Source organism: Varanus komodoensis, unplaced genomic scaffold, assembly GCF_004798865.1.
Source record: "Varanus komodoensis strain SLA01 unplaced genomic scaffold, ASM479886v1 scaffold5, whole genome shotgun sequence".
Taxonomy (NCBI): domain Eukaryota; kingdom Metazoa; phylum Chordata; class Lepidosauria; order Squamata; family Varanidae; genus Varanus; species Varanus komodoensis.
The window spans coordinates 2,483,605-2,555,693 of record NW_025336087.1 but is presented as its reverse complement, the minus strand read 5'-3'; the positions used below and the strand labels follow the sequence as shown (position 1 = coordinate 2,555,693).

General features: G+C 45.8%; 1 protein-coding gene across 1 annotated transcript; it reads right to left on the bottom strand.

Annotated features, from left to right (window-relative positions):
• Positions 1–21,314: 21,314 nt before the first annotated feature.
• ISL1 (ISL LIM homeobox 1) lies at positions 21,315–45,345 on the bottom strand. Its single transcript, XM_044446613.1, has 6 exons — positions 45,318–45,345; positions 43,942–44,131; positions 39,043–39,302; positions 32,862–33,148; positions 28,832–28,999; positions 21,315–21,431 (listed from the first exon to the last, which is right to left on the bottom strand). The coding sequence occupies exons 1-6, from the start codon at positions 45,343–45,345 to the stop codon at positions 21,315–21,317; spliced, it is 1,050 nt and encodes a 349-aa protein (XP_044302548.1).
• Between the last annotated feature and the right edge of the window lie 26,744 nt (positions 45,346–72,089).

Sequence of the window (72,089 nt, the reverse complement as noted above, 5' to 3'; positions counted from 1 at the left end):
GAGGTAACATTTACCACTACCACCAAAAATCCAAAACAAACCAAAACAAAGAAAGCTTGGGGAAAGCATTGCATTATCATTGTTTCAGACACCCAGAAAAAATAATCATGCAGCTTGCCAGCCTAGGAAGAATACATTCTCTGCCCTCCTGAAAAGATCCAAAATTCTCCCCCTAACCAGAAAAATAGGAAGGGATGTTTCCTCTTTCTTCTCAGTGCTATTGTTACCCAAGTAGTCTTTCAGCTGTTCTTTTCAATGAAGACATCCCAACAAGTTTCCGAAGTACCCAGTTCCCTAGAAGATAGTTTGAGGATGGTTGGCATTTCCTCTGTAGCAGTGTCTTCTAGTTAGATGCATGAGCATTTAGCATTACATAGCAAGTGATTGTTGGAATATAATGGCATTTTTAAAGCTCCCGTGCATTTGACAGATAATGTGCAGTGATAAGCATTTTTGACAGTTGACAGCGCATGTTATTTCATGTTTGAGGTCTGCCAAAATTGAAAACATTAAGTGATGCCAGCAAGTCCAAGTCATCCCAATTTTTGAGATAGGTCTCAGACATTTGAATTGACTTTGACATTTCTTGTTCAAAAGTACAGTGAACTAGAATATGCATCGAATTTCAAATACCTGCAACTATGTGTTTCAGATCAAATTCATGAGGGTGGTCCATTACAAATTCATGAGAGTGGTCCATTACAAATTCATGAGAGTGGTCAGGTGGATGGCCTGTTTCTAACCAGGAGGATCTCATGTTTTTGATGGAGCTGGGAAAACTGCTTGTGCCACTACTTGGATTGCAGGAGCTGCCTGTGTGATCCTGATTCACCAATGGAGGAAAAACCAGTAGCTGATGCCCCAACTCCTTTCCCAACTCAGATGCCTTCCTGACATCATTATTTCATTTTGGCTTGGTTTCAGCTTTGGCTGCCTCATTTGTCCTCATCCTCTGAAGGATGACCTAGGAGTTTGTTAGCAGACACAGTCATTAAAAACAGCTCCGGGATAGTAGAAGAGAAATGGAACCAGGGGTAGAAGTAGATCTTGCTCTCTTTTTCCCCACAAACCCCTCTACATGTGCTTCTCTATCGGCCAACATGCATACCACCCAGTGAGAGAAAATGGTTGTGTGAGGAGTTCCAAAAACCACCAGCTCTAAGTCTAGAAGGACTGACTAGAGTAGTCCAAGACCCAAGAGTGAGCAGAAGATAGATGTGGATCTGGTGGACCTAGTTAGACCTGATAGATCTGGTGGAGCTCTGAGTAATTTGCAATGGGAACATAAGGAAGCACCTCACCCTGAGCCAGACCATTGCTGTTTCTGGTCCAGAATTGTTCACATGGACTGGCAACAGCCTCTCAGCTTTCAAACAGAATTTTTTCCTGCCCTACCTAGACATGCCATGCTCCAGCTTGTGACCTTCTGCATGCAAAGCAGGTGGTCTGCCTGAACTATATCCTTTTTCCTATTACATAAGTAAGGATTTCAGACTCCCAACTGAAAGCTTCAGGTAATCCCACAAGCCTGAAATCTGCCCACCCTTGTCCTCGGCAGGGCAAGTAAGTGTGTGTGTGTGTGTAAAAGACATTCTCATTTTAATCAGGGAGAATGTTTCCTAAGAGGTAACAAAGGCTGCTAAGAAATACCACGATAGCGAAGCATGTTGGAATTAATGCAAAAGAGTAGACTTGCACAGTGCTTCTGGCCTGGTTTGAACCCCAAGAACCAGGGGTATTGCTAAGCACCTAAAAGATCTGGAGTCCAAAAAACGGAGCACAGATTTGCATAAAATCTGCATGTACACATTCAGAAAGAAAGACTAGGGTTTATTTACATTTCACCATAGGCAAAACAAGCCAATTAATGTCTTATCCCAATCATCTGAATTAAATAAGTTCTTCAATTAATTTGCACCCTAATCTAGATCATCCCAAACCAATGAAAAAGGTTTGCCTCTTGGCTTAAATGCTCTCCATTTTGCTAGGCTGGAAGCTGCAGAAGGTGGGAAGGGGAATTTAGCCATTCTTTTAAAAATTTCCCCCATACAGCAATTAAGTGGGGTAGGGCAATCCTTCCATGGGCACCAAATGGTACTTAGAATTCTGTGGAATAGATACTGGGCCCTGAGAAACAGATTCACTGGGGCAGGGTCCCATGGGCCGAGGCTTAGCAATGTCCCTGCCAAGAACTGTTTCACCCCAGGTTATGCCTACATGGTAAGGTTGCTCTCTGTTTTCCACAGGGAGGTCAGCAAATGGCATGGAATTATTGATACAATAACATCAACTCTATGCAAGAACGGGTAGTCCTGTTTGGGCTTCAGTATGAAATCTTTCAAATAAATGTTTGGCCTCCAAATATGAGTTTATTTTTAAAACGTCATCTTAATTATAAACTGTGTCCTATATTTACAGTGTCCTTAACTGATAGGCTGCAGACAAGAGGAGGTGGGGGAAGGACTGCAGAGCTCCATAAACGTTTCAGGTTAATTCCCACCATATCTTAGTTTTTATCAAGCCCGGTGACCCGTCTCACATTATCTGTATGGGCCTGCTAAGTTTAACACTTTTCAAACAACACCTAGTATTTGTGACAAATCAAAATAAACAGCCAGTTTCACCCATGAGAGAAGGAGAAAGTGGGGATGGAGACAACTGTTAGAGAAACTTTCTTGGGGAGGGAGAGAGAGAGAAAGGGGGGATTAATTACCACCCCCTTAAATATTCCCATAACATTAAAGGTGAGAGTAGAAGTGGATTTTACAAGCAACATATTTTACTATGACTACACAGGAAAGCACTGAATTGTAATTTGAGTTGATATAAAGATTTTGCATCTTTACAAAGAAGGAGAACAAGAAGGTTGCATTACAAAACCATTGCCCAAAACCACAAAGGTTTCATCCATTCATATGAGCAAGCATACATGCTTGAAATATTGCTTCAAAACACTTAGCAATAAACCAGGGTAGATGGTTCTAAGGAACAGGTGAAATATTTATTTCTGTTTTGTTTTGATACAGATTTACCAAAGTTTGCAAAGTTTTCCATATTTGTGCCAAAAAGGAACATGACTTTAAAAAAATGAATGTGGCAGAAATCTAAACAGACAGATCCAGCCATCCAGGCCCAGAACTTTGAGCGCTTAGCTTAAATAAATATATTTAACCCTGTTAGTCCTTCATTTGAATTGCAACCTCCATCACAGAATCATTGAATCATAGAACAGTAGAGTTGGGTGGGGGCAGTAGGGCCATTGAGTCCAATCCCATGCTTGATGTAGGACTCCAAGATTAAGCATCCCTGACAGATGACTGCCTAGCTGCCTCGCGAATGCCTCCAGTGTGGGAGAGCCCATGGCTTCCCCAGGTTCCATTTCCATACCACTCTAACAGTTAAGAAATTTTTCCTGAAGCCCCTCTGGAATCTGTCTTCCTTCAGCTTGAACAGGGGATAACTGCTCTGTGCTTAGGAGTAGCTGCACCTACCGAATGTTGCAGTGCAGAATGAAAATGTCATCACAATTTATTTTAACAATGCCAACATTCCAAAAGCTTATATTTGGGAAAGAAGGAAGTTGAAATTTAAGTGAAACTAACAGATTCACTGAAAGACGATGTCCCTGTTGTTTCCAGCATCAATGTGTGCTCCTTTGGACCAGCACAACTCCTGCCCAAGCCCAGCTGAAGCTAAACTCTTGGAGGGCCCAACCTGATGAGGCTGTTTAGACAGCCATGGGACACTTTAGAGTCCTGCCTCTGACCGCAGAGAAGCAGTCTCATATCGGAGCTGGGGCTCTGCATCTTATGAGATCCCACATCCCCTGCCATCACTGTTGGCATGGTTCTCCCTGCACCAGCTGTGGCTCTGAAGTTGCAAGAGCTGCCCCTGGAGGGAGCCCCGGGAGGGGAGGAACAAGGCTCTGCCGAGAGGCAGTGGTCCATTATCCTCACAAGCGGGGGGGCAGACATTGAGATGGCCCAAATCAGCCCTCTCAGTGTTGTTGAGGTTGCGTGGCTGCAACAATCCTTGCACCTGTGTTTCTCCTGCCTTCCACAGGATGCTGGCATCCTCTGAGTTCAGGGGGTTACAGGCAGCCACACTGGATTGGCAGAATTGCATGCATGCTTAAACAGAAAAAAAAAAGATGCCTACAATTCCAACCAGTAATGCAAGGGATGCTGGGAAAAACAGGAACATTGGCAATAGCACCACTTTCATAATCCCTGTCAAAGATAAATTGCATTTTTGGTAGCAAAGATGTAATTAATTTCTTTTCTTAAGTGCTGGAGAAAAGAATGCAGTCCACAATTATGCTTTCTGCAATACTCCTCCAGTTCAATAGAACTTCTATTGAGAACTGCCTGGTGAATTGTGTCCCACAACAGCTTGGATGCCCCAAAATTCTGAAATCCTACTTATTCTAAAAGCCTTTTGTCTGGTCCAAAGGGAGTGAGTACTTGCAATAATAGCATAGTTAGGAAAGGAAAGGGAGTCTGCTCGTGGTGAGAGGCCATGCTTTCTTGTACGGGCTGCATCTTCCAGGAATGAACGTAGGCATTCTATAATGGTTGCTGCAGCAGAGTTCAGGTTTAAACCACAATTGTAGGCACACATGCCTGGAAGAAAGCCTTATTAGTTTCTTCTCAGTAAACATGAATGACTTTTAGTGTCATGCCTCTGATTTTAAAAAGATAGAAAATGTTTCTTGTTCCAAGGTTCCTCTCTCTCTTTCTGTCTCTCTGTGTTTTTTACAGGGATGTTAAGAAGTACATAAATTTCTGAAGGCAAATATATTTGTTCTCTGGCAGACTCCCCTTATTTCACCCTGCTAATGTACTGGCCTTGGTTCCTACTGCAAGAACACAATTATATTCACAGGGATATAACCATTAGATTTAGGCCAAATAATTATCAGGTGCACAAAAATACACCACACAATTCAGAGGCCTGTTTTGGATCTATTGCCAACAAAATAAAATAAGATAAAATTAAGCCAAATAAAATAAAAGGGTTGGGGTGTTTTTAGGATTTAAGAGGTTTTTTGGTTGATGATTGCATCTCAAACAACCAGCTTAGTAATTAACATGGAATGTTACCTCTCAGCCCTCATATTTAAGATGCCTTTGGCATGCATACCTGGTCCACAGGATGATTTCCTTATTAACAATGGTTATTCACAGCAATGGAAAGCCCTTGGCACCTGGCATCCTCTGGTGCTTAAAAAAATGGAACTGCCAGAGCTACCACTGGAGTGGATGCAAAGGCCAAGCAATAGCTGGGATGGCAGTTCCTGTGTTAGTGAGGCTTCCTAGCCACTGCAGCATTTATTCTGAGCATTGTGGCAGCTCTCCATGGTGCTGAGCTGCATTGCCAGAACAGGTTCATTACCATGGAGCACCATGATTAGCCCTCATAAAGCTGAGAATAAACATTGGAATGGAAAAGGAGCTCCACTGCAGCCTCCCATAGGAAGTAGGTCTCTCCATTTGGTGCATAGGAAAATGCACTGGCTTGTAGTCTTGCAAAAAAGGTTTTCCCTACTCCAGGTTGTCTAGTAGTTGAACCAGACACTTGACCAGAACTAGTTGCAGTCCTGATGACTACTTAAGAATCCAGGTGGCCACTTAAGCTTTTCTGAGAAGGAGGCAAAGCATCACCAAAACAGAAGACACACCTTCATCTTAACATCTTATCACCTATTAACTTTAAATACTTTGGTAAGTTACATAATAGTTCTTATTTGTTGTGTAAATGCAGAGGTAAGTATGAGATCTCTTATACTATAAAAAACTACAAGGTACAAGATATATATAAAAATGCCCAGTTTTAATATTCTCCTTTTGATTTTCTATTACAATAACACTCCAAAACCAAAACGGCACCAGATTAAACAAGTTTCCCCTTAATTCTCAGCCCCATCAGTTAAAATTAGTCCCCAGCAATTATTTAAAAATGATTCATCTGTAGATGAAGTCAATTAAAGATTGAAGCCCTGATTTTTATTTCATCAAAATACAGTTGATCTTGAATTAAAATGCCTCCCTTAAATCTGCTTCCTACCTCAATCCAAAGTTGTACCTTCTGTACTTATAGATCATCAGTGTTTTCCTGTGATTGGTAAACATCCTGTACTTGTTTGCTACTGGTGCTTCCACCTGAGAACTGCAGAGCTGATCCAAAGAGCTGCTGTCTGAGAAAACTGCCTCCTGGTCCACTTGGAGAAGTTGACCAGACTTGTGACCGAATCTCAGTTCATTGGCAACCATGGGCGAAGATCACGCCTGCACTAAGGCTGGCTTAGTGGAAAAGGGCAGAGCGTGCAGCACACACCTCTGGGTCCCACAGCATCTCACCTCTACTGCCTGCCTCCCAGAATCTGTCTTTTGATGCAGCCGCATCTCTGAGCCTCATGGAAGGGTCAGAGCCGAGAGCTGAGCCAGTTGTCTCTGGTTCAAAAGCAACAGCAGGAGCAGCATGGATGGCACGACCCATGTGGTGTAAGCTCAGTAAAAGTAAAGTGAGCATGCACACTGCAGCAGTTGATGCCTTGTGGTCTACCCCCATTTCTTGCTTTTTCATCCTGTTTGAGAGGCAGCTGATGTATGAGCCCACATCTCAAATACTTCCGGCCTGGAAGCATGGCATCACTGGTTCATTGTACTCGTTTCAGGAGCCACTGTGTACAACATTCCGCACTGTGGTTGATCTCTCCTCCTTCCTGCACATGCTACTGTGCTTCTTCCTACAAGAGATGCTTATCTGCTTACTTCAGTGGAGCAAAATCACCCAGAGGAACCATGCACTGCTCAGCTCCCTCCGGTGAAATGAAGCTCCTCTATCATTCCCTTGCTCTCCTGTGCATTTTGCAGATGATGCTGAAGTTGCTGACAATGTTTGAGGTATTTTAAGGTCCCTTCGAAGGGAGACGTACAGACCACAAACTGTAGGCTACTGGGCTTCTAGATGTGACCTTTATTATGCCATCTTCCTACTTCATTTCCCGAATTTTACAAAGTGTCCAGGCAACGCATCTTCCACTTAAAGCCCATTTGTGTTTCACCACTCTGTCTTCCATCTTTTTTCTAACCACAGAGAAGTCATCGAAGATTAAAAATAACACGATGTGATGCCCGTGTGATGCCTGCTTCCACTCCAGGGGTGCAGAACCTGAAGCTCTGTGATCTATTCTGGCCTCTGGAGGTCTGCAGACTGTTACCCCTTCTGTACCTCTTACCTTTCCTGCAAGATCCAATTCCTATTTTCATTGTTTATTTTATCCATGTCTTATCATTGTACCCCACCTTTACTCCAGTGATCCCAATGTGGGCCACACAATCCTGCACCTCTCCTTACCTAACAACAGCCCATAGTGTGTGTTAAGCCGATGGTTAGTGAATGGCTCGGAGTCTTCCAGCAACTTCACAGCTGAGTGGGAATAGATCTCTTGAGTCCCACTCCAACACCCCAACTTCTACACCACACCAGCTCTTTGAGTGGTTTCCCAAGCCATATTGCAGATCTCTCCACCCTATCCTAAAAGGTTGGAATGGGTCTCCTAATGCTTAAGCCATAATGCGTTGGTGTTTTTGGCTTATTAACCTTGCCACATTTGCCTTCAGCTGCAGTTACCACTGGATTGCCGCCCCGGAGTGTTTCTCCAAAATGGAATTCGGTCCTTGGGTTCCAAGAGCTTCTGCACCTCAATTCTAAGTGGTACTGCCAGCAGCCCTCCCTCTGAAAGAACCCATCCCTTCAAGAAGGATAGTGACTGGGATTAAACTCAGAGGATTAAACCAGGCAAAATGCCCTAGTTGTAAGAAGCTGACCATTTTAGAAAACACAGTCAATTTTCTACTATGGATTGGCAGACAAACTGAAAATTTCCATGACAGAACCACCACCAATAAATAAATAAATAAATGTATATTTAAACTTTTGAGCATTTGCCACCTTTCAGTAACACCGGCCTTGTCAAGTCACACCCAAACATGGGCCTACATGCTCAGGATTGGAGATGATCAGTGCAGCCTGAAATGCTATTCACTTTACAAGACATTCAGATGAGGAAAATATCCTTGTTTTTGTTGTTTGCCCTAAGGCTGTACTGCTACTGGAGAAAGAGAGGGAAAGAAAGAGGTGGTTGTTGTTGTTGATCTCATCTCCATCCAATCCACTCAGCAGCCTGCTGTATCCTCAACCTCTGGAAAAAGACGTTCCAGAAACGTCATTTCCAGTTACCAAAGAGCACTTGCCCAACCTGACTTCGTTTTTTCCCCTCTCTCTTTCTCTTAATTGAATTGTTTCGACCGCCATTTAAACGATGCAAAACGGGGGTTTATCTCCCTCCGTAAAACTTGAAGAAAACAAGCCAAGTCAAAGACTTTCGCTCCTGTATTGGAAGGGGAGGAAGCTCGGTGGCCAGCCCTCGTTCCCCCCAGATTTTTTATTAAGGGGGCAGCGGGAGTTGCAAAGGGACCAGAAACCTTTGCCGGCTTCCTTGTCCTTAAACCAGCGCTGTGTCCCTGCAAGGGCTCGATCTCCTGGTCCGACCCATTCCGCGCGGGGACCATTCTGACAAGCTGCCGATGCGCCGCGCCGCGACCTCCTGCGTAGGAAGTCCCATTGCTTTCGATGAGGCTGATTTCCAGGTTCAGCGCCTAGAGGGTGGTAGCCTCTTTAGATCGCTCCACTCTACCAACTTCCCTTTAAAGGGTGGTTAAAGACCTCAGGGTGGAAAGGGCCCTTGCCTAAGCCCTCTTTAGACTGTATCGGGGAACAGACTTCCCCTCGCCTCCTCCGCCTGTTACCCCCGCGTCCTCTTTGGCCGTGCGCTTGCTCTTAATGATCTCTCATTCGGGTCTCCCCAGGCTTCTCCCGTCTGATTCTGCCCCGAACTCCTCTGAATTCGCCCGAAGTCAGACATTCCCTCTGATTTTCCTCCTTTTGTCAGTGAGCAGCAGCAGCAGCCGCAGGAGGAGGAGGAGGCGGCCAATAAAAGGGCAAGGAAAGAAAAGCAGGCGGCAGGCGCGGGCGGGGGCGAATGTTTGGGAACATTTCCCCCTCCGAACAATAAAGCAGGGCCCTAAAGCCTCCAGGTGCTGCGTTTGTTGTCCTGCCCGTGAGGCGTGGCGGCTCCGGGGCTGGCAGCAGATCCGAGAGCGGCTGCGGGAGGAGGCTGGGCTGGGCTGGGGGTGGGCGCGGAGGCTCTCGGAGAGCCGATCCCGAAAAGAGATAAGGAGCCGCCGCGTCCCTGGGTCTGTCTAGACTCCGGACCTCACGCAAGTCAAACCGGAGCTGTTTGGATTAGCCTCGAGAAGGGACAACCTGGGCAAGCGCCTCGTCCTGAAGGCCCGCCGGGTTTGGGAGCCTTGGGGGGAGACGGGGAGGACCGCACAGCGTCTCGGAGACCCGAGCGCGCCCCCGCCCGCCTCCTCCCCAGCACCTTCTCCGCCCCTGGTTTCCTTCCTGCCTCCTCCTCGCCAAAGACGTGAAATTGACCAGCTTGGCTGGGCGAAACCTCTAAGGCGCGGAAGGGGGCATTGACAAGCGCGATGCAGGCTTCCGCCAAGCCCTGACACTTGGTGCCTGATGCGCGAGGTATGGGAAGTTGGCATCTGACCGGGAAAAGGACTTAGGTGGGGGAAACGTTGCCAGGAAATAGGGGGAAATCTGCCCATTCGGAGAGAAAAAGTGCATCCGAGATGATGAAAATAATGATCTAAATATTCCTGTAGCCAGAGGTACAAAACATTATCCTAAGAGTAACTTCCTCCGTTCTATAACAGCAATGAGGCTACTAAGAAATATTTTAAAAATGTATGCCAATATCGCTGCATACAGGGGAAGGTGCTAAAAATTATTACCACGACAATAAAAGTTCGCCTTCGCACCACTCCCAGTGCAACATGTTAACTACCTGAACTGCACAGGATTCTTTCAGAGGCGTTTAGTAGGAGGCGATTGGGAGGCTTCAAATTCAGTCGCGATCTCGGAAACGGGCTGCGAGTTGCAGGCCTTCTTTTCCTGTCTAAACATGCATAGGATCGCGTCCTTAGTTTAAAAGCCTACACCCACTTACCTGGCCACGGGATGGAGAGGCTGCGATCCTATCCTTACCTGGGAGTAAGTGTCATTGAGCTCAGCCGCGTATACTGCTGAGTAGACAAGCAGAAGTTTTCAGTTGGATTCCATCCTCACTGGTATCCGAAAACCTAAACCCAGATTTGCAAGGCAAATTCCATCGGCTTCTTTGCATCCCGGGTGGGATCTGGCCGCTACTTCGAAAGAGCCCTGGGGAAAATGACATGCGCAGGAGATATCATGGTTTTAACTCACCATTTACGTGAAAGCGAAATCCCCCTGGTAGAGCAAGCTAGGTCGGTTTTATTTATTATATTTATATCCCGCTTTATTTCCTCTTGGAAAAAACACAAGGCGGCTTATATATCCTTTTTCTCTGCATTTGAGCCTCACAATAACTCGGTGAGGCAGGCTAGACAAGCCCTGTGACTGGTTCAGAGCCTCCCAGTGAGTGTTGAGGTCGAGGAGGGGAAGAGAACGCGGCTCGCCCCAGCCCCAGCCCGGCCCCCGACCACTACGCCTCCCTGGCTAAGCGTGCGTGGGTGCCTCGCCACGCTTAGCGCCACTTGCAGCGCTCATTACGCATCAGCCCAGAGCAAAGCGGGCGGGTGCTCGAGGGACCCGCCTCTTTCTCTCGGAAAAGCCGCTTTGGAGACGGAGCGGTCCTTGCGCCAACGCAACGGGCAGATCCGGGCGGCGCTTGGTCCCGACAAGTCCCGAGGCCCAGGCCCTGAGGACAGACAAAGCGCGGGCGCATTTGCCTATGGCAGTTTACGTATGCTCAGAATCTGTGGGCATTTACCAGCCTGCTCCCCCAAGGGCACCCCCATTTCTGGAGAGGGATGTGCGCACGCTTGATTTCAGGCGCAAGCCTCGAGGCCGACTCAGCAGGCGGTGCAGCACGTGCGGGGGAGAAGCCAGCGAGTCCGGGGGGAAGGGGGACCCCGCCCCGGCGGTCATCCAGGGCCTCTGGCCCTGCATCCCATCAGCCTGGTGTGCTCTGGCCTTCCTGGGCTGCCCCTGGACGCCGTCTCTGGCTCGGGCGCAGCTCGGCGCGGCTGCGGCATCGACCAAGCACCTGGCCGAAGGGCGCGTGAGAGGCCCCGGGGGGAGAAGGCGCCAACTGAGGGGCTCCCCGAGGGAGCCTTTCCCCGTCTTTTCCCGCTTGCTCTCCTCTACGCCACTTTATCCTCCCCCCCGCCCCACACACACACCCAAACCCAGAGCCCCGGGAGGTGAAGAAAGATCCCCCTCCATCAGCGACTGGGACATTGTTCTGGGTTGGGGTGATGTTTGTGGCGCCTGAGCTCGACAAATACCCATTGAGTGGCGTGCTTTGTTATCAAGAAAACAACCAGAAAGAAAACACAGAGCACTAAACCGGATCTCCCCCCAGCACCCCTCATTCATTCTTCGGAGCTCAGCTTAAGAGCGACCTCCCCCACGGCCCATTCCGCCCCGCCGCCGCCCAACCGACTGTGTCCTAGAAGGGACGTTCGAGAAAGCTTAGGTTTCCGCAACGGGGTTTATTTTTAGCTTTTCGGTTCGATCGGCAACGCAGATTTACCAGAAGTGAATCCCATGGCATCCGTGGGAAATTCTTGCGAGTGGACACATGTAGGATATGGCTAGAGGACCGTCTCCCACCTCCCACCAAGACTTTGCTGCACTGGGACAGCCTAGTTGGTCTTAAAGTCTGCGATTATTTGCAGTTTCTTGGTTCCTTTTAGTTTTACATTGCTTTTTATCTTCCTTTATCCCCAACAAAAATTCAATCCCCCCTCTTCCAAACTAAGCCTCATGGCGATCATTCTTTTGAACTGGCCTTGGAGTTGTAACCAGCATCTCCAAATACAACTGGGTGTCTTGCTAAACGTGCTTTTGTTGAATTGTTCTTGTGGTTTTGGAAGGCGAAGGAGCCTGCAAGCAGAGGATGTCTTTGGACGAGGTCATCATACTGCAAGGCAGAACACTGATCTGGTTCAAATCAGGTCTTACCAATACCAGTGGGGTGGTAGACTGCTGAACGTGTGCTTATAAACCCCATACTTAAAAAGGGGGGTTTCTCTTCGACTGCACTGTTCCCTAAGCAACTGCTCACAATTACCAGGAGAAGGAAAAGAAGAGAATCACCAGTAGCAGCATGTCTTATTGTTTGAAGAGGAAAACATGAACCAAGCAAGGAAGAGTTTGTCAGTGAAATCCAAAGACCTGCTTCCTGCAGAGAACTTTGGACTAGTATTGAGCTCTGAAACACCCTTGCCATCATAGGAATTCACAGAGTGGGATAGGCCAACTGAAGTCCAACAGGAGCTAAATGAGATCCATCTAAACCCTTATGGGTTTAAACTCCAGGTTTAAAAGGATGACAGATCCTTTCAAAGTTGTGCTTCTTACCATGAAGCTATAAGCATTGCAAGCTGACCGCCACTAGCAGTTTCTCTTCTAAACCTCCTAGAAAGAATGGTTCTTTCCCAGCTCTGCAACCAGCAGCCTTTAACTGGCGATACCAGCTATCGCTTTGCTCTGGATTTCAGACAGAACCACTGTGGTCCAACACCATGCCAGAGTCCCAACTGATAATAGTGCTGCCTTACCTCAAGGGCCGGAGGGGGATATTCTCAGGAATTCATGTCAACTCTTGTATGGTTGAGAATTAGCTCATTAGAGATAATATTAATTTTGTGGTTTTGCCAGATATTAGCAATTCTACCATAATCTAATGCTGGTCACTACTTTGCAGATGTTTGACCCTGGTCTTGAGTATACTTAACTTGGGAGTCCTTCTTGATTTCAACTGGACTTATTTCCAAGTCAGGCTGCAGTCCTAGGAACACTTGCTTAGAAGTAAATACCTTTGAACACAGTAGAATTTATTCCCCCCAAGTAAAGTAATAAGGGTGGGAATCGTAGCTACCATACAGGTTTCAGTAGTATTAGTCAATTGAACCAGTATAGCCACATGTTGAGGATTAAGCCCAACTGAAAACAGTAGGACTGACTGCAGAGCAGACATCTATGGGAGGGCACAGTAAATCAATCTACAAGCCATGCTTTTCCTTGACCTTGAATAAAGCAGTTTATGGCTTAAATAAAAAATGGTCCAGTGCATATGTTGTGGGGGGGATATTTTACCTCTCTTTAAAGGTAAAAATTTCCACTTCTGAAAAGTGGAAGAACAGTGCCCAGTACTTACAAACTAGCCCAATTTATTTCAGACTAGCTGATATGAAGTAATTACAATTACCCAAGACCCAAATTCTAGAGGGAGGGACTTTCTGGTGGTAGCGTCGGATTTGCAATGTTCTTCCCGGATAAGCAGGCCTGGCCCCCAGTCTGAAATCTTTCCCAGCACCAGAGGAAAGTTTCTCATGCCCCAGGCTTTTTCACTTTTATTGTTCGGTTTTACCTGGAGTATTTCCCCCTGGTATTGGGGTAACAGCTTCGGTTCTGCCATTGCATTGTTATTATAGACACTTTAATCCTGAAATAAATGATAAAGGTATCTGTCCACAGCAGGGAACTTTTTGACACTTTCCAATTACTGTGATTCTATGTACAAAGAACTTTTCCACATTAACGGTACTGACCTATGCATGAGTCCTGAGAGGTTAGGATGCAATTTTATCCACACTTCTGGAGTGAACTTACTCAGAGTAGAAATGCCTAGGATTGCTCTGAAACTCTGACTGCATTCCATTTGTCTCACTCCCAAATAAGTGTGTTTGCATCCTCACACCACAATGCTAGCATGTTACTCAGAAGTGAGAACCCTTGAGTGCTGTGGAGGCTTATTCTGTTGCAATTTAGGATAGGCTGGGGTTCCAGGCACACTTCGTTGTGACTAAGTCCTGACAGAACTCAGGAGAACCTACTTCGGAGCAAGCTCTAAGCAACCATGTAACTCGTGCCCAGATAAGATCAGGCTTTCTCAAAACTCAGCTATTTAGCCTGATGCAGAAACAGGAGCTGCAAAAAATAATTTTAAAAGGATGAAGCGAAATAGGAAGAATGACAGGAGAAAGAGAAGTTCCTGTCCCACCCTTAACTTCTGGCTCCGAGTCCTAAACTAAATTGCCGCCCAGTCTGTGCCTTTGAGCTCCCGAGCGTTGCCAGAGTCTTAATTTCAGACCAAGCAGCATACCCTTACGGTATTTGTTTATTTATTTTAAGCAGTATGAGAGATTCTTGCCTAAACCGTAGCATGCACGAGCAACCACCTAAGCAGAAGCGGAAATGGAAGGACCCTGCGCAGGAGCTCAGCGGAGGGTTTGCTGACAGCACAGGCAATGCGGCGGATTTCGCGGGGCGCCACGCTTCCTTCGCCCCTGCCAGCCACCCCAGAGAGCGATGCCACGAGCTGCACTCCAGTGATGCCACCGAGCGAGATGAGGACGGACTGTTCCAGCCCCCCGCACAAAAGACCCTCGCAAAGGCAAGCCTTGGCTTGCACGCTCACAGATCCATCGATATAGTTACCAGTATTGATATACTATTGCACTGAAGGCCGGAGGGAGGGGGAATCTCCTTCAGATGATCTTAAAGCAGTATTGGGCTAGGCGACAAGCGGACACTCAAGCAGCAAACTAGTTTGAAAACAGTTTCAAACCGGAGTAGCAAACTAGTCTGGGGCTTGTTCGCGGGAACAGGGAGCTGAGCGGTCCTTCTAAGGAGCCTCCGCTCCCGCGCACACGTATCAGTGAAGGGCTAAGCACACGTCCGTTCCTCACGTGAGAATTCGCTATAGGCACTTCAACCTATAGTTAGTCCTAATGAACACAGCGGAGCAGACCTGCGTTAGATGCACTGGAGGGAAGTTTCGTGATTCCAGCCTTACAGCCCGATCCGAGGCAGGAGCCGGGGGCGGAGGTGGGGGTTCACCGGAAGCCCCACTGCGCTCGATGGGACGGTGCCTCGGGCAGAAGCGCCTTCCCGTGAGAAAGGCCAGGAGAGTCCCACGAAGAAGAGTAGTGGGGAGCGTAAGGGGGGGGGGCGGTTAGGAGGTCGCTGGAGCTGGAAGGCTTAACTCCGGCTGAGCGGGTCAGGGTCGTGCAGGGTGCCATCCCGAGCAACGGGAATACTGCGGACCTCCGGACAAAATGCTGGCAGCGGAGAGAACTGCGCCGAACGATGCCCCTGAGGAATCAGTCGAAGAGGTGAAACGAAACCAGAGGAGAATATACAAGCCAGGAGCTCATCCTTCTACAGACCGGCTACCCAGAAACAAGTCTAATTGAGTTCAGTGGGATTTAGTCTCCATTTTTGCCGGTGTAGTTGCGCCTCGAAAGCGCCACCACCAGCAACAAAAAGTTGGGGGAAAGTTTCGTTTCAATCATCCAAGGAGTAGTCTAGACCGTCTTTTGGTGATGATCAAAAGCGCACGTACAGGCGGCTTTGCAGCCACGCAACAACGGTTCGCCCCGAGCCCACGTGGAGCCCATCTGATCCGCTTATAAGGGGAGGGGGCAATCTAGGCGCACAGGCCTGGGGGCAAGCCCCACTGAATTCAGTGGGACTCACTTCTGGGTAGGCAGGTACCGGATTGCACTGCAGTTGGTCTGCCCAGGAACTACCGCCTACTTAGGTAGTAAACACAAATGGATAGAAATTGCTTGGCATGATCGTGAACTACAACTGGGCACGATTCTGTCAGATGAAAATATTTGGAAGCCGCGATCCTATGCATACCCCTCCTAAAAGCGCCTGATCTTGTTTGTTTTATCTGCAGGCAAGTCTTCTCCGACTTACGGCAAGCCTATGAAGCCCCTAAAATGCCCTCTCCATGACACCGCTGGCCATACTTCAGAGTAAACATACATAGGCTCAGGATCTTACGGCAGACGTTTCAGCCTCTGTTTAGCGCGGGGTGGGGGTGGGCGTGGAATCCTATACAAGTTTAAACCAAAAAAAACCCTGCAAGGTTTCAAAATCAAAAAAGTCTCAGGAAGGTTTTCTATCTAAATTTGCATGGGATCGCAGTCCCGCTCTCTCACCCAAGCCAGACACCCAGACATGTCTACTCGGAAGTAAGTCTGCTTTCAAGCAAGCGACCGGTGATTTGCAACCTGGAGGGTGTTGATTGCTCTTGGCGCTCCTGGGAGCGACACTGCGGAGGACTTTTGCAGGCAACACAAACAACCCAGAAGAAGCCAATGACACGACCAATCTGTTATCTGCCATGGAAGTATTTATACAGATATTTGAAAGGCTTAATCCCGGTAACAGGCAGCCCCTCTGTGCGCCGCTGTCCCTGTCAGAGCAGATAGCAGCCTTAGGATGCGGCGTCAATATAAGACGATAACAGTTGAAGCTTGTCCCGACACTTTTAAATCTAAAAATTAATATTTACACAACCAGGTATAGTGATGCTTAAAATAAACCTGTGCATATGCAATAAATACGAGGGTAGAAAAGACGCTAAGAAGGCTTCAGGCCTCTGGAAGCATAGCTGGAAGTCGAGTGGATTCCCTGGGGCTTACTTCCGAGTAGACATATGGTCACCTAGATTTTTGGTTTCCAGGAGAACGCCGCGCACAGTCAATTGGAGATTAGTCCCGCTTTTCCCGCGGGGCGGCCGAGGCGTTTATATTTGCAGCATGTTTCTTCGACTGCCATTGCGCTGCACGCTCGTGCAGGATTGAGCTCATTGAGTTCAGTGTGTGTTTGGGGGCGGAGGGAGTTGGTTACTTTCGCTTTTGAGGTGGCGTGCCCAGGAATTACAATTGTCTACTCAGAAGCAAGCCGAGGCTATCCCGTAAAAGCTCACATCGACTTTTCTTCTACCGAAGACTGAGAAATGTTATTTTAAAACCACACTTTCTCTTTCCTCCCCGTTTTGACGCGATCCGTGCAGCACTTTGGCCGGGCCGGGCCGGGCCGGCCAAAGGCTCTGCACTTAGGCGGGTGAAAACTTTGTCGGGAAACATCTGGGATTTGTAGCAGGGCCCACCCTGTCTGGCAGGCAACGGGCGAGTAGCACGCATTGGGTCGGAAACATTTATTTGGGAAGCGGCACAAACAACACCTAGGAAATCTGAGAAAACGGGGAAGTCCATCTTCGCTTTAACAACAGACCACCAGCAAGACGACTCTCTCCACCCCTTGCTCAAATGTAAAATAAAAGTAAGGACTCGGCCCCAATCCTGATCTTACTCTGTTCGTGGGAGAGTTAAGCCCTACTTCGAGTAACTCTTCACTTCAGTGGCTCTTACCACCTCATGTGTAAGAGGGTTTTTTCTTTCTTTCTTTAAATGAAAATGTTTTAAATGCCATGAATGGAGACTTTCTCTGCAGGCTCCTCCACGCTTGCACTCTTCTCTACTTTAACTTTCACTCCATGGTCCTCTTATATATACTTGTCGCTGGAAACAAGCTCCGTTGAGCTCAATGGGTCTTGCTATTGAGGACTACCGTGCAAAGCTACACCTTCGGGACCAGCTCACAGGTCCTACCTCGATCAAACTATTCGGTCTTCCTACATACTCCTAAATATGCCTGCTCATAAGTAAGCCCCACCGAGTTACTCTTCCCTAAGTGGGCATAGTATTGCAACTATTTTTATGTATTAGGAAGCATGTGCTGAGGTCGCTTTAGTAATTACCATGATGATCAACAATAAATAAATCAGTGACTATTTTAATACACTAGTTTACACGGTCTTTCCAAGACCCCAAAGAGCTACCTCAGATCCGAATTTGCGCCGTTTGGTTTTGTTAACTAGGTCGGGAGGAGGGCCAAAGGGTGTCATCCTAGCATGGCATCTCAACCAGCTTTTCCCACGCATCCTACAGGATGAAGTGGCGAGCAACGGCTTAATCGCCTTATCCTCCCTGCTCCTGGACAGGCCATATTTATCTGGAAGAAAGGCCTGTGGTTAGACGAGAAGTTGTTTTCAAATAAATCTGGCAAAGATCGCTGTTCCTTAAATTGGGGAGGGACCGGGATTATTTTAAGTACTTCTCCTTAACTGAGTCTTGGATCGGGGGTCAAGTGTTTCGGTTTAACTAGGTGTGAATCGCCTCCCATGTAGGGCGCTGAAGCAAGATTCCCACACCCCAGAGCTATCGTGTCTACTCAGGACTCCATGAATTTTTCCACGAGATGTGCTCCTAGGGACAATGCATAAAGGCGGAAGTCACCGATTCTCCTTGCACGGGGATTACTGGAAAGCAAGTTCCGTTTCGACCGGGACTTAACCAGAAAAGCACTCTGGCCCCGCTTGGGTCCAAAACGCACAAGACTTTACATCCGTCTCCTCCATATTTGTATTTTCCTTTTTCCTCTAGCTCGGCTGCCAGGGGAGCGTCCGGGGACTTTATACCCCCTAGGGCCTCGATCCGTATCGAGGTTCCTGCCCTACTCCAGACTAAACAATGAGAACACAAAGCGGCGTCGCTTTCAGACGCGAACTTAAAGTCGTCCTCTTAAAAGGTAGGTGGGTCGCACCTTTGTTCCCACGACAGGGCTGCTTATTCCCCCCCCCCCCGCCTTTCTCTCCCCATCCAGCTTTCACCACCGCTTGCCATCCCTCCCTCCCTCCCTCTCCAAATCCTGAAGGAAAACGGAAGTCGAAAGAAAAACAACAAACACCGCTGGCCGAGTCCCCTCAAGCCAGAATCTGCCCTGCAGCGTTTCCCAGCGCTCCTGACAACAGACACTGACGAATAACAGTCATCCTTCACTTGCGAAGCGAAATGCAGCCCTCCCACCCCCTCCCCGCCCCTTATCTTCGTCTTTTCCTCTCCCAAATAAAAACAGATCAGGTAAGAAACAACCCGAACCGTGCGACTTTGGTATACAGCATCCAAAGAAAGAGACAGACATATACCTCTTTACGTGCTAGACAGTCTGGTGAGAGTCCCACATCCTGAGCGTGCCTTTCTTTCTTTTTTTTTCTTTTTCTTTTTTTTTTTTTTTTTTTGGTGGAAAGGGCTTTTCCACAAATTACCTAAGAACAAACCCACGTTTGATGGGTGGTGGTGAAAAATACACAAACGGGTGTTTGTCATGTTGGCAGTTAAATCTTTTTTAGATGCACAGTTTTGAAGCCCTGCAGACTGAAATAGTGCAAATGTCATTGCCAAACAGTCCTGACTTTTAAGTTGGGGTCAGTCTGGGACCGGCCAAGTTTTACAACACTGACTCAGAAGTAAGAACAAAAGTAACTTTCTAGAAAACTAAGGACATGCTGCTTCTTGGATGGGTGGGTGAGTGTGTTGGGTGGTAGAGACTGTGGAAAGAAATGTACTGGATTATTATCACTGACATGTTCAGATATGGAAATTTATAAGCTGGTTGTTAATATGTGTAATAAAATATCACACAGCCCTTATTCCAAGTTGCATCAGCTTGTCACATAGCCATTTATTTCAGGCATTCAGCAGCTAACTTGTAAATACGTCTGGTATATTTATATATATATGTGTGTGTGTATATATCTATATATATAATATTTCTCTGCATCATATTATATATATAAAAGAGGGCATTTGGGTCATTCTTCTCAATTATTTTATTGTTCCTCTATACCAAACGTTTATTTAGTGAAATAGTCCTGAAGATATAATCATTCTACATACAGCGCTTTTATTTCACATAATACTTAAGGAGAGAAAAATAAAAGGACCAACAAAAATAAAAAAATAATAAAATAAAAGCCCCACATAGAATTTGACATAAACTTTCAAAGACCATGGTAAAACCTTCCCCAACCTTCATTCTTTCTTTAGGTTTAATCCTCTGAGACATTCTCCTGCACAAGAACTAAAGCTTCTCTCCCTCTTTTTCTATTTTTGTTCTTGTTTTACAATAGGGGCTTGTATAGGAGAACTGTTCAGTATGGATCATGCCCTTTATTTAAAAAAAATAGCAAAAGAAAAACAAAACACACACACGCACACACACACACATAACCAAACAATAGCAACAACACAAAACCAGGACATGAAAAAGTGGCAAGTCTTCGGATAATAAATAATAAATTACTTTATAATTTTTGCAATGTGAGAGCAAAACAAACAAACAAACAAAAAAGGATCTCCCCCTTATTTCCAGCGAAGGAGAAAGAGAGAGGAAAATAATGCAGTTCATAAAGAAACAAAAAGAGAAAAGAAAAAGAAAAGCCAGCCCTCCCACAATTTTAAAAACCAAGAACTATACACATCTTTGGGGGGAAGGAATAAGAGGGTTATTGAACGGACGCCAGTCAAAGACACAGTCCCAAAAGACATTATATGTTTGTGGCCAAAGAGAGGTATACCTTGTTGCGATTGAAGGTTTAAATTGGGATTAAAAAAATAATAACCAACCACTCCCTCCCTTAAAAAAATAATAGGTCATTGGAGATTTCAGGAGAGGAGGAGGATTTCAACAAAAAACAGCCCCTCCCACCCCCACAATTTTTTTAAAAAAACAACAACAGGAGAGGGCAAGAAAAAGCTACAGTACATGCTATCGGGGACCCAGGCGTCCAAACAACCCTCTTGATAAAAGAGAAGAGAGAGAGAAAGAGAAAGAGAGAGGGAGAGAAATTCCAAACCGCTCGCATCTCCACACCTTCGTAATGGCTCATTCTGTCGTGAAGGGGGGTAGAAGTAGAGATTGTCCTTTCTTGATCTTGGAAAATGCAACCTAACAGAGCTCCTTCTTAATTATATATATATATATATATATATATTTATATATATTTAATTTTTATTTTATTGATTTCTTTTTGGCAAGGGAAAGGCCGGTATAGAAAGAGCACCATTCGCTTTAGGATGCATATTAGGGTTTCTTCTTCCTTCTCTGGAGGATGTGCAGTCACTGAAATACGCCATTTGGAAAAAGGTCGGAGATCCCAGGGTCTAAATCCTCTGCGTTTCACAAACGTCTTTTTCTCCCCTTGATCCTCATATGCTCCTTTTGGGAGGGTGTATTATTATTATTATTATTATTATTATTAAAAAGCATTTTCATTCGCTCTTTATGAGTATTATTCTAGTAAGATCCCATGATTGTCTTCACAGTGTTGCTACCTTATCATTGCAAAACAAACCAAAAAACGAACAAGATGCCCCAGACAGTTCATGGAGTTTTCTTTGCTTTAGGTTCATGACCACAGTCGTGTTAAATACTTTTCCTTCTGTCCTGTTTCGTTTCTCTTCGGGTACCCCAATGTGATAGTGTTCCAACTCTCTCCAGGAGGGGGCGAACAGATTCAAGGACCATCATAGCACAACAAATGTCCCTCATGCCTCGATAGGACTGGCTACCATGCTGTTTGGTGTATCCGGGAGCTGAGAAGACATGGACGCTACCTCACTTCCGGTGGAATTGGAACCTGGGCCTCCTTCTGAAAAATTAACCTGCCAAATATTGAGAAACAGAGAAAGAGAGAGAGAGAGAGAGAGAGAGATTTACAAGAAAGGAAAGGGAATGGGTTGGATCCAGACTTAAAACAGTTTCAAGTAAACCCACTGAAATCAGTGTGATTTAAGTTAGTCAAGACCAACAAAAGTCCATTAATTTCAATAGGTCTACTCTAAACATGCCTAAGTCTGGATTCAACTGAAGAGCTTTATTCTTTGACTTTCAAAAAATGATTGCGTTCACTCTAGGTTCTTCAGGTCAGAAACCTGTCCTATGCAAACATCTGTATCCATGGGCATCATCATCACTGAACCATCACTCCTATAACAGGCTAACCTCCATTACTTTATGGTCTTCCTGTCTTGCAGCCACAGCTCTTTGGCAATAGGAAAATAAAACAGTATGAGAATAGGAAAATAAAACATATCTGTAGAAATTAATGTACATCTTCTCATTTAAAATATTTGGGTGCATGCTTTGCTAGCCTTCCACAGCAATCCTGATGATTCACTATCCCCTCAAGGTAGACTTGTGAACTTTCCAAATGCAATATTAAACATTTGGGAAATGATAAATAGCCAATCAATTTTGAAATGAAAAGGGATGGAAACACGGAGTTGGATAAAACCCAGAGTGTGAAATACAAGGAATGCTGAACTGAAACATTTGAATACCTTGGACAATGTGAAAAGTTGGGCTGCCAGAAGTATTAATCCTATAGATAATTATATGAAAGGTTTAGTGTTCAGTGTATTTCACATTTATTGTGCTGATCTTCACAACAATCCTTTAAGGGGAGCTCAGTATTTTTTGTCCATCATTAAAAACACAAGCCTGGAGAACTCTAGCAGGAGTAAGGACTGTACTGTGCAATCATATGGAAACAGGTTTGGAGACATTGAAATAAACTGAAGAATTTGGTTTTCTTCAAGCCTATCCCTCTGCAGTGTTTCCATTTGCAGCTTAAATTATTTCCCGATCCTTGCTTCAGATTAGAGAAATAAAGAAGCTACTCATTTGAGAGCAATTCTTTCAAGGAATTATGCCTGATCGACATGAGTGTGAGGTTTCTCCATGAAGATACATTCTATTCAGGCCCTGATCCTTTCGTACACTTCTTTGGGAGGAAGCCTTCTTAACTGGGTGGAACTTATTTCTGAGTCAATGTCCCCAGCATGCAGTGATAGCTGCATGAGGAAGATTCACATGACATTGCAATCACTGGGTTCAGAGCCCACACTGAATGGTTGAATGTGGATTGTCATGTGACCATGTTTTGTTGTTGAAACATGCGTTATGTTGTCTCAACCCAACCAAGATAACAAACCATGGCAAACATCCCACAGTTCACAACTCAACAACAAACCATAGGTTCTCTTTATAGGTTTTCATGGTTAACAAGCCATGGCTTGTTATTACAGCTGGGTTCACACAACATGATAACCTGCTTTTTAGCAGTCACTCAAGATTCAATAACAGGCTACACTCAGTCTTTGTCTATGGGTCCTGCTGTTGTCCAAACCCAGTCAATCAACCAGAGGAAGGAAAGATTTCTCAGAAGTTTCCACATTAGGTCAGTGTAATATATGATTGCATAATGTCCTGAGTTTATGCACTTGATCCCTTTCCAACTTAGCTGTGGGCCAGATTGGAAGGCCCTGAAGGCTGCATTTCAGCCCACAGACCAGAGATTCCCATACCCAGCCTTAAAGGATCATAAACAGCAGGTCTCACAAGGAGTTTTGAAGTTTGGAGAGGCACTGCCAGTTCCAGGACACAATGTGAGACCACACTGGTTCACCATAAGGCGTTGCATATTCACAAGCTCGATGCTGCCAAAAAATTCTGCATGACAGCACTGGGGATGCTTTTTCGTGCTACCTGACAGACGATCACTATTGTGATGGGTTTCCAGATAAAGGGTAAAACCTAACCCTTGACCTGAAGCTCTAGCTACAGACTGAAAGTTTTTTTTTCCTTTCTAGTTCTAACTGGGGACACACAGGTTTTTTAAAAACCATTCCATCTGTGTCTTGTAGATTTTTAGGCATCTTATCTTCCACCATCTGCACATAGAAGGAATTGGATTTATTGTATGGGGGCAGGATGTACAAAAATCATTTTCATATGTGCAAAGGTACATTAGCACAAATTAGTGTAAATGTGAATTTGCACAAATCCCTTCAGGAAGTTAAAAAGTCGACAGAATCCCCACAACTTGGGAAAAACTGATCCTCTGCAAAATCCACAGGTAAAATTCACAGAAATTCAAACTTGCTTGAACCTGTGGCATGCTAGCTTTGATAATTCATTGGAGCTTTAAACTGGTGATGTTCTAAGCTCACAATTTGCTACATTGGGGCCAGATAAGATTATTTGAAAGCCTATATAAACACACTAGGTAGTAAGCCCAACTGAACTCAGTGTGACTTACATCTGAGTAAACATAAATAGGACAGGGTTGCATGAGCGCTGTCTCAAGAACACTCATTAACCTAGAATAAGCCATTTAGAGTTATTGCTAATATAGCAAAGACTTTGGAAGAATTCAGCTTTTAAATCATTCTAGCTAAGTTGTGTCTTTTCTAAACAAACTTTCCTTGGACCCCCTCAAGAAAGAACAATGCATCAATAGGATGATGACATAGAGAAAGCAATGGAAGGCCGCGTCATCTGTTGCCATTTTGCCATGCAGAATGTGCTTTTGTGCACAAGAAATATATGAATCCCATATGTTGACCTGCAGGAATGACAGCCCCAGACATGTGTATTTTGCTGAGAATATCCAGCGCACAACAGCTGGGATGCAAAGCTGCAGCCACTCCTCTCTTTTCAGTATCTGGCAAATGGCAGGCCTGTAGGACTGTTAAATAGGAGCTGTTACACAAAGAAGAGCTACTGTGATGTATAAGGCTGTGATCCTAACTAAAAGTAAGCATTAGGAGCCTCAGTAGAAATTACTTCTGAGTAAATATGCAATAAGCAAGGTGTCGTGTGGCCTCTACCGCCAATTCATTCAGCTGCCCTAGAAAGTAGCCATTCTTTCTTGACCAGAGCTCTCTTGGCCTTGCCTGTCCTGGAAACAAGTTTCCGGTTGTGCCACTGCTGAGTCCCAGTAAATGGACAGTGTTGGATACTGGGCATGGTATCTGGGAAATGGACAAATGGCAAGCATCGCTTCTAGAGCAGTGGTTAGTAGGAGCTTGTAGAGTTAGGTTCCACTATGAGGAAGGGAAGGGGAGAACGGCTGCCCTGTAAGGAGTGGGGGAGGACCAGAAGAGGGAGTCCCCCCTCCAACCCCCTCAGCCATCAACAGTCCACCTGATGCTAAGCAATGCCTCAGATAGAATTTAATGGAGTGATGAAGCAGGAGCTTCTTTAGATGGTGGTATATATTGCTTCAGAATGGGGTGAGACATCCCTGTTGCCCTAATTTGGAAAATCTCCAGTTTATCCAGTTGATGGGGCCCTTGGACTTCAAGCCTGAAATCATTCCCTGGCAGCACCACTTCTGCTAAGTGTAGAGTGGCAGTGTGGTGTAGTGGTTAGCATGTTGGGCTGGGACCAGAGATATCCAGGTAAGAGTTTCCAATCAGCCATGAAACTCATTGGGTACTGTTGGGCCAGTCATTGACCCTCAATAAAACCACCTTCACAAGGTTATTTTGAGGATAAAATGGAGAGAAGGAGGGTCATGTATCTCACCTGGGCTCCTTGGGGGAAAGGTGGGCTAGAACAAATAAAATAATAAATCAGTGCCCATGGAGTACTTACATGTATCAAAAATGTGATGGGATTACAACTTCAGTTGGCCTTCTAGTGTCTTAAAGAGGCCTTGCTGGTCATTCTGCAAGCAACAGAATTTTGCCACATGATATCTCATAAGTGGCCTTCTCCGTGCTGTTACCCACCTCCTGGGAAACCCTCCCACATGCAGTTTGGGAGGAGGCAGAAGGCCTGGCTTATTTCAGAAGCCCCCTGTAAATACCACCTTACTGTCCTTTGTCTTTTTTGAATGGTAATTGTGGTTGGACTCATTTTTAACAAATACTTTAAATATAATTGGTGGTGTTCTTGCATCTTGCAATATTTGAAATTGTGCATAGAAATGTGATAGTTAACATTTATACATGAACTGCTTAGATACATATTTTATTTTCCCTTTTATTTAGAGAGATGTACGAACAGCTAATAGATTAAAATAGATCAAAAAGTATGCAAACAAGTTCATGCTTGTTTAATGCTCCCCTCCAAGTTCTGTGGGCCAACATCCCTATGGGAATTAAGAATAATTCATGTGTCTAGGACAGGTGGATCAGGGCCATTCTCCGCTGTCTGAGACATGGATTCCATGATCACTTGCAACAATGTAGCTTTTAACATTCTGAGTAATATCCATAATAGAGTAGTTCCATCAAAATGAACGAGATGTAAATTAATCGTGAATAACTTAAGTCCTTTTCATTTTAGGCCCCTTCCTGAGACTAGTGTTGGATACTACCCTCTGTGAAAGGTGGCCCAAAATCTGCTGCTGTTGCAAAGGACACAGATCATTTGGCAAGGGATTAAGGGTCACTTTTGCTGGGTTGGCCGCCCCAATAACCTAGTTGCTCCAAGCAACTTTCTGTGGTCCAGTGAGGCACGCATCTTGATAAGTTCAATATTAATAACACGGGGATTTACAAAATGCCTACTGACTTTGCTTTAACTCCTTTAACAGATGTCCATTACACATAAATCATTCCATATGTAATTTTCTTCCCACCCTAGGCCAGGCCTTTACCCATCTTTGTCATGCTGATGTAATTTTTTCACACTGTATCATTGTCCTACAATCTTCCCCTGTATCTCCCTGGACTTATTTCCTCCCACAAAGTCTATCCATCTCCTATATCATTAAAAGCTGCATGGGAAGGCCTGCGGCATGGCAATTCTGTACAAGACAACCAAATAATATCGGGAAACAAGGTGAGTCACTCTATTCCATTTGGCCAGCAAATGACAAATTGGCCATTTTTACATTTATTATATTTTACTACCAAGAAGAATGTCATTTATATTTTTTTTTCTTTAAGCACAGAAATACCGTGTGGTAATTCTAAATAGATTTACTCAGAAGTAAGCTTCTCTAAATTCAGTTTCACTTAGTAAGAATGTTGGGGTCCCAAGGAAAAACTTCAGAGTGGAATCCTATAAATATTTGGGCAGGGGGAAAAATCCACAAGTTCCAGCAATTCCACAGACCACATATCTGGGGCATGCCGGGAAGTACAGGACTTCTTTCTGTCTAACATGCATAGGATTTCACCTTAAACCAGGACTTAAATTGTGACATAAGCATTCTGAACGGCATATCCTTGCAGCATTAAAGCTGCCATTTTTAAAGGCACCTGCAATACATATCTGTATATATTTCCAAAGCAAAAGGTTATCTTGTTATATTTTTGGGAAACACGTTTCTACCCAATGGTCTATCATTGCTACTATGAATTTTAATCACCAAAAAACCATTCATAACATACCTTATTATTTTTAAGATCTGGTTTTAACACACTTAGGCCAGGAAATTGAGTTAAGGTTGAACTTCTGTCCTTAAATCACCTGGTTGGGCCTAAGTATTGCAGATGATATGGTCCCATATGAGCTGCCAAATGATGTAGGCATAAGGAAGTGAGTTAAGAACAGAATTGACTGGTAAACTTCTGTTGGCTTTTTGGTGAAAGCCAGATGATTAACACTATGCAGCTGTTGCATGTAACTACATATGCATATAATCACAATTTTAAAGAGAAAGAAAAGCATCTATTGATCAATGGATGTTCAGAAATATATGCGTAAAGGTACATAAAAATAAAGAGGAATACAACTGGAATAAATTATACATTTGAACAAACTGCTAAAGACTGACATTACAATATATAAAAATAATCCATCTAAATATATGTGCATAGAGGATAAAAACAGCTGATAATCTTTGAAATGTTTTATAGAAGTCAACATCTTTAGGGATGTAGGCTTTATTGGCTGATTGGGTTGCTTTTAACTCCTTGAGAGATTTATTAAAATCTCATCAATTGAAGAGTTTTTATACAGTCCAAGTCCACAGTCAGTGAAAGCTGTATTCTCAAGATTAACACCCCATTTCATAAGTGTGCTCCCCTTCTTGGGTTCAAAAATAATTTGGTGACAATTCAGAAATGTTGATTTAAATTTTAAAGATCCCACTCATAACTTTAGACCATGGTTGAATTTGGTTATGGGAAGCCTAGCTTCAAACCTCTTCTTTATCATACTGCTTGCAGGGGTGAAGGGTGCCTTTGTGCCACTGTTGGATTTAACCTGAGTTACCGAAAGCTCATTTCTATAAAGGTGGAAATTAGATCAGTGCAAGAAAACTCTATGTACACTGTAAGAAGAAAAAAAGGTTGCTATCCAGTACACAGTCAGGTTGCTATTAGTGGAATATAACCATTCTAATTGTGTATAGAATTGCAGGTAAGGTGTAAAAAGCAGCTTTATTTCTTGGGAAAAAAAACTTGCAAAAATTATTCAGGATAATTGGGGCTATTACCCAATTCATTTTACTCAAGTAATCCTACAGGTTTTAATTAAATACATTAAGTCTCACATTCTTACAGACTCTCTGTAAGATGCCTAGATAATCTATGGATTTAGAGGCAATAGAGAAGCATGGTAAAAGTAAAGAGATACTAATTTTAGAGGAGGGCAGCATACTTCATCTGCCACAGCATCAGGACCTTCTTATGAAAATTATTCCATCCTCTGGGGGGGGGGGGCAGAGACAGCAATCACTTCTATGTCTGCTTGCCATCTATAGTTTTTATTCCTAAATTGATCATGATGATTACCACTGCTGTTATTTTGAGAGGAACATCTTTCTCCTTATTAATTGGGGTTGCCTTTTAGATTCAAAATGTTGGCTGGCTGGCTGGCTTTTAACCAGTTGATTAACCAAGTCATCAACTCCAGCAGGACCAGTAACAACACGTCCCTAAGCTCCCCGTGCTCCCCAGGGTTCCCCACCTGTGTCCCGGAATTACGGAGGGACTGGCATCCAGAGAAGCGGCTGAAACAAGCCCGTTTGCCTGTGCGTGGCCTTCCTTCGCGCGCACAGGCGCGGCGCCACTCGCATTGCTCTCGGCTCTCCACGGAGGACCATCTCCGTGCCAGCATCCCTACGTGCATCCGGACACAGAAGCGTAGGAGCAGGGCTTCCAGGAGGCCAAGCTCGGGCTGGGCTGGGCTGGGCTGGGCAGGCGAGCAGGTGGGGGGGGGCGCCTACGCAGGGCCGCCCAGCTCTTAAAGGCAGAGTCAGAGGAGAGGCTACGCACGCCTTCGCGGGCACCATGCGCTGCGGCCGGGAGCTGGCACTTACGAGTTGCTGAAAAGCCGGTTGATCTATGTCGCTCTGCAAGGCGAAGTCGCTCAGGACTTTCCAGGGCGGCTGGTAACTCTGCACCTCCACCGGGTTCGCCTGCAAGCCCCCGTCGTGTCTCTCCGGACTAGCCGCCACCATGGGAGTGCCCGTCATGCCTTGGATGTTCTGTAAACAAGGCGCACAGGCGGTGAATGGCCGCGCCGCTGCAACCGCGCTTGGCTCGCAGCGCCGCAGAGTCAATAAACTCCTTCTGGGCTTATCAAGCTCTCGACTTTATTGACTTTGTTAATCTGCCTTTCGCGGAATTTTCTGTGTTATTTTAGAGAGCGAGCGAGGCGGGGAGAGGAGGATCTCTTTTTCTGACGCAGCCGTGGATGTGGAAGTGGATCTAAAGACCCCCCCCCCCCCCGCAATCTCCGTTTTCTAAGATCCGCTTCCAGCCCGGGTCAAGCAGCCCTCGCCATCATCCCGGGCAGGTATTTTCGAAAGCGATAGCTCCGCAGAACTTATTCCCAGAAAGGACTGTAGCCTTAAAGGCCGATCCCTGGTTGCGTTTAAGCAGGCCGTATGTCCCCGGGAGCGTAGTGGCGCTTACTTGGGAGTAAACGTGCTTAAGATCGCGTCCTACTTATCGAGCTTAGGGTGTCCTGTAAAGACGTTTCCGCGGGACCCCAGGCTTCGAGTAGGGCGGGCACGGTGGTCTCTCCTCCAAAGGGTTCCCCCTCGCACGCACGGGCGGATTTCTCCCCTCCGGCTGCCAGAAGGCCCTTTCTAGGCGCCCTCCAGCATAAATTCCCCAGCGGCACTCCAGCTTGGGACGAAGGCGCAGAGCCTCTTGGCAATTTCTGGGGATTGTCTTGGCCACGCAGAGCTTGAGACCGCCGGGCGGCAGAGCGGACTGAAGCAAACCCAGCACGAAGGGGAGGGTTCCATCGACTCTCAGCCACTGGAAACGGAGGCTGCGATCCCGGCACGCCTGCGTGGAATCCGTGGGCCCAAGCGCGCTTACGCAGCAGCAAGCCAGCAGCGCTTTGACTCGGGGTGCAGCCCTTAAAACAACGTAGTCAGGGAGTGGGGTGTTAATCTGGCGCCCCCAGCTGTGTTGGACTATAAGGCCAAGCATCCCAAGCAAGCACGAAGATGAAGGCCGCTGCTTTCTAACAGAGACGGATGGTGGGGAGATGATAAACCTGCCCCACTTGGGATCAGGACGACGCTCTCCTTGCTCCCCAGAATTCGTCTTCAAGACAATCGGAAAGCTGTCGAGAGGACACGGCTCTGTACCCGGGGTACACGTGGTCCATGCTGCCAGACGTCACTGTCAGTGGCCCTGCCTAGACCCTGCCGCTTAACTGCCTTCTGGCAGACACGGCCGTTCTAAGCATGGCTACTGTGAAGAAGCCACAGGGACTTATCGCCAAGGAAGTTTGCACCAGATGGCAGCTGCTCAAGCTGAAAACCTTAGCGAGGAAGTGCGTGCTGGAAGGTTAACTTTCAAGTTAACCTGCTTAGGACTACAAAGACAATTTCTCTTTGCCCTGTCCAACCAAGCTGGGCCGAACGAGGCAGAAGCAGGAACAATCGTGAAATGCAGGGGTGCTGTCCAAGGAGGACTTTGGGGCAGAGACCCAGAGCCCAGCTTAGCAGACCCCCCCCCCCTCCAAGGCAGCAGGTCTGTCTCACCACATTTTTGAGTGAAATAAAACACCTTCCCTTCTAGAGGGGAGGGAGGGGTTGCTAAGCCCATTGAGCCCCCGTCTAAGACGAGGTGGCGTCCTTGCACAGATCGATCTTACCCGGGGGCTGCCTGCTACATCCAGGCCTGGGCCACCCAGGCCACCGCTGGGCGACTAGAGGCCAAGGAAGAAGCTGAAGGGCCTGGCCCGAGACGGACGGGGCTGCGAGGCTGGCTTCAGCAGGACGCCCCCGGGTTCCAGCTTTGGGTGGCCGCGGAGAGAGAGGCTGCAAGCCTCGGCGGAATGCCGCTTCGCTGGCGTCACCGGGACCTTGAACCGGAAGCGGGAGACGCTCCGGTGTCGCTGGAAGTCGCTTCCGAGGAAACGAATTTGGGGGCGAATGTCGGCCAGTGGAACGGAGCCCCGTGTCCCTTTTCGACTGGACCCCTCTCCCTGTTCCACAGCCAGCAACAGAAGGCGTCGGAGAGTGACTCCCTGCAGCTATTTCCATAATTTCCTAATTTTGAGCAACTTGGAAGTCCTTTAAATTGGGGGTTATCACGTTCCACCGCAGCAAAACACAACTCTTTAAATTCCATTTAACCAGGTCGGCAGCTTTTATAAATAAATACATAAATAAATAAATGCCATTCTTTCCCCGTTCTCTTCTTCCCCGACTTTAGTTTCGAAACAGTAGAAACAAGGTTCTAAAAGAGATGGCCCGGGCTGGAGGAATTAATGTGGGTAACTTTGTCCGGTTCCGGGTCATTTGTACGTCCTAGGTGTGAAATTTCTTTTCCCGCATTCATTGCAAAGACTGAAACTAGTCTCCTCTCCTTGCATTGCACGCCCCGATCCGAAGCCTGCTTACTTTCAAGTAAGACACGCGACACACACGCGCTCCCCAAGCATTCATTTGAATGGGCCTGAACCGAATATTCGATTGAAGCCAAGTCCAGGTGCCCAAAACTGCACTAGGGAAGAACTACTCAGGCGTTCCATTGAATTCAGTGGAACTTAACTCCAGGTAAGCATGCATAGGTGGATATACCTTATTCCCATGAAATGCAATCCTTCCGGACTTCGATATGACTAATTTAATTTTTTTTTACTTTGAACATTTACTGAGCAATGATTAAACCTAGGGAATTCACTTCTGAGTCCATACATACAGGATCCTATTATACTTTCAGCAAATCTTTATCCTAGCTCAGTTCTGCTTTGGGTATTTAGAATCTAATCAAGCTAATGTTGATCCATGAACTTGATTTCAACATCCTTCTTAGAACTATCATCCATGCTCATAATGTTAACTCAAATGTGAATTCATTTATTTAAAATATTCTACCCATCCTATACGAAAATTGTCCCAGGACAGCTTACAATAACTTACTATAAATGGGGGGGGGGCTTTAAAAAGGGCACCCCAATCCCATAATTACACTTCTCAAAGATCAAGGGAAGGGAAGATCAATTTGCCCATAAATTGGGCAAAACATGCCTTAGGAATTTCTTTAGTGGAACCACTCTGGAATAGAGTAGTATGCGGACAGTAGACTTACTGTGCAAGCCTGTACATGCTTAGTCAGAAGTAAATCCCATTGAATTTGAGAATGAGTGAGGAAAAAAACTTTCCCGAATCAGATGCCCTCTAGCTGCTTTGTACTACAGCTCCCACTTTCCCCAGCTGGTATGACTGGGGATGTAATTCAACATGTGTGGAGGGCAATGAGTTGTTAAAAGTTCTGCTAAAAACAAACAGCCTTTTAATTTAGGGTTAGTATAAAATGTTCTGCTTTGGCGGGCTTCCTTTTATTCTACCAAAAATAGGTAGGTATAGGTATCCAAAACTTACAGGATTGCCCACTAACCCTGCAAACTCTATTACTCACCCCCAAACCACAAAAACAGCTTTCACTGATAGAATTAGCCACCCCACCCCGTCTGGAATGTAGAGTTTCAAAGGCCAAAATTCAACAGGTGAAGCTTTCAATTGTAGTTCTTTCTTGGCTCTCCCAGCTGGTTAAGGCACACAAGTGAAAGGAAATTCAAAGGGAGGAAGTGGCAATTCCTTTCTCTCTTCCCCACCTACTTCCCACACCTTCGACTGAATTAAGAACTATATTACCGGAAACCTGCCATGCTCTGGCATCTCTGGTTTGTTCGGTAGGGAACCACGGCAGCCATCTGCAAAGTGCGCATGCAATCCACCCCAAACGTCAAGAGGCATTCAAGCGGGATAACCCAAAGAGCGCCCTCAGTCAGGGCTGCTCCGCCAAAGGGAAGCAGCGCTTCTCCAGCAACGAGCGCCCCCTGGCGGCCTGGCGGCAGAGGCCTCTGTGGGCACTTACAGCCTTGTCGTTGGGCTGCTGTTGCTGCAGCTGCTTCATCATGATGCTCCTCTTTTTGTCCTTGCAGCGCTTGTTCTGGAACCAGACCCGAATGACCCTGGGGCTGAGGCCCGTCATTTCCACCAGTTGCTCCTTCATGAGGGCGTCGGGCCTGGGGTTGGCGGCATAGCAAGTCCTCAAGGTGTGCAGCTGCTTCTCGTTGAGGACAGTCCGGACGCGGGTGGTCTTCTCGGGCTGTTTATGGACGTGCGGCCTGAGAGCCGGCTGCCTGGCAGAGATAGGTTCTGCTGTAAGGGAGGGAGGGAGGGAGGGAGGGAGGGAGAGGGGAAGGAACAGGAGCCCTGTAAGTGGCGGGGAAGGACCAGCAGACCCGCTCTCCCCCTCCTTCTTCTTGGGCCAACCCCGCAGCCATCAAACATCCACCTGATGCTATGCAGTGGTGCTGGGAGAGTCTGGATGTGTGAGTTTTATGGGTGGGCCAGGGGTTCTTTAGCAGCACTGTGCACTGCTTTAAAAAGTGGTGAGACAGACCTGCTACTTGGATTTGGGGGCCTGTGGAGGGTAACTCCGAACTCTGTCCCTAACCTTATTTCCTGGCTTCAGGTAACAGAATTGCTGTTGTGAAAGAAAATGAAGTTGAGGATCGGGTAAGCCACCTGAGTTTCTTGCAGGAGAAAAGGTGGAATATAGATATAATAAGTGAATGAAATAAGCACATTTCTTCTTGAATAAAAGCTATTGAAATGAATGGGGTGCCATTTCCCTTTAAAAACTCTTTTCAACCCACCTTTCCCAAAGAGCCTCCCTGCCTGTCTGCCTTTCATACCTCCTTATTCCCCATTCCCTTCTGTAACCAGAGTACTGATTTACTTTGCTTAGGGTTTCCCCCATTGTCTATTTCACATTGTAAGCTCCTTGGTAGCAGGGACCTGGCCACTTTCTTCCTGCAATGCTCTGCTGGTTTACACAGGGAAAACAGTATGCTGGAAACAGTTTTCACAGAAAAAAGTCCTAGAATTTCCAGCATGTTTTTCCTCCCATCTAAACATTCATAACATTAAATCCTTATTTATTCAATGTTATGTAAAACACCATGCACGCTGATGTCACCCCAGTGATAGAAAGCAAGTACATCCAAGATTAGTCACCAAATGGAGGGGAATAGCTTGTCTAGTCCCATCATCCCCGTGTGCATTTCAGCCATGAACTCAGCAGGAGATGGAATCCCTGCACAGCCCAAATCCTGTGAAATTGTCCCCTGCTCCACACTGCATCCAGAGGAATTTATGAAGTGCACACACTCAGGATCTGGGAAAGCCTAAACGTGCCAGCTTGGGAGGTAATTTGCCTGAAAAACAGGCACCTGGGACATTGATAGATAAAGGATTTCGGGAACTGGGTAGCTCACAGTCCAGTGAGGCAGGACATGGGGCCCATTTCATATTTTTCAGGGAACAATTCCAAGTGCATTTGAGGAAACATGAGAATGGAGAAACTGCCGCGCCAACCAGAATCTCAGAGATCAAAAGGCCCTCCAGGACTAGGATTGAGCAGAAGGTTGGTCTCCAGATGTTTTGAACTTGGGTCCCAGAAGCCCCTGCCATCATGGCCAGTGGTCAGAAATGCTGGGAGTTAGTCCAAAACATCTGGAGATGTTCTTTTAATACAGCCCCAGTCCAGATTACTGTATAAAATGTGTGTGTTACTAGGAATAATGCAACTGCCTCAGTATCAAACCTCTTCCTCCACACACCTAGTCCTGCTGAGCTGTACCTGAAGACTCCCTTCTGGTTCTCCTGACTCCCCTTTCACCAGTACACCAGCTACCTCACCTACATTTCCCCATTATCATAACACCCAGTTTGGCTGTGTGAAATCCTGTTTACATTGTGAGACAGAGAGATTTTAAATCCACTTTTTTCCCCACTAGAAATAGACAGAGATGTAAGAAGCGTTGGAAAAATGGATCCGTTTAATGGCTATTCACTGAACAAGGTGGCTAAAGTCAAAAGCAAATATAATAAAAACTAAATCAAGATGTAACTTGGTTTCTATGTCTTGCCTTCTTTAAAAATGTAACCTATGCACATTTCCGAAGGCTTCAGTGCTAAGCATACTTACTATGCAGCAGCAGGACATACCTCTGAGCAAGTGTAAAGAGGATTGTTATGCAAACTGGAATCTTTGGAGGGAAGGTTGTAATTTAGGGCAGCAGAATCCTGTGCTTGCTTACTCAGAAATAAGTCCTGCTATTGAGCAATGGAACTTACTTCAGGTAAGTTCAGGAACAATGGATTGCAGCTAGAGCTACTTTTAAAACAATGCCTTACGCCTTACCCAGGAGCAAGTCTCACTGAATTCAATGGGATTTACTGCCAGGGGGAAGTGCCTGGGATTGCAGTGTTACTTGGAAAAAAAATCAGTTTAAAGCTTGGGATGAATTTCCAAGTAAATCTGTTGAGAAAGTGCATTCCAACATGACTATCCAACAGACTTGACTATGCTTACATGGAAGAAAGTGCCACTGAAAATAGTGAATTTATCAAATCTTTTTCTCAACATGATGCACTTCAGCTGGTTGAGAAGGGATGTAAAAACAGTTTCCCAAACAAATGGAATATTAAACAGAATTTTTCAGAATACTGAATTGTCTTTGGGGTTTTGTTTGCTTGTGGGGAGGGCATGAGTGAGTTTGTATATGTAAATATTAACTCAGGAAGGATGGGGCAACATAAGCAATTGCCCCCTGTGCCACCAATTTTATCTTTCTTTTCTTCCCAGTCTCCTACCCCCCTCCCCCAAATCTCAAATTAGTCAATCTGGCACAAAAAGGAATTAAAATCCAAAATACTGGAAGGACAGATTTTGGAAAGCCAAGGAAACTAAGCCACTAAATGTCCCATACCTTACACCTGTGTGGGACATTTGGAAGGAAACCCCACTGAAATCAAGGACTTCCTCCCCAGTAATTGTGTAGTTGTCTGGTGCAAACACGGCTTCAATTTTAGTATTTTGGATTGTCTTGCATTTCTTGTAGTCCTTGTTCTTGCATTTTGTGGGAGGTGTTCCCATGCAACAAGCATTGCAACCCAAGCTGCAGGTGTCCTTATTCTAACTACTGAACACACGGATGAACAGGCAGGCAGAGGGGGAACAGAATGATCGAAAAGTTGCAGACCTCTCTCTCCTCATCAGTCCTGCTTTGTTTACTCTGATGGGGATGAGAAAATAAGTACTTCACTCCCACCCCGCAAAGCTGCGAAGGGCACCATGAAAAGAGGGGCTAAAATGCTCTAGGAAAAAAGTAGAAGAAAAAGTGGGAAATGTGAGGTCCTCGTCTTGGATGGACTTGAACATTTTCTGCTGAAATTCTCACCCAAACCATCAGAGAAGGCAGAATTCCTTTGAATGCCAATTACTGAAGATTAGCCTGTTGACAGTTTTAAATTACAACTTGAACTAGTTGCCTATAGTCCTCTCTCCGATTCCCCCTTTGGAAAGCTACGCCCACCCTTTGCCCCTCAATCTCACATGCAAAAACAGACCAAGTCTGGAAGAGCGTGGCTTGAAAAGATGGCACTCAGGCGTGGCTGCTCGGGAGAGAGGAGAAGGGCTTCGCTCTCTGCTCAGCTCTTCCTCCAATTTTTGTTTTTCATACCTGACTTTTCCCTATGCTCATCCCCCCTGCATATATACCTACCCACCTCTTCACAAGAATTTAGAAACTGTTACTGAGAAAATGACAACAGGGACAGTCGAGCCCTTGGCATGGTTACTCGCGCTCTTAGCGTACTTAGGGTCTGGGACCTAACCTTAGGCTACAATCTCACTTCCACTCATCTGGGAATAAGCCACACTGAGCTCAATAGATCTCGTCCTCGAAGAGAGAGATTAAGGGTCTCATCATCATTGCTGACCTAGCTGGCATAGGACTGCAGGCTGAAAACAATCCTGCCCTGTGATGTACAGTAATTCTTGTAGTGCAAGTTGCAGTCTGCACAGCTGGATCCAGATGTAGACACGTTTAGAGTTCACCCACTGAAATCAAGGGGACAAATTTCATAGGTCTATACTAACTATGGCCAAGTTTGGATCCAGGTCTGTGCCTCTCTCTCCCTCCCGCCCCCGCCCCCCTCCCTTTTACGTGCAATGCCAGATATAAATACCACATGATTATCCGGACCATATACCTGACAGTACAAGATACATAGCTCTATATAAACAGGCACACTGGCATTCAAAATTGGTGCATATGTGCTCTTTCTGTTTATATTAAGCCATCAGGTATATTTAAAAAATATTACTACTCTGGTGGTTCAACTCAGTAGATAATGTCCTATTTACCGCTAGATGCCCTTTGGACTCCAGTAGACTTCAGATCCATTTCAATCAATCAACATTTTCCATTGACTTTAACAAGAAGAGGATTTGGACTCCAAGTGATCCATGACATTTCTGCTATATCTTCCCGGAAGCCAGGGCCACTGGTGGTTAATGTGAGAGTAAAGGCACTCTTTAGTCACCAGATCCTAAGTACACTGGGAGCAGGATGGAATCCTAAACAGGTTAACTTATAAGTCCCATTGTGTTCAGTAGGACTAGAGATGCATATGCAGACCACAATTGCCTAAAGAGAAAATCCCCTGGAATTAATTTTTAAGTAGACACACATAGGATTACACAATTAATTTCAAGGAAGGGGATAAACCCTGAGTTGATCCATGCATCAGCTTCAGCTTATGTGTCTTGGATAACTTACTATCTGTATCTATCCCCTTGGACCTAAACTGATGAATTCCTCTGATTTTCATAGAACCAACTGCAATTCTCCAGCTATTTACATGGAAGTAGATTCTGTTAAAATCAGTATGCTATTAGCTATGCAGAAAGATTAGGGTGTAGGTTTCAGCAATGGATATTTGCAAAAAAAAAAATTAGTAATAATAATAAAAGCTTCTCTCAGAGTGTGATTGTTATACATGGGGGGGGGGTCTACAACTCCAGGACTTTCCCAGCCAGCAGGGAATCCTGGGAGTTATAGGACCTTTTCCTGTCTAAAGTATGCATACAATTGTATTTATGGAGCATTTTTGTTTGTTTGGCAGAGTTCCTAAGAACAAGGAGATATTATGTAGGACCACAATCCCACGCACACTTATCTGGAAGTATGACCCACTGAACGTAACAGAACTTACTTCTGTGTAAACATGCATGGGGTCCTTCTATTAGCTCAGTCCAATGTCTTTGCAGGTTAAAGGCTACAATCTGGAAAACTCCCCTTTTGATTCTGGGAGACTCCTCTCCAAGTGAACTGCCTTAGGACTGTGTTGTAAGATTCCCACATATTTGGGCAGAACCTGTGTGGCACAATGTGGGAATTACTTGCAAGCAAACATGCCAAAGATCTGGCTGTGCATCCCACTGGTTTCAAAGAAAGGGTGTGCACCTACTTACTTTCTTTCTCAATTCCAGCTACCTGTCAAGGGCATGATCCTGCCAATGGCAAGCAAATACCCACCACCTGGATTTCAACGGAAGTGTTTCACTCTACCACTATCATGCACTGTGCTCACTTAATAGGTATAGACAGAATAAGTGCAGAGGCACATTCTCTCCCACACACACACACACACACTGTGCGTGCATATGTGCTCAAGGTAACCGGCCTTATCCTGTGTACTTATCCATAAATACTCTGGGTTCCCTGTAGCTGCCACACCAGTAAGTCTTTACAGCTCTACAGCTTTATGAGAAGAGTTCTCTTGCTTCTATACGTGCATCCCCTTGCAAGAGGCATGCGCTTCATGCATCCCGCTCCCAGCCACTGGTTCCCAATCTCTGTGTGTGTGTGTGTTCCTGAGCCTCGGAAACCCAGGCCTGCGATGCTCCGAGTTCCCCTAAGCCCCACTGAGCTCAGGGCGACTGTGTTCTCCCTCAAGGTGTGCAGGGCTTTTCCCTGCAAAGAGCGAACACGGCAAGAAAGGGAAGGCAGCAGGGCCACTAAGGAGACGTTCTGCCTAGACGCGGCCGACGCCGGGAAGGAGCCGCGGTCCAGGAGGCAGGAGTGGGGCAGGAGGAGAGGGAAGAGGAACGCAACCCAGGCCCGGAGCATCCTCCCTCCGTCCCTCCCGGGCCTCCCCCGCCCGCGCCCCAGAGTCTCTGCCTGCGGGCCGGGAAGTACCTGCCATCTGCAGCGGCCTGGCGGGATGCAGCGGGCTGAGAGGGTCCCCAGGGCCGAGGCTGGCTCGTTCCACCACGTCGTGGTCCGCCCGGCAAAAGAGGCCGTCCTCCCGCAGCGCGAACTCGTCCCCGGGGATGAGCTGGCGGCTGCAGGCCACGCAGCGAAAGCACTCGATGTGGTACACTTTGGAGCGGGCCCGCATCACGAAGTCGTTCTTGCTGAAGCCGATGTTGCACTTGGCGCACTTGATGCCGTATAACCTGAGCCCGGGTCCCGCCGGCAAGGGGGCACAAGCAGAGAAGAGGGGGCAGAAGAGAGGAGGGGGAGGGGGATGAGAGAGAGAGAGAGAGAGAGAGAGAGAGAGAGAGGGAGAGAGAGAGAGAGAGAGAGAGAGAGAGAGATTTCACTCCGGCCGCCCCTTCGAACTGAGCCTTTCCTGCCTTGGCTCAGCCGGCTCAGCTTTCAGGCCGCTTGGCCGGTGCTCGGTTAATCGCCCCTCTGGCGAACCAGAAGCTCGAAACGGGGAGGAACCGGAGGGGGGTCGGTGGCACCAGCCCTCCCCCCTGCGCGCAGGCCCCGTACAACACCGCAGGAAGGACAAAATGAAAAGAACAGAAACGTTGTCGTGCGGGGGGGGGGGGTTGTCGCTGTCTTGGACCCGGGGAGGGGGGGGGGGGGGGGGGGCAGATCTAACCCCGCGGCTCCGATAAGTGATAGTGGAGCTTTTTCTGCTCTGGCCCTGGCGCAGCACTGCAGTCCATCGCAGATAATTTAAGGCTGCCTAAATCCTTAGTAGGGAGAAAGGAAGAGGGTGGGGGAGCCATTGAGTGCGACTAACTTGAACAAAAGCTGCACACATAAGGCTTTCTTTAATAATGACGATTTTTAAAACCCGATGACCAACCAAAAAACACCTCCCTTCCACACACATCCCGATCTTAGCTACCGTGACTTGAAAGTAATCCTTATTGAGTTCAGTAGGACTCCTTTCCTAGTAAGGAGGATTTCAAGGATTGCAAACTTGAATAAGCTATTCTCTCTGCGTCCTGCTCAGCGATACTGAAGATCTAGAAAGCTGGAACACCCAGGTGAAGCGGATAGACTCTCTCTTTATAATACAGTAAATCTGGGGAATTTAGGGAGACGTCCTCGGCAACCTGGAGAATTTATTCTTGGAGTGTCCAGTTTTCTTGGGAGATTATTGCTGGCTAAAAGCCCCAAAAAATCAAAGCTCTGTGCCTTTAAAGACAGAATAATAAAATAAGGCCGTAGTAGTAGTAATAATAGGAGTGTATTATTCAAGGTTCGCTTGGTTTTTTAACTCATGAGTAAAACTCATTTGCATGGATTTTCGGAGCTGAAGTAGTGCTCTCGTGGATCGTGGCCAGATCCCTCCGGCCTTGCATCATCCAAGGCGAACCTTGGCCGTGCCTCCGAGTGCGCACCTTTCCGCCCAGCCTCCAGGCCTCCTTACTCGCGTGCAGATCAAGTTCCCGAAGGCAGCACTCCCAGATCGGTAAGCTTGGCTTCCGTCTGGGGAAAACAGAGGGCGTCCGCGGAGAACACCGCCCTCCAGACGTCTGATTTGTACCGCTTCGGGATTTCTCTTCCCCTCCCCCTCCGCAATTTCCCGATAAATTATTCCATCAAATAATTTTAGCTGCAGCCGAACCTCCTCTCCAACACGGGCTCTCAAGTAGTCCTGCTGAAATAAAAGGGAATTGCTCCAGAATCCACTGAATAGTTCAGCTAAGGTTTCCTTGGGGGGGGGGGGGGGAAATGGTGGGGGGTTTTTTTTTTTTTTTTTTTTTTTTTTTTTTTTAAGAAGCTGAATTTTAGGTGCACGTTTATTTGCAGAGCCGCCAGTCCTGGCCATGGGGAATTTCAAACAAATGCGGGACGGCCCTTGCGCTCCAGGAGACGCATTCCCGGGGCTCATCAACAGAGCAGGTTCAGAAGCACCGAAAAGCGCACGGAGACCCAGAACCGGGCGCTCGAGCGACCTCGCCTGAACTGTAGGATGTAGCCCAACATAGATGCGTCGGCCCTTTCGGTGTGAAGCTCGGCCTCGTGGCTTCTTGCGGGATCTGTCCCACATTTCTGCGCACATGGCAAGCTAAAGAGTCCCACTGCTGATGTGCAATGCTTTCCCCGCTCAAAAGTGAACCCGGGCCCGGCTTAATTAAGGCTACAGCCTGATCCCCCTTGAGCTGAGACCAAACTCCACTGACCTGGCTAGGGCTTCCTTCTGAGCAAGCTCGCAGAGGATCGCGGCGTGGCAAGTCGAAACGTGCCGGCTTTCCTATTCGCATTTCAGGCAAAGCCATCGCCAAACAGACGCACAGCATTGGCTTCTAACCTCAGACAGATCCGTGTAGTTCCGGGTAAACACACCAACCCGAACAACCAGCCAGTTCCATTCAGTCCCCAGCCCAGCGGCTCTCACCCAGCGCTGCAATCCAGAGCACGCTCTGATTTACGTGGGAGTAAGCTCAGCTGCACACCCGCTCACTTTCAGGCAAATACATAGGGAGACGGGGTCGGGGAGAGTTATATCTCAGGCTGGAATCCAAAGCAAACGTTCTAGGAAACCAATGCCCAAGCCTGGGAGTTTACTTTTAAGTAAACCTGACTAGAATCGGGCTGCAAACACGTCTGGAAACAGGGCATAAACAGATCGGCTCCTGCAAAGACACACGTCGATATTTTAAAATGAATGCGAGAATCTGATCTCACCCAGCCTAGAAAAGGGCTAGTTCACAGTCTTTTCTTTTGACCAAGCTAGCTCTTGATTCTGAGGAGGAGAAGGAAAAAGAGAGAGACTTGGCCAAAAGATCCGGCGCCTGAACAGAGCCAGCAGAAATGCTAGGAACAGCCAGGTCCCTCGGAAACAAAAGACAAGAAATGAGTCAAGAGAACCTGGATTTCCACCCGATTGTCGGACTTTCCGAGGGAGCAGGGATTCCTTACTCATTCGGAGCGATTACCACTTGGGACGTCCACATGCAAGCCCGATTGATTTCGTAGGTAGTAAACTATACTTTGGGAGTCGTGGAGTGATTCAGAAGAAACCTAAGGATCCTCATTACTTGAGAAGTCCCTACCAACGCAAGAAAACACAACCGGGCAGAAGACTGGGCACAATCTAGTGGGAAAGATCTCTCACCATTTGCTGCTAAGGGATCTAAGGAGAGAAAAATTTCTGCCGGATCGGGCCCTCCGGTGCCTGCGCTCTTAGGGTGGCCAAACCTTTGCCCCCTCTGCAGAGATCACATCCAGCAGGGTCACAGTAGCCTAGACTAACCTAAATCATCCCTCTTCCCCCTCTCCCGTTTCTGAAACAGCGAGAAGAAAACCAAGAGCCCCTTCAGTTCCCTCCTCCTTTTTTCGGTTTCAAAGTTGAGCGTGTGGATGTGTTTTTAAAGGTTTTTCGCTACGAGTCAGCAATGGCCAACTTAAAAAAAAAAATCAGCTCCCACTTTTTCATGCCAAGGAAGGAAGCTGTTCCATTATCTAAATGTACGATTGTTCACCAACAGATGAGGGCAATTTGATCTCCTCTGTCCAATTCATCAAGGCAGATAAGATAAGAAAGGAGAGGCAGTCCGAGAGCGCCCAAAGGGTTAATATTTAAAAAGATTAAATGTCATGTTATTTGTGTGTGCGTGTGTCCCACAGCCCTTTTATGGACAACCCTCCTTTATTAGGATAACAGAACATGGGTTATCATTATTATGTTATTATTGCTACTAATAATTAGTTTCACATCCCTTCTGCAGTGAGCTCAGGGAAAGTACACAAAGGGGGAGCCCAGGATCTTCACTCAGGATCTTTTATTTATTTTGCAAGATATGGAAGAGCCTCTTTTAATCTGGTCAATTCTGTATTTTGTGTGGTTATATGGTAACTTTATATACAAAATATAAAAAACCAGACACAACAGCCAGGCTGCAGGCCCCAAAGGCAATTAATCCACTTAATTTCAGGTGTGCTGATATTAGCTCAAGTCGGATGGGAGGGGACTCTCCACTTAAACAGAGTTTGATCCAGGCAAATGGTGACAAATTGTAGTCACCCCCCCCTCCAAAATGATGCCCTGTTTCCCTCCCAGAAAACTGCAACATGCATACCCGAGTCTCCAAAACACATCTCCTCTGGAATCATTTCAGCAGCCCTCACTGCCAAGCAACGCTGCTGCGCCTGCCAGGGCTCAGATTCTCAGAAATTTACTAGCAAGAAAGAGCTGCCAATGGCAGCCGATCTTCCTCCTAAGTAATTGCATCTAGGCCTGGAGCGCCAGCCTGCCTCCGCACAGCACCCCGGTCCTTGGGAGAAAGGGGGGGAACGCATTTTGCAGGACCACTTGCAAATTGCGCCTGGAAAGGTTATTATGGAACATTTGCTGGGGAGCCTCTGTCCCGTCCTATTTTGGAGGAGGCTTGATTAAAATCCTTTGACGGGCGTGAGGGGAGAGAGTGTACAGAAATTCGCACAGCCGAGATACTTGCAAGGGAGCCTTCCCTGCGATTCCACTGCATATACAAAGGCTTAATTCAGTAAACACGCATCACACCGTTCTCTCGTCCTCTCTTTGCCCGTGTGTGTGTGTGTACCTTACAACCGAAACCGCGAATAAGTTTCCATGGCTCTTTACCGTTGGAAACGAGGGGACAACTTACCTCCAGGTTACCGCGTTTAAGAAGGAAATCGCGGCTCATTTTAGAAACCCAGAAATGCATGCAGGGGTTTTGTTTTCGCGCGCGCCTTTCCCAAACCCGCACGAATAATAGCAGCAGCAGCAGCAACGCCAGGTCTTTTTGTCGCATTATTTCGCTAGAACGACGACGCGGAGGGGGCGGGGCGGGGACCGAGGAGGAGGAAGAAAGATCAGCCTCTTACCTGATATAGTCTCTTTTACAGTAGGTTTTCCCATCCCTAACAAAGCACGTACACGTCTCGTCCAAATACTGATTACATTCCGCGCACTTCAAGCACGCCGCGTGCCATTCCAAATCCGGAGAAACTCTCAGAATATACTGGTCGTGGATTTGATTGCCGCAACCGACGCACAGGGAAATCAGCCGCTTCTCTGAAAGGCAAATAATAAAAGACATGATTGACGAAACGTTTGCTCTCCTACGGTGATAAACACACTTTATTAGTGTCGATCACCCGCGCAGGCTGCGACTCTTCGGGAGCGGGTCGCGGCGGCTCTTGTTGGTGGCGGTGGCGTTATAGGAGGGGAGGGGGAGGGACCGGGGAACGGGCGAGAGACACAGCAGCATTTTAGGATGGTAATTGGAGTGTGCGCGTGCTATCAAAAGGCTCCCCTCATTTAGGGGGAGGCGGAACGCAGATTCAAATTCAGCCTGGCATAATCGAGAACGTGGCGCACTTTACACGCCTTCCACGCAATCAAAACACCCCTTACGCCAATATTTTTTGGGGGGGGGGAGAATGCATGTGTGTGATTAATTTTGCGCCTCTCGATTTTGAATTGGGAGGAGGTTGGGAAACGGAACTCTCCGGTGGCCCGCTCGTGCGAGCACTAACTGGCAGGGTGAGATGTATCAATTTCAGTCCCTTTTGTCAATTTCACACACTCTGTTGCCAAAAGGACAGACCTGGAGCCGGGAAGTCAGCTCGCGGCCGGATCCGGAGCGTGTTTACTCGGAAGGAAATCCCCTATTTTGACATGGAAAATGTCTTCCTTAGGAACAAGAGCTCTTCCGAGCATTCAAAGGACAGCAATCTGCACCTCACCAAAAGTCTGCTTATGCAAGGCTCCTGCGAGAGCTTGGATGGATCGGGATCGCGCTTCTTCCCGCTCAGGGCGAGAGAGCGATCCCTGAACGCGTTTAGGGGCAGCTCAGTCCCACTCATGGTCAACGGGGCCTCACTTCCAGCAACGCCTCACAATATTTCAGCCTCAGGAGACTTCATCAGCCACCCCCACTCCCCTCGCCGCGGCACATCCCGACTTGGGACGCCCGCTCGCGCTCTGGCCGCCCCTACCGCTCGCCGTTTCATCCCCGACTTCTGCACGGAAGGCTCCCCTCCGAAGGAGCCCAGGCGCGCCGCCGAGCCGAGCCGAGCCGAGCCGAGCCGAGCCGAGCCGGGAACCCCCAAGCGCTCTCACAAGGCTTCGGGCGCTCTCGGCTGCGGCACGGGGACCTTGACTTCATTTCGTTCCTCGGACGAGCAGCTGCAATTTATGTCTTTATCATTTATAAAGAAGAAAGGGGGAAAGAATGGATGAATAACATCCTCCTTACTTTTCGGTGGGTCGCCCATATCTCCCATATCTGTAAGAGGGTATAGAGTCCACAGTGAAATGGTGCGCGGCGGCGACGACGCTTCCCAGGGAGTAAAAAAAGGAGGAAGAAGAAAATCGGATGCTCCCCGTGAGCGGAGCAGGCGCTGTCAGTGGAAGCGGAGGAGGAGGAGGAGGAGGGAGAGGTGCTGCCGGCTCGGCCCCCAGGCGCGGGGGGCCCTCTGCCCGGGTCCGGGCGCGCTGGTCCGCCGAGCGGGGCGGCACGGGGCGGCACGGCACGGGCCGAGAGGAAGCGCCGGCGCGGGGAGAGCGCGCTCCAGCGAGGGGCCGAGGCGCTCCACCGTGCGGGAGGGACCCGAGCGCGCCGCGGCCGCCAGCCGCCTCCTCTCCCTTATCTCTTACTCAAACTTCTCTGCTACAACTCCAGCCGCTCGCCATTGGTCGGCGTCGGCCGCGCAGACGTCAGGCCCCCTCGCCGCTGATTGGGCGGAGCGAGCGCCGGAGCAGCTGCGCGGATTATCGTATTTCAGGGCTGGGGCTCCTGCGGGCGGGCGGCGGCGGCGGCGGCGCGGGAGGGGGGAGAGGAGGAGGAGGAGGAGAGCCGCGGCGGCGGCCGAGGCTGGAGAGACCCGCGGCGGAGCCAGGCATCAGGCGGGGCGGAGGAGGAGGAGGAGGAATTCGGAGGCAACTTCTTCCCTCCTCTTCTGCTTCCCTTCCCTTCGCTCAGCCATAAATAAGATGAATAAAAATAAATGCGAGGGTGACCCCACGCCTCCTTTCTCTTCCCATCGCCGCTTCACCATCCATCCCTCTTCGTGGGATTATAAGGAAGGCAGCTGTCTCTGACCGCTCGCGCGCGCTGCCTCCCTCTCCCTCTCCCTCTCCCTCCCCTGCGATTGTTTTTAGTAAAAGAAATAATACGCTGATTTCCCTGAACTGTTTGCTCCCTGTCTTCCCCAGATCTCCCTCCGCACACGAAGCGAAATGGATCAGGTGACCGACCCAATACTGGGGGAGGAGCGGTGGATTTAAAGCAAAGCAGTCTGTATTATGTCACCAAAAGTGGGGAGGCGAGGAAGGCTTCGCTGCTTACATATTTACCCGCTGTACTTTGAAAATTATTGTACACGGCGAAGAAGAAACGTGCTAGCGAGACGCCAGTTGATCGCTGCCTCTCGCTACCGCTAAAGAGCCGCCCCCGTTCCTCCAAAAGGCTCGCTTCTCTTCTGCCTCTCCCCGCGACGGTATGACATATGGCCAAGGAACCGGGGCTCCTGCGCACTTCCAGGAGTTTAGCCGGTGCCAAGCATCCCTCCGATCCTAAGCGGTTCACCCGGAAGTCAGTTTCAGTGGATTTTTGCGGATTCTGCTCCATTGGATTGGAAAGACCTCGAGAAAGTTGGCCTCGGTAGAGCAAAAGTCAAACAAACCTCACTGAAAGATCCCTTCCCCTGCCCTTCCTAGGTGTGCTGCCTGGTGCTTGCTGTGGAAACAGCAGCCCGGCTGCTCCCGGAGCCAGGGCGGCCACAGAGGCTGCAAACGCTTGCTCAGTTGAGCACTTGGGAAAGGCTTCGGCTGTCTTAGACACGTGGATAAGGGCCAGCAGTGGCTGAGGCGAACCCCGCCCGCCCCACTGTGCCTTCAGTTTGGGAATGTGCCCCATTGTTTTGGAAGGACTTTCTCCCGAAGCTTCATACAATTCTCCTCTCAGCCCGGACTAAGTTTAGGCTTATAGATTCGGAGATAGGTGATTTAATAGGAAAGTTCCGGAGAATTGATTGGACTCTGGATTGCTTCGCAATTCACCTCCGCCTCCAGCCCAGGCAAACAACGGTATAGTCCTGGCCCCAAACTGATCCTATGACTGACTGTTACAGTTTAGAGACTTTTACAATTACCCTGCATCTCCTTGAGAGCCAGTGTGGTGCAGTGGTTAAGAGCGCCGGATTGGGGCTCAGAAGATCCGCTCAGCCATGGAGATAGCTGGGTGACTTTGGGCCAGTCACAGGCTCTCAAGCTAACCTACCCCACAGGGTTGTTGATGTGAGAATAAAATTGAGAAACTTGCGTAAGCTGTCTTGAATTTCTTGAACTAAAGAAAAAAGGTGGAATATAAATATAATAAATAAATACGGTGTGTTTGTAAGATCAAGCAACTAGCAGTATGACAGAAGGGGAATAATCCTGTGCGAAATTCCTTCGCACAATCTTGTCCAGCTCCCCACCCCTTTATTTCAGCGGAGATCCGCTTGGTTGTGGCTTTAAGGAGGCCAGCTGCGGAAGTGGCGCTCTCCCTGAGGATAACCCCACCTCAGCATCCCAGTCCCATGGGTGGCAGGCAGGTCACCTGAACATTAGTCCCACCACTCCTAAGGAAAGGGATCCCAGGCTCTCTTCTCGAACACGCAACCTCACTAAGCCACTTCGGTGGAGTAATTACGGAACCGGAAAATATTGTGCCTGAAAGGCTGGAACGCCAGTTCGCGTTGCTGCCGATGCTTCTGAATGACGAAGGGAAGATGTTGCAAGGAAAGCTGGCCTCTCAGGCAAAACCGCGCTGCAGTGGAGGCGGGGACAAGGCCACCCATAAGTTGATTTTATTTGGGATCTGTAAGAAGCTGAATATGCTTTTCACGTTACTTCTTTTGAAAAAGGGATGGGGGAAGTTTAGTGTTCCCGTAAACTGTCTTGAAAACTGTCTTCAGGTGAGGTCAGAAGACAAACCTGGCGATGTAAGAAAACATCGCTGGGATATTTCACGATTCACTGTGCAGAGCGGGCGGGAGGGTCGGGGCGGCGGCGGCGGCGAAGTGGTCCTTGCGAATTTCGAGAAAGAAAGCCGCCTTCCCCTTCCCATGCAGGGTTTAGCTCTTTCAACCAATAAGCAATTACCAAGAAAATAGCTGATGAGAGCCATCCCGAATCTAGCAGCCTCGCATAAGATCAGGAGAAGGGGGGAGGGGGATCTCTTTTCAGGTAATTCGACTGGAATAGAGGCTAATCCAGCAGCAGGGCTCTGCAGCACGCGTGGAGGCGAGACCCTCGGATCCTTCCTGGTCCCCCACTAGGAGGACGCACCAGGAGAAATTCCCTGAGCCCCGATTGGTGAAGCTCGAAGCGTCCGTGGAAGCTACAGGGGCAACCTCACTTTTGCAGGACACACGTGCGCAAGGGGGGTTTGACGGGCCCCTTTGCCTCCTCGCATTATTTTGAAGTGTAAATAGGACAAGGATACGATTGACTTGGAATGGTTTCAAAGGGAGGAACGTCACAACCCCCTTGATTGTCTGGATACAAATTTAAAAGATGATGCCTTTTCTTTTGCAAAGTGTGTCCGTCCAGCAAGTGCCTATTTCTAGAAATGTTATTCATTATTCAGCTATCTTCTGTTTCATCCCGTGCTATAATCAAACTACAAAACGTATTACAAACTGGATTGCAGAGCGGATTGGTGTACACGTGTGTATAAATATGTAAATATGCAGACCAGATTGGTGTATGCGTGCAAATAACTTAAACACGTGTATCTTAAGGTTCCGATCCATATGCCATTGACATCAGTGGCAAACCTCGCATTGATGCAAAAGCCTATGAATTTTTTCTTTTGTGTTTATCTTGAGAAATGCTGTCTATTCTTGCTATTTGTACTCTGTGTGTATGTATGCATCAGTATGCCCATTTGGAGTACAGTGAATGCATATATTCTGTGTGCATGTGTATATACGTGTAAATATCTGGATTTGTTTATTTTTAACAGATTCGTTCAGCCACTGATGAGAAAGAAAGGAGCAAAGGTTTTTGCCTCGACACGATCGCAACAGCGACCCCTTGTGTCCGAAAGTGGAACCAAGTTCCCGGTGTAATATCAGGCACAGCACCGAATTCTGGTGACCTTTGCTTTTCCATTTCTACAAACATAATTAAGCGCTCTAGACTAATGAGGTTCCCTCGTGGGCCACATGAATGAAAGGCTTTTATGGCTAGCAAAGAAAGGGGGAAACTCGTATAACTTTTATAAGACGCCCGATCATAATAAAAAAATCGACAAGGGTCAAAAGATTTGAATACATGGGCTATTTCTCTTCAAGTCCCTTGCGATCTCCCCCGCCCTTCTTTCTTGTTTTCTTCCCTTAAATGCCTGCATTCTTTCTGCCTTAACCAACCTCGATGGGAATTATACAACTAGGAGACTATTTCAGATTTTTCCAGCCTATCCCCGTTGTTACAAAATTGGCCTGTCTGCCTTTAATTCCCCTTTCCACCCCCCTAGCACCCCATTCGACTTTTATTCCTTTAAGTTTAAATACTTCTGGGGGAAGAGAATTACACTGAAGGTTGCTTTTAAACTGTGTCCGCGGGAACCTGTCTCCACCCCGCCAAAAGGAGGTCTCGGAGCTAGGCTAGGACTTCACGCGCCCACCCGCCGCCTCCCTCTCGGGCTCCCCGCCGCCCTTGCTACCGACCTGTCTGTGTGCCAGAAGGTGGAATGGAGAAGAGTTTTAAGGAGCAGGGCCTGCTCTCGGGGGGTAAGGTTTGAAACAAATGGTCAGCGCAAATAAAAGAAATCTTGCTTATGATGGCAGGGGCTGGGGTGGGCACGGGCGCGGGGAGGATCCTGCTGGGGTCTTGGGACTGGATTAGAATCGACCCATCTTTCTTTCTTTTCGTCTTTTGGTGCACGGGGAAAATACAGATCTGGAGACTCGCCAATGGCTCCACTGAAGTCCAGTGGACTGCTCAGGGGGAAGAGCAGAAAAGCGCAGCTTTCCACCGACATGGGGGGCAGGATCCCGCGGCAGCCGATGCGAACGGCATTATTACCGTGGCTGTTCGCCTGCGCCTGGGGGGCGCGAGTGGCTGCGCTTAGCGCGATTCTCCGCGCCGGGGCGGCGGAAGCGGGGCTTAACCCTTCGTGTTCCCCGGAGCGCCGCGTCCCCCTCGCCGCGGACGCCCACGCTTTTCAGGCGCATCTCCGGCCGCGGCTCAGCCCAGGAGGAAGGGTCCCCGTCTTCGGGAAAGAGTCGTGTCTGGGAAGAAGCGTAGTTGCGGAGCGGTGGGAGACTTCATATACTGGACATAAGGAGGGTGGCCGGGAGAGGATCCGAAAAAGAAGCGGGGGTTGCAGTCAAGATCAGCCTCCCGTTTGATACTCCTGCGAAAAAGCGGGTGAGCATTTCGTTTCAAACGGTTCTATTTATTCATTCACGTCCAGAAGGAAGTCAAACTCACAAAACTGCATTTAAATCAAAGTTGACTTCCCAAGGCACTTGGACTTCCTAGCAAGTAACTGCGTTTCAGTTTGGGGGTGAAAAAAACTGGTAACGACAGGTACTTTGTCATTAATAATAAACATTAAATAATTATATTTATATCCCACTTTTCCCTTTCAATAAATTAAGATTATGATCATCAATATTGATAGACTTACATGTACGGCTAAATAATGTAAAATTGCTTGCTTCACTATTCTTACAGGTTAAACTCATCGTTAAACACAACATTTCCAATTCCTCCAGTCGGTAATTTTCAGTATCTAATCTGGATGGTGCAAGTCTGCTCAGTGGAAAGTCTCATTCCATTGAATCGAATTTACTCCCAGGTAAATGGCTACAGGATCACAGCCTTGAATACCTTTGGACTTGCAAGCTGCCTGCCCAGAACTGTTCCGAAGGGACTTTGGAACAAAGGTCAGAATGACTTCTAGTCTATTTCCATGGGATTGACATCCCATAAACGTGCAGAAAAGGAGGCGAAGGAAGGAAGAAGGTGGCTAGACTGATTCCGAAATTATAGGCAATTTGAAATCACACTTGAACTATACCATGGAATTATATATAATGCCAAGGAGGAAAAAAAGAATCAGAAGATTTTTGGTCCTTTTGTGTGCTGGGCTGTGAGCTACAGTCTCCATGCCTATGCTTAGAAGGGAAACAGCTTGTTCCCCCCATCTCTCTGTGTAAATACATCTAGGTGGCAACTATCTAGGCAGCCGCACTCCCTCTCAAGGGCCTAAAATACCTTCTGCTTCAAGCTGTGTTGTTGCTTCAGACGTTGCCCTTATATAACACTTGTAGCCAGGCGCTTGCCAGACAGGTTACCTGTTTTTTGTGCCCCGCCTCCCAGGGAAGGAACATCAAGTCATCCCTTGAATTCAGCCCTTCCATGTAGTATTCTCTTAGGTAGGGGGACTCGGTTGGATCCCTGTCTGTTTATTGGTAGATTTCTGTCACGTGGCTTTCCACCCCCCCCCCCTTAAAGGATCCCAAGTCAGCTTACATGGCCTCCCTTGTCAGTATTTGTATCAGCAGAGCAAGCCTGTCAGGTAGATCAGGCTGAGTCAGTGACTGACCCAAAGTCATCCGGTGAACTTCGTGCTGGCCAGGCTCTAGAACCAGCGTCTCCCCATCCAGCCACTGCACCACGCTACTCTCCTCTTCGCATCGTCCATCATCCAGTTCAGACCCTGAACACTGACGTTTCAGAAATAATCATATACTGCTTGGGATAAAAAAACCCACCCAGAGGAACTAAAGTCTTTATTCCTTTAAGTTCTTTTGCCAGGGTCATGCTGGGCCTCTGCATACCTGAATGCAATCAAATATTCTCCTGTGTGTATAATTTTCACCCTCCTAGATATTTAGATATTTTCCTTCTTTCCTCCGTGTATATGATTGTCCAGGGAGCCAAAACCAGAAGAGCCACTGAACTGGAATGTGCGCTGTGAGTCGAGATGTGTCTACTTAGAGGTAAAATCCATTGAGGTAGATGGGATTTACTCTCAGGTATGTGTGTGGAGGTGGTTAGACTCCTGCCTTCTTCAAATCTGCTTTGCTTTTTACTAGCAGAAGACAACTACAGTGGGGAAAATGGGGTTAAAACAAAACTTTCAGTTGTACATACAAACACTTGTACATACCCACTGAAATAGGTAAGGATTTAACTGATGACTGAAGTCTCATTGATTTCAAAATGTCCCCTCTAAATATGACTAAGTCTGCATCTATATCTAGTTGTGAACTGCCCAGAGAGCTTTGGCTATGGGTGGTATAGAAATGAAATAAATAATATACTTGGGATTAAAGGATTCTGAATTTGGAAACATGCTGTGTTTGAGCACCAGAACTGAAAGGTACTCACAGTCCTTTCATACACACAAATCTGCTCCTGGTTACTCTCAAACTTTCATTATTTCAGCAGTCTAATATATGGGGAGGAGATGAATTTGATTATTGGTGCCATTGTAAAGCTTTGCTGGTCTACTGTATGTTTCTCAGATGATGGACTAAAAGGTTCTGACTTACCTATGCTCCACCCTGGTGTTTCCACACAGTGCAGATTGGCTCATGACCTGGGAGATGAGCTCCTAGAACAAGTGTCTTTTTTTTGGTCCTACTAATTGGCTTTAGGCAACCCATCATCTCTGTCTTTCCCAGCACTGTAAATGGAGGTTGATTATCCTATTAATGCTGGACTGGTTTAAGGACAACACTGAAGCCCTTTCAATTCACACAGTCTTGGTCAAAAATCCAAAATATTCTTATCCCCTTGACATACTGGAGTCATTCTGTTGTGACTGCGGAGTGAGAAAGAAGGACTTTTCCCCCACAGAAATCTTCCCTAGAGCCAGGAAAGAATTCTGCCCACCTGGAGATGCTAAGGACTGAACCTGGGGTGCTCTGCATGCATGCAAAGCAGGAACTCTGCTCCCCAGCTGCACACCATCCCTTCATGTGCTACCTCTCTCATGCTCATGGAACGAAAACCAGATGGGTTCCTCTGGTCCTAGTGGTTTGATTTGGTTTAATGCAATGGTTGTTTGTTGGACCATAAGAGAATGAAAGAGAGGGAAGCACAACCATGAAATCAGAGGGTGCATGGGGTAAACTTCAAGAGTGGAGGATGGAACTCAGACTGAAGGAAGAGATTTACTACAGAAGCTACTTTTGCCCTCTGTATGTCTTAACATACCCAGCTAGCACTAGAACTGATATTATAGCTGAAGGGCACCGAGTGGGGGAAGATACTTTTCTTTCTCCCCCTCCAGAAAAGATGGAACCTGAAATGACCATCACGGCCTTCTTCAAGCAATAGCTCTCCAACTGTGTTGAACTATAGCTCCTATCACCCCCACCATGGACTGAACATGATGGAATTTGTAGTCCAAATATCTGGAGGGCATTCGCTGAAAGATAACTGGAATACTGAAGGAATTGTAGTCCAAAATATCTGGAGAGTACCAAACTGGGGACAGCTAGTTTTTGCCTTCTCATAGTTACCTCCCTCTAGCTGGGTCTACCTGTGCAGCAGAATGAGCAATTAGTGTCTCAAGACTCTGCAGGTGGTGGTGATCATAGTTCTTACAGCTTCCTAGGGAAGCTGCTTGCAAGCAGAAAACAAAGTAGCCTCACAGAGAGCAAGCTCTATTATTAGGTCACCCAGGTGTGCCAGTTTTCCTTAGAACAGTCAAGACTATTATTAAGCGGAGAAAATCATGACTGAATTCATGATACACATTCATGATAGATTAGTAACTAAAAAATTAAATCAACTAAAATATGCTCATGCAACTGAACTTTTTTTTAATGGAAGTACTTCAGCAAGCATTAGAAGAGGTGCTTTCCCTTTCCTCTCACCTGGGAGGAGTGATGCTGAGGGCTCTAATGCAGGGGTACAGCATTGCCTGCTTCGAAATTATTGTTCCTACCCATATGGGACCATATGCAGATCTAATCCTTTATTAACTAAGGATGCAATCCTAGGATGTTGAAATGGAAAAAAAAATCCCACAATTCTGGGCATTCTCAACCTAGCAGTGCAGCCTAGGACATTTGGACAATTGTATTTTTTTTTTCCCCTAGGACTGTGCCTTAAAGCTCCAGCGACCAGCAGTCAAGCCCAGCACTCAGAAGGAAGCCCCATTGAGAGTTCAGTGAATCTTACTCTCAGGTTAGGATTGCAGCCAAATCCATCACCATCACCTTATGGATGACAGATACACACACACAAACATACATTTTCCATAGTAGGTTTGGTTCATACATGCATCTAATCACACTTTTCTGTATTAGAAAATGGTCAGATTAGTATGTGGACTAAATCCATGAAAAGTTTGTCTTTTAGGTGACAGAAACTGATGTGAAATTCCTACCATGCAGCATCAGGTCGTATTAATGGAATAAAGTGATGAAGAACAGTTCTGTGGAACAAACCACATACACGTCCTAGTTATCCTATAACTGGAATGGGCAACTTGTGGGCTTCCAAATGTTTTGCTTTTCAACTTTCCTCAGTCCTAACCCACATAGCCAGTGGTGAAGGATTCCCTTGGATGAAACAAAGTTAGTTCCCTGACCAAGATTCTAGCTGAAGCAATTCAATTTGGCACTCTGTTGAAGGGATCTAGGATATTCATGGAGCAAGATCCTGCCTCTGAAATCATAAAACCCATGAGGTGTCTGTGGGGAAGAGAAGTAGAGTTGCCTTTGCTGAGACACAGATTCCAGATTCAACCCTCCTGCCAGCTAGCCAACAACAGTTCCATTAGGCTGCTTGAACCATTTCCAAAAACTGCAATTTTAAGAACTGAGTTTGTTTCCCCTGCACTGCTTCAGCTTTTCCTTGTTTGTAGTGTCTTTTAGATTTTAAACCTGAAGGTGAATACTGTCTTAGTGCTGACCTGAGTTAACTCAGACCCCAGTGCTATGGAAATTGCCCCAATTCAGTCTGGACCACTTTGAAGGCTACTCGTTTTGATTTGGGCACTGAATCAAATCAAAAAGATTCAGAAGTTCAAGAGTTACTGCCTCTTGTGCCAAGGGAGGGCAAAACTGGTTGCAACATTTTTTTTTTTTTATTTCAGAAAAATGGATGAAATTTGCAGGCATTCCATCTCCTGGAGAGGGGGATTCATGCTTGCCTAATGTTAGAAAAACCAATACAAGGGGTTTTGTGCTGTGCACTTTCATATTTTTAATTAAAAACCCCTGTTACTTGGCAGAGTTAGTTGACATTGTGGAGACCTGCATCTGCCACAAAGATAACTAACTATGTGTGACATGGAGGTTTAGCAGACTTCTCACCAACACAGAGAACATGAGATAGGATATTTGCACTTTGCAGAGCGCTTTGCATCGCCTTCTAAGGGTGGGATACTATTCCTGTTTTATCCCTCATTCACCTTGAATAATCTAGCCTTGAGAGGAGGACATTGTTCTTGCTGCCATAAAGCAATGTGATTTGAAAGAGCAATTTTGGAAAAGATTATACAAATGGTGTATACTGGAGATATCTCACAAATTAATTTTAATGTTAATTTAGTCATTACATTTTTATGCCACCAAAGAGCCAAAGCTCTCAGCAATTAATGTCTTATTGAACTACTGGTTTTGATTTCAGTCTGCAACTCTCTATGTTTCTATTATCAGGGTATTATAAGATGATTCATTTCATATTTATAGGCTACATATAAGCTTTGAATTGCATTTCTGAAGATATTTGCAGACCCTTTGGCTTTCTCCTCATTTCTGTGAAAAAGTATGGCAACAGAAAAGATAAGGATAAGGTACTTCAACCAGTGTTTTTCTCCCTTTCTCAAATAATTAATATCCGCTTCAGGAAACACTCTGAGAAAAGGAATGGGCCAAAGAAAAAAGGTACAGATTTGAAATAATGAGCCAGTCACCATACCAAAATCCAGAACCATTTCCTTCCTTCCTTCCTTCCTTCCTTCCTTCCTTCCTTCCTTCCTTCCTTCCTTTTTATGCAGTTATAGAATGATAAAAAAATAAAGAAACTCACTAAAAATACAAATTTCTTTCCATAACTACAGCACGAAAGTGTGTATTGCACCTATTTAGAAGTGCAAATTTGCACAATTAGGTTTACAGAAAAATTGAGTAGAAGATGAAGGCATTTGAAATCTGTAAAACACAAATTGAATGAAGTCTGCACATCTCCGTTCAGACTAAGAACTTTAAGCTACATTTGTTGGTATTTTGGCCTTGTTTCTTTTACCTTTAGCTCAGCTCCCTTTGCCTTCAGACCTCCCTACCAGTGGAATGCTGCCCCAGAGAGCTTCTCGGAAATTGAATTTGGCCCTCAGACTGAGTTTCCTCACCCCTGGGGCAGAGAATACGGAGCTAGATGGATCAGCGGTCTAATGCAGTAAAGGGCAGTTCCCTGTGTTCTTACGTGGTAAGGAGAATTTTACCACATGTCTGCTTCAGCTTTATGGACAAACAGTCATTTGCAGCCACCCATTGTTACACAAAAATAAACAACAACATCCCCCTTCATGGCAGATGTTCAGTTTAAACATATTGCAGTCTCTCAGTTTTAGCTCTTACTGAACTAGGACATTTGGCAAGTCTAAAAATAAACAACTTTTGTATAATAGTACATCTGCCCTGGAACAACATTTAGCAGAATGTTTTGCCAAAAAGCTTTAATAATTGAATGGTAATAAGTCAAATGACTTGAATAATTGAACAGTAGTCAAAGTCAATATTCCCAAAATGTTGCTACAAAAACAAAATGTTCAGTTGAAGGGTTTGTGCATGGATTATTACACTTAACTCTTCTCAGCAGAGCTGGCTTCTTGTGGGGTGTTGCCCCGGCAAAAGTGGTAGTTCCACAGTTTCCAATTGGTGGATAAAGCAGTGTGAACTGTTTGATTGCTGTTCTGGACAGTCATGATTTCCCACAATGCCCTAGAGCAGCATGTTGTTTGGGGAACTGTGGGTAATTAAAATGGCAGATAGTTGACAGTGGTAGAACCTGTTTGGATGCCAAGACCAGCTGTTGCCTTAGGATGCCTGGAAATGGTTCTTAACTGTATTCCAGGAAGAAGAAATTGATTTATTATTAATCCAAGAGGCAGCCCAGGGTTGGCAGAAGAATCCTGGGAATTGTAGGACTTGTGTTGATCTTAACATGGATAGGATTATACCTTTTGCCACAAATTGACACAGACTCACTTAAGTTAAATAAGAAAAGCACACCATTTTGGGGTTAAATTCTACTTTGAGCAAACCTGTTAAAACGCTTGAGATTTAAATTAAGCCATATTAATTTCAATTGGTCTACTTTAACTAGGATTAATGTTGGGTTTAACTCTAGGTTAGTAATATGCTGATTTGGTTTTAGATACAGAAAATGCCATTATTAGGGTTAACCCTTGAAATAAAACAAAATAGAATAGTACCAGTGCATATTTGCAGCAAAGACTTTTATTCCCCAAAGACAAAGATTTTCCCAGTTAGGCATCCACATGCATGTAGACCTAAAGACAAAAGTAGGCAACCAGACAAAAGTAGGCTTTTAGTGGAAAAGGACTCTCTGAGCACTGGAAATACACTATAGCCCAGGTGATTTGGAATAGATCAAAAGTCATTCTTCAGTTTCATTTGAAATTAGATGAAGATGCACAGGTCAGTCAATGCGAACTAGGAAAGGTTTGCCCTTTAGCCGAGACCAGCACACCCTGACAGTGCACGAAAAGGCTGCATCTTGGTTACGGAGAATGCCGACATTGCATTCTTATCCTGCTCCCTATCTCACCATAACGGAGCAGAATCAGGGGCCACCACAATGGTTTCGGAGCACAGTCTCTTCTGCCAAGCAAAAGCCATGCTCCTTGTGAAAAGCCAGATACATGACTGGGCATTTTGTGTAAGTCCTGCAAAAATGCCATGTGACCTCCCCCCTAACCCTCCCCCCAAAAGTGCAGGGAAGAATGGCCTCGAAGGCCATATCACACAATCTTAAACTTTATCATCATGCTCTTTCACAGAAGAGAATCCAGTACAAGTTCATGGCACTACTGTTGGATGGTTCATGAGATCAGACTTCTCACAAGAATTCAGATCAACTTCAGCCCAAGTTGGCTGCCAGCATGGAATCAAAACTGAGTCTCTCTGGCATATTCATTTCTTATGGGCAGGAGGAGTTTAGCTCAGAGCACATGCTTACATGCAGATAGTCTTGTGTTCAGTCCCTGGCCTGCCATCTCCATTTTATGCATGATCAGGTGATGTGGAAGACCTCTGCTGCAGACCCAAGGAAATGGTTTCCAGTTAGAGAAGATAATACTTGGCTTGATAAATAAATATTCTGATCTGGTATAAAGCAAGTTCCCATGTTCTGCATCAGTATAGCAATATGTACTTGTGTATTCATAGGTGTACTGGGGTCTTTCCTCCGAGGGTCTCAAAGCTGTGACAAACCTGTCAGGTAAGTTAGATTGGGAGGTAATGGCTGGTCTTGTACCTCCTGGTGATCTTCATTGCTTCAGTGGGATTTAAACCTGGGCTTGTACAGTTCTAGTCTGACTCTAACAGTCTTTGCCAATTTGGTTCCTTCCAGATCTGTTGAGATGCAACCCCCATCATTCGCAGACAGCATTCCCAATCTGGAAAATCCCAGGTTGGAAAAATCTGCTGTACCAATCACAGAACACTGCCCAAACTGTGAGAAACATTTGTTCTTTAATGTCTGTTTTACCACCCATAGTGTAATACACTTGTATACATGAATCTGAGCCCAAAAGGCCTGATTCATATTAGGAAATAAAATATAGACTCTTTTCTAAATGGCACATATACTTCATGCTTGCCCCCATTCCAAAACATTTTACATTTATCATTTCAGTACACCTCCCAACTTCTCAACAGCTTCTAATGCCATCTGATTCAAAATGTGTATTTCAAGAAGGGGAAGAAGACATAATTGATCAGATAATTAAGGAAATTTGTTCTCCTTAAGAAGAAAAAAAAATCAAGGTAGTGACTCAGATAATGTCAATACATAAAATGAAAATTCATGAGCTTACAATATTTCACAAATGTGGATTGCTGTTGGTGCTAGCCTAGCTAAAATAAATGGCCAGCAACATTTAGATTAGGAATTTAGAGGTAGAGGATTTAAAAAGGGGTGTAGAAAGAAAGGAAGAAAAGAGCAGCATTCACTCAATGTGACTAGCAGCCCCACATACTTACCATGGTTAAAATTTTTCTTTACCATGATCTCCTCAATGATCAAATGGTTTCTACTTTATTGTGGTTTCCATCTTTCCTCCCTCTGTTGGAATGTATTCCATTAGCTACTGCACCAGAAATTCAATCAGAAGCTTCATTGTTCCCTGTCTAGCCTGCCTACTTTTTCCTTATTGGTTCACACATAAAGCTGACTGGGTGGAACAACTGCTGCAATTGCCACTCTTTCCAGAATACTCTGTGGTAGTTGTACACCAGGACCATGGAAACCATGATACTGTTCAGACAATATGCAAGGCCTTGGTGGCACAGAGAAACCATAGAACAAACCATTGTTTCTTATCATGGTTTCTAAAGACTAGAGTTATCATGGTGCAATGCCACAACCGGGTTCAGACAACATGACAGACCAGCAACGGTAAAGGAAAAACCATGGCTTGTCACATTGCCTGAACCCAGCCAATAGATAGGGTAGATTTTTTGGCGGGGAGGGGGGTGATGTTGACAAAGAAGGATTAGAATGTGGCTCCTTAGAGGCACACGGAGACAGTGTTGGGTATCAAAAAGGCCCACTGGGCAGGCGATAGGACAATGAATACATAAGCAGAATGCACAAATTACATGAGACCTGGAATTTCTCTCTGGGGACACTCCTATTTGTTAAAAGGAATGCATGGACAGGGAGAGGAGGGCATTTGATTTTGAGGAAAAAACTCATGCAGGAAGATTTGGTGAGGTGGCCACCGGAGTTACTTTCCACAGTACCTGGGAGGGATACATTCAGATTTCACCCCACCACCTCTAAAGGTCATAGTTGTACAGGCTGGAATCTCCACAAGGACAAAAGGACTGCTTTCTGCTTGGTAGTAAGTGTAGTCAAGGGGCCATGTATAAGCTGTCCCAAGAACAGAATGATCCTACTGACAGTGAATGAGAGGCTGGTAGGCTATTGGCCCTGGAACCCGAGAAACAATTTACTCATTCTCTTTGACAAGCTCAGCTTGACATCCACAGACAAGCCTTGAGGCTCTGAGTATCCAGAAGAAATATTGAGGGCAGTCTAGTAAGTGAGGGACTCCCAGGTCATGGATTTTTGACCCTGTACTAAAACATCCAGCAATACAACCTAACACCAAAACTGACTGACTCACAATGGAAGGAAGTAGGCGTGAATGCACAGTGGGCAAAGGATGATACTTCCCCAGGATGCACAACCTCCCTGTTGCATCCCACCTGCTACCAAATTTGGCATCTTTTTGGAACCAGGTAAGACAGCCCTCCATGTGGTGCCTTTAAAGATCTCCCTGGCCATCCAGGAACCTGTTGCCTTTTTCCTTTCTTCTTTGCTGGGTCTTTATATTTTCATGAATTTAATGTATTTTTAAATGTTTTAAATGTTGCTTTATGTACTACATTTTATTGTTTTTACATCCTCCTGTGAACCACCCAAAGAGCTTTGGCTATGGGCTGTATAGAAATGGGAAGAGGAAGAAGATGGATGGATGGATGGACAGGCAAAGATCCCCACCCTTAATTACAGAAATCCTGGATAAATTTGCCTGATTAGATTTGGATAAAAGGCATCTGACCTGTCAAAAGTAGTATCATTTCATGATTCATTTCACTTAGGGAGCTCACCATCTTCGGCCCTAGCTTCAGGATGGAGTGCAGCACCATAGAAGTTTTCTTCAAAGAATAACAGCCACCATGAGTAACAGCACCACTAAAATAGGAGTCACCAGGTTCACTGGCCCTGGAATACCCACCTTTGGCTACCTAAAAGCCAAACTAAATGCTCTGCTAATCATGTACATTGAAGCTCTGAATGATAGTTTTATTTACTAGGTCCTGGTTTAGATAAAGACCATGGTGCTTCAGAAGGGGGGGGGGAGCATTAAACTTACCCACTATTCCCCACCCCCCAATTCCACATGTTGTGTGTGGATGGGGTGGAGATTTCAGGGAAAAGCAGGTGGAAGGGGGAAGGTTTAATATCCTTCCTCATTGATAAATATAGTACCACCTGCCTCAAGGTGCAGTGTAATTAATACTTCAATTTCCATGTACTGTATGTAACTGTTAGCAAATTACACCAGTGTAGTTAATCAGTTCCTTAACTGATTAATTACAGGCTTTCACAAAGAGACTTCTTTACAGAAAATGAAAAAAGAAAACATCACTGACAGAGTCATTATGTTCAGAGACAAAGGAGTAGACTACAATAACTTAAGGTGGTGAAAATTGTGGAAATTCATTGTTGGCAAGGCAACTAAACCCTGAAGATGATTCCTTCCCCTTTCCTTCTCTTCCGTCATGTCTCCCTTTTATAAAAGAGTTCTTCACATGTGTACATTCTGGAATGATGAAATATTATTTAGTTAAGGAGAAATCTATACAAGTTTAGACTGAAGAAAAGGCCCACAACTGCCAGCATGTCCAGCCAGTAACACTAAACATTCAGAGCACTCTAAATGCATTAATGGTGCTGTAATACAACAACCTGGAAAGTTAGGTCAGTGTTAACAGAGAGATGCTGAGATTGAGAGAACCATATTGCACACAGAGAGGCAAGTGGTGGGTTTTGTCATAGGCAAGTTGCAAACCCAAAGTCCTTTTCTACAGGAGCTGATAGCAGAACCTTGCACTCAGAAGAAAACCCCATTGAGATAATTGGATTCCATGTATAGGGTTGGCATTTAGCATTCTATACCTTTAATTGAAGCCAGACCCACTGAAGTTGGTCGGACTCACTGAAGTCAAGGGTGGGGTGTTTGGGATGGACGCTCATCTATTAGGACATACTTTAAGGAAACCCAAATGGGGTCCCACTCTAAATGCTGTCTGAGGTTTCAATTCTGTACTAGTTCCTTCCTTCCTTTCCCTTTTTCTCCTTCTTCCAGTAGCTGCTAGCTCCATCTTTCTGCATGTGTCAGATTTAGTTCATGCTGTTATGGCCTTGATGTATAAGCCAAATAAATCAATAAATGGCTTTTTTCTAGCTTTCTTGTCATCATTTTCATTGTGGGTGAAGAAGCTGGGAATTCAGGTGGAGAATCCAAACTTCTAATAGCACAGCCCTCTATATATCTGCTCAGAAGTGAGTCCAACAGAGATCCATGGGACCTACTCCCAGGTTAGTAATACCTGTAGGCTAAATCTTTGCATACGAGCCTTTTCAAGCGTGATGAGCATGTCTTCCAAACACACACCGGCTCCTGCTCAGCTGCCTTCTGCCTGCCACCCAGTGCATTGGCAGCACTGTTGGGATTGCTCTTCAGTCTCCCTGCTTGTGAGGGGTAGGTGAGAAGATAGGCCAAAGTGGTGGGTTAATATAGACAGAAGCAAATAGATAAGAGCAGCTACTTGACACAAATAGGATTGTTTGAGACCAGCCTAGAGGTGCCAGGAAGTGGAGTTCACACAATGAGTAGTTAACACATTGGAGATAACAGTCACTTGAAATGAATAGGTTAGTACTGATAGCCCTGATGAGGAAGTAATGAGGGAGCTAAGCCAGCTTGGGTCATGGGGTCCTATGGAGGGCCAGCGGCTTTGTTCAATTTCTTAGGAACATTGTTCAGATGTTCTTTTCTGCCCCTGTGCCATCTCCAACATATTCAAGCACACGGTGCTTTTTTTGTTTGTTTCTCTGGTCCCAAACTGTGTATTAATAATTTAGCATTCAAACGCATACTGTTTCAAGATGTCAGTCTGCCCTGCAATGAATCTGCTTAAAATGATAATTAAGCACTCAATAATTAATTTAGGCAGCAATCTGGCACCCAGATACACATGTTTAAGTCTCATTGAAGTCAATGGGGCTTGGGCAGGTGTAGACAGGTTGGACAGCTGTGGCTAGGAAATAAGGAAACTGATGGGTAGTCTCTAATTAGTGTACCTCTGTCTGTCTGTCTGTCTGTCTGTCTGTCTGTCTCTTGAAATTCCCTTTCTGCCAAAACACCCAAGGTGGTTTGTGCTTTAAAAAAAACTAAACACATTGCAAAACAGACCAATTGAAGCTGTATTTGGGAGCAGTTCTGTGAAGGTTCTGCCTGTCTTCTGTCTGGTTCAAGTGAGCCTCTGGAGGTAGTTGGGTGCAGAGCAGAGCCCAACGCAATGATCACACCAGGCAGGCAGAAGCAGTGGTGTTGTGTGTGTGTGTTCTGGTGATATTCCCAGACCTGCATGGGACGCCGACTGTTTTGGCAGAACTGGCAGCTCCAAGTCTGAGGATGAAGGGGAGCTGGCTGACCTAGGCAGGGCTGAGAGCTGGAACTCTGATAACAGAATTGTTGTAACAGAGGGGCCTCCACCTGCAGACCTGGTTTCTCAGTGTCTGCTCAAGATGAGACTATTTCAAGGACAGCCATGGGGCCCAGTCTACCCACCTGTGGGAATGAAAATGAAGGTGATGATGATGATCTGAGGGAATCTGGAGAGGGGGAGTCCTTCGAATGAGGACGTGGACCCAAGAATCTGTTGTCACAGCCACAGGGTGGCCCAGTTAGGGTCCCAGCATGAAGAACGCAGGCGCGCCTGCTTCCACAGCACCCCTCCTTCCCGAGACAGGCCCGGAAGGGTTCATAAGCAAAGCTTTGCGTGAACGGGGGCAGAGAGGGCCCAACATTTTGTTTTGTGTCTGCTTAGAGACTTCAATGTAGAATAAAGAGGCTTTCAAGAGGTGCTGGAGAGTCTGTCTTGCTGAGGAGGGAATGCCTAGCTCACAACAGGTATCCTCTGAGTATCAGGGACAGAATAAGACCATGAGAGGAGACCTACTGGGTCAGACCTGGATCAGACCCTGCTGGTAAGTCTGGCTAACACTCCATGCATACAGTAACCAGCCTCTGCTCATAGGAAACCCCCAAACACCCTCCTGCCCCTGTTCCCCCTCAACTGTGGTACATTGGCATATGGTTTCTGATACTGGGGGTGGCATATAGCCACCAGGACCACTAGCCATTGATCACCTCCTCCTCCATGCATTTGTCTCCTCCTTTTAAAAGCCATCCCAGTCGGTGCCCATCACGACACCTTGTGCAAGTGAATTCTGCAATCTGACCTTGCACTGCATGAGGAAGAACTCCTTGTCATCACGGGATGATCCCGGTTCCAGTGTTATATGATGGGGGCAGGGGGAGGTCTCCCTATACATGCATAAATGCATGCGTCTCCATGAACTAACTCTATGCTGCATGTAAAAGGCTTGTGACGTGCAGGAGCAGGGGTCGCCCTTCACGCAAGGATTCATCTCACATCTTGCGTTTGGCTTGTGACTTGGCACTTCACCTCCTGAGCATCACCTGTTCAATAAGGAGACCCCTATGGAAATATGTAGACATGTGTAGGTAACTTTTGCTGTTTTTATCCTGGGGTATTGTATTTGAAGGTTACTCCGGTTCTTATAGATCTTTTTAATCCTTTCCTCTTTGTCCTGTGTTAATAAATTAATCGTTACTTTGTGAGTTGTGTGTGCTCCCTTCCAAATAATTCTTAGGACTAAATCCAAAGTCTTCTGCTTAGTTCACTGCTGTTGTTTAAGGTTCCAAGTCTACAGCTTGCAGTGTGCTAGCTTGGGACCCATAATTCATACGTTCAAGGGATGTTCTGTAAAATCCAAGAGTCTCCTGGCTCAGGCTGAAGGTAGATGAAGGGGTGATGATGGCCCACCTTACAGGGCTGGTGTTCAGACTGAGCAGCTATGTCTCTGCCTGTACTGTCAGGACGAGTCCCTTCCTCCTTTCAGAATATTGCTGCTTTACTTTTGTAATTTTAAAGAGTTTATATTCTATAATATAGTACTCTCATGGTCATTTTTATACATTAGTCCACCACCTTGAGAGGGCTTTGTCTGGAAAGGCAGCCAATAAATATTTCAAAGAAATATATAAATTGCAAGTATATAATATAAATTATGTATGTAACAAACAATTCGACAATGCTTACTTTACAAATAACTACACAGTTGCTTGTGAAGCCTGAAGTATTAAATAGTTAAAGGATAAAGTTGTTATATTTGTGTGCGATATGTGCACATTGGATCTTTGCAAGCAGTTTGCATATCCAGGGGGTGATATAGCATGAAATGAGGGAGAGGTTGGAGCCACGCGGAAGCCAAGACCACCGACTGTGACCGGGCAGAACTGATATTTGAAACCTGAAGTTTATCACTTCTATGTCACCACTTCAGTAACCTGCTAATTTTTAGGGATCGTATTAGTTCCCTGCCAAAAAAATGAAATTATTCCAAACTTGAGATTGAATGTGAAATATGAACTTTTTTCACCCCCTCTCTCATAAACTGGATAGAATTTTAAAGTGTTAGCAGATTTTTTTTTTTTTTTTGGCGAATTGGGGGAGGGTATTAACTAACCCATAGAGATGAACGATTTTCTTTTAAAACAGCATTTTAAGTGCTTTTTCCAAAAATGAAAATGGAATTGTTTGTTTGTTATTTCCAAAATCTAAAATGGTGAGTTGTTTTTGACTGCCTAGCTTGAGATTTCACAAGATTTAGCTGATTCTTCTGCAGTGGTGGTAGGGAACCTGCATGGAATTTCCAGATCCTCATGGACTCCAACACTGACCAGCCCACTCCAAACTGGAGCATCACATGCTTACACAAAAGTAAATAAAAGGTTAAGCTTCAGCTCGATCCTGTACAATTGGCATAATGTGTCATTGGGTTCTAATCCCCATTCGAAAACATCAATTTTAATGGTCACAGTCCTGTATTATGGAGTCTCTAGTTTTTTGGGGTTTTTTTTTTTTGCTTTTCTTTGTTGAATTTAAGTTCAGGATCTCACACCTTTCCTTACTGGGCTGTGCCATACTTTCCCATGTACAGTTAAATGAAGGTGAAATTTGTACAATGCCTTTCTGCAAATAGCAATCAAGTCCGACTATCAAAAAGCAAATGTTCCAAAAATTTACTACATAAATGCAAATAAAAGACCTGGCAGCTAAACCAAAACATGGAGCATAAAATAATAGAACCAAAGCAAAAACCAATACAAAAAGAATATTGTCCATTTCATAAATAACTCACAAATAATCCGTTCCCAAATCTCATTGAAACAGGTACATTTTGGCTAGTGCCTGAAGGATAACAAAGGAGGTACCAGCCAGATCTCCTTGAGATGGGAGGGTCACAGACCCGGCACAAAGACAGAAAAAGCCCTTTCCTTGGTACCACTGCATCTTACCAGCTATTGTACACTGCCCAGAGAACTTCAGCTATTGGGTAATATAAAAATAAAATTACCACTATCACCATCACATCCTCCTCCTTATTAATTATTATTATCATTATAATTATTAATGATAATTTGACCCCGACTCATGCACAGTAGACTGGGCACTGGACAAGATATTTTGCTATATGAAAAGGCATTTTACTGTTTTTATGCATAATTCTGATATCAATGTTTGCCTTCATCATGTAATTTTTCCATTGTGTTACCCAAAGCAGCTTTCTTTACCTGCCACAGAGACAGACTAGCCCTGATTGTTCCTGAAGAACTTGGGTGGCGAGTTATGAATGGTTCCAAAAGAGGAAATTTATCACTAAAAAAGAGGACAAAAATGGACAACAGGTTGCATGAAATGTGCATAAAAATTTATATGTTAAATGTAAATTTAGAAATTAGTATATTTTCAATAACAATAAAGCATATTCTCCCATATTATGGAAGACTGTAAACAGGTAACCTGTTGCTTACCTGGTCTGTCAGCTGCCCAGGTGCTGTTGATGGGCAATATATTATATATTTCTTTATCTTTGAACCAGAATTCAATAAGAAAGACTTTTAAATAAAGGCACCTTTCAAACAGGGGGCAGTCCCCTGCCAGCGCTTCAAATGGCAGACTGAGTTTAAAGAGATCACATGGACATTGCACTGAGAATTTGTGCAATATTTTACTTTATGGCTAATTTTCTGGATATAGCACTAGGATATTAAAGAATAGAATATCCATATGTTTTGTAGTTTTCCTGTAGATCTTCTCCATGCCCTGAGCAGCTTTACATATCACTATTTTTTCCCAGTGATGGGATCTAACAACACGCATGCTTGATGCTAATAGTGACTGGATTGCATTAATTGATCTGTTAACTGTTAAACTTAACCAGAAAGGGCTGAAAGCTCAGGTTTTGTAGGGCTGTTCAGTAATAAATTATACTTTATATATTATTATATTATAACTTATTTTTATAAGTTATAAAGCATGCATAATAATGATATAATAACATAAATTATTATCAACAGACTACACTTGAGCTAAGCAACACAGATGTATTTTAATCCCATACATATCCATTTAACATGAATGGATCCAAAGATGCTCTTCTACATCTGAAGGATGTCTTCCACTAAAGCAGAAGCTGCAGGCCTGGGTACAGGACTGCAAAATGCACTCTGTGGGCTTCCTTTAGGCCCCATGCCCAGATTCCCAGATTAAGATGAGATAAGGGGCACCATTTCAACTTTCAACGATGCCCTGGAGTGCCCAATGTAGTGCTCTGGTGCATTATGGGAAATTAAAATGGCAGTTTGAGCAAAGTAGTAATAAAAGAAAAGCAGAAATTGAAAGATAACTTTTAAAAGTCTTAACCTTCATTGCATTGATTCTCAAGCTACCTATGGTATTCTTAAGAATGCAGCTGTGTGAATTTCAGACCATCTCAAGATGATTTAATCTACTTGTCTTTTTTTTTTTTTTTTCAAATGAATGTGTTCGGTGGAACATTTAGCAGATGCTGCTTTCACTGGCTCGCCTACACTTTCCAAAAGCCCTTGCAGGGGACGAGGAGGAAGGAGAGCAAGAGAAGAAGAGGAAACACTTCACTTAGTACTTTACTAACATGCTGCTTCTGAATTGGAAATGTTTTATACACACACAAACACACACACAAAATGGTAGTATATGGCCACTAGTTTTAACAAAATATTCATGAAGCAATCTCTATTGCAACTGATAATGACATTAAAAAGAACTAATAATTTTAATGAGATTCCTAACAGGCTTCTTTTAGAAACCCCAGAATAGGATTTTAGAAGGTTTTTTAATTTAAAAAGTGCATTTTACTCTTATATCTCCAAAAGCCAGTATTTCAATAAACCAATGTAAAGTAGAACCCTCTTCAGCTTCTGATAGAAAGATAGAAAATCTTTTCTAATGACCTACAGACCACAGTTTGGTGATGTTCCAATAATTATGCAAACTCCAAGCCAATTCCCTGGCTTGCTGCTGCCAAGTTTTCTCTTGCATCACCCTGTCACTTCAAGGATGCCAAACCCCATCAGTTCTCTAAAGCAGGGCTCAGAATTTATGTGACAAATTACCCCCACTTTCAAACAAAACATTACCATGTTTCTTATGTCACTTCCTTCAAGTCTCATGTCCTTTTTCGATGTCTGCTCACCAGAAAGCATGAGATTCTGCTGTGAATATGGAGTGTGAGAGAGAATTTTCATGGTGACACTGAAAAACAAGCAAGCTCCTTATAGGTAAAGGGAAAAGGGGTAGGGCAAAATCTGGCATATGATCATTGATCTAGTTACTGGAGCAAAAGCAAATCCAAAAGCAATTGCTATGTACACTGAAGTCAACATTATATTGGCTTGGATGCAGTGTATTCCCATGCCAGTGAGTCTCCTTAGCCATTCCAGTTTTCATTCTAAGCTTTATAGGGCCAATCCATGGAGTTGAACTCCACCCCTAAAACAGGTTTTATTATTTTATTTATTAAAACATTTTTATGCCGCCCCATTCGCCGAAGCCTCGGGGCAGCTTACAACAATAAATAAAAGTAATTATAATATAAATTACAATAAATATAAACATTAAAAATCCAAAAAATACAATATAAAATAAGCCGCCCTGGCCAGATAAGATCAAATAATACTAACAGTTAAAATGCTGCTTAAATAAAAAGGTCTTTGCCTGGCGCTGAAAAGCAAATAACGACGGCGCCAGGCGGACCTCTTTGGGGAGCGCATTCCATAACTTAGGCGCCACCGCAGAGAAAGCCCTCCTCCGAGTACCCACCCTCCTAATTACTTTCACGGACAGTTCCCGAAGAAGGGCCTCTCCCGCTGATCTCAAGGGGCGGCTGGGCATATATGGATGTAAGCACTCCTTCAGGTAACCAGGACCCAAGCCGTTTAGGGCTTTATAGGTCATTACCCTCAGGTTCACCCTCATGGAGATCCAAGGCTAACTCTTAAGCAGCTCAGAATACAAGCCACAATGGAGGTGGAGCCCTACTGATACGGGAATCATCTCCCCTGTGGATCCCACTATGACTTTCCACCAGCCATTCACAGAAAGAATATTTGCAAAGCAAATGCTAAACAGAAGGAACATTACTTGAAAGTAGTCCTAAACCCAGAGCTCTGAATTCATTTCCTGAAGCTCTTTAGCAAGACTTCCCACAAATTTTCTCTCAAGGTATTTTAATGTCCCAGTAAAGTTGGACTGCCACAACCTATCTCTTAGACTCAGGTCTGAACCTGGATACTGAGTCTTGGCTGTGGCCAGAAGCACATCTGCACAGGTGAAACTAATGCACTCAAGACTTGTGCATCAACTGCACATTTTATCCAAGCAGGTCTTTGGCATGTAAGCAGGTCTGTCAGGCTGCTGTTTTTATTCCGTTACCATTGTGTTTTATACCATGTTATATTGCATTTAATCAAGTTTTAGTTAAGCTAGTAAGCCACTTGCTTCTTCTTGTAGGAAGGTGGGGTAGCAATCAATCAAATTCAGAAATTAGTTTAAGTTACAGGAAGGAAACTTTCACTTGAACATCAGAAAAAACTTTCCAATAGGGCAGTTGCACAATGGAACCAACTGGCCAGAGAGATGGTGGATTCTCCATCACTAAAGAACTGGGATGCCCATCTGTCAGGAATGATTTAAATTAGATTCCTGCGCTGTACAGGAAGTTGGACTTGATGGCCTACACACCCCCTACCAATATTTAAGACAGGGACAGGCAATTTGTGACATCTCAGATGTTTTGGCCTTCAACTAGACCCCATAGAGGCAATACTGAGGGATCATGGGAGTTGTAGGCCAAAACATTTGGAGAAGTAAAAGCACACCTCTACTAAGTATTTGTTCATGCTGAGAAGCAAAACCCAGGCATTATTTTACCAGGTACATATATTGGCCCGTTTCATCTTGATTGTATCCTTTGCTATCTTTAATCAAAGATAATGCATGTATCTACACATCCCTGGCAACTTTACAAGAATCTTTGTAATAAATTATTCAACTTTTTGCTACCTTCTTTTTCTCTATTCCCCAAACAATTGTTTGGGAACATCATGCTTTCAAGATGTAAAACTCCACATAGCATGAAACATAATCCACTGACTAAAGGAATTTTAGAGTGTTATGGGCTTATATTTCCTTTTATTATGTCAAAGCTTTCATTGGCAAAAATTTGCAACACTTAAGTAGTATGACGTTCACATTAGTCACATGAAATTCAAGGCACAAACGTCAGTATTTACACGTGAGCTGAATGAGCCAGGCTCTTGGGAAGGGGTGGGGGAGGTACTAAGTCTGCATCCCCTCAAGAAGGCAACACCACTCCACAGTTTATTATGTGGTCTGAAGCAAGAAAACATGCCATGGTCACCCAGAAAAGCAGAGAGGCCCTTGGAAAGAGCAGCAGAAAGTAGGTAGGTAACTGCCCTTCCCAGGCACCCTAAAGTGCCAAAGCAGCCCTTGCAGACACCTGGAAAAAGATTCCCGGCTTCCTGCTAGCAGCAGAGGAGGAGGACACTTGAAAACTTGAGGAAACCCCCATGTGAGGGGGGTTGTCCTTTTAAAACACAAGCCTGGACACCCCTCGGCTTTTGCCACTTGGTTTCCATGGCTGCATGGTTTCCACTCTGCTGCCTCAATTCTCCCACTGGTGGCACATGTCCCATCAGCCTCTGCAGCTGAGATTCAAAACCTGGGTGTACCACTTCTGTCTACACTGCCTGCCTGTTCTTCATCGATCTTAAAATAGAAGCCAGATGGCTAGAGTGGTTCCTGCAATTGCTGCTCTTTCCACAGAACTGCGTAGAAATCACATTTCTGGGTTCAGATGACTGGATAAGCCATGCTGAACCACAGAAGCTACATAAGAATCTGTAATTTCTCTGCATGTTACCACAGAAATCAAATGCACATCACAGTTAAGTCCACAACACGGTTCAGACAACATGATCCTGCTATGAAAGCCGCCATGGCTTGTTGTTATGTGTCAACTCAACCAATCTTTTTCTGTTTTTTTCCCCTACAAATGTTATACAGTGGTACCTTGGCTCACGAACTTAATCTGTTCCAGGACTGTGGTCGTGACCCAAATTGTTTGTGAGCCAAGTCAAATATCCCCATATGGTTCAATGTAAATAAGGTTAATCCGTTTTGTAACCATTTTTTAAATCAGAAAAATGTGAAGCAAAGTGACAACAACAATGATCGCTGCCATCTCCCCACCTCCACCCCGAGCACAAGTGCGGCCATCTCCCCACCCCCCCAGCACAACCAAAATCGCGCCTGTCATCCCTGCAGGCACCCGTCATCCTGGTGTGCTGGGGGGGTGGGGGGGAGAGGCGGTCATGATTGTGGGCGCACTGGGGGAGGAAGAGACGGGCACAAATGGCACGCTGGAGGAGGGAGAGATGGGTGCAATCTTGGCCATCTCTCCCCCTCTCCGCCCCCAGAACGATCGCGGCCATCTCTGGGGAGATGGCCACGATCGTACTGGGGGTGGCGGG

What these genes read in the sequence shown, in the direction of transcription:
- ISL1 (XM_044446613.1), bottom strand. Translation starts at nt 45,345, where the DNA reads ATGGGAGATATGGGCGACCCACCGAAAA. An exon ending in TGTAAAAGAGACTATATCAG is followed by an intron (nt 39,303 to 43,941) that starts GTAAGAGGCTGA and finishes ACCCGGGCTCAG; the next exon opens with GTTATACGGCATCAAGTGCG. An exon ending in AACCGGCTTTTCAGCAACTC is followed by an intron (nt 21,432 to 28,831) that starts GTAAGTGCCAGC and finishes AATATTTGGCAG; the next exon opens with GTTAATTTTTCAGAAGGAGG.